The sequence below is a fragment of the Eptesicus fuscus genome, chromosome 6 (assembly GCF_027574615.1).
Source record: "Eptesicus fuscus isolate TK198812 chromosome 6, DD_ASM_mEF_20220401, whole genome shotgun sequence".
Taxonomy (NCBI): domain Eukaryota; kingdom Metazoa; phylum Chordata; class Mammalia; order Chiroptera; family Vespertilionidae; genus Eptesicus; species Eptesicus fuscus.
The window spans coordinates 62,616,613-62,688,701 of record NC_072478.1 but is presented as its reverse complement, the minus strand read 5'-3'; positions in this window follow the sequence as shown (position 1 = coordinate 62,688,701).

The window sequence follows — 72,089 nt, the reverse complement described above, 5'->3', positions numbered from 1 at the left end:
TGTAATAAGGGCAGGTATTTCAGCAAGTAAAATGTTCCTGAGGACAAAATTTCAGGACTAAATCTTTCAGATAACAAACTATTCATTAAAACCCACAGTCTGCATCAGTGTATTTGAATGGTGTGGGGACCGCTTCTTCCTCTGGCATTTCTGTCTCTGACTTCCTTTCCTCACTATTGGAAATAGTTGTCAGCTTGTTGAAACAACCCAGATGAACTATTTCAAAGCAGCCTCTGTATAAAACCATTTCTTTAAAATGCTCGATAAACACCATTTGTTTTATTAGTTTGTTTCTTCCTTTAATGCAGCAGAGGACTTGAGAGAACGCAGGACTAGCTTCCCCAGCCCTTCTGCAGGAAAGAGAGATGAGGATCCAGATATGGCACGTTCTCTCATCCTGAAATAAAACTACTGTCAATAAACAGAGTCCCTGCAAATTTCTTATAAAATTTAAACTGAAAAATAATAAGTAATAATTTTATAGGAACATTGAAAGATGATTTTATGTGCCAAAAATTGCTAAGCTACAATAGAAATTTTGTTTTCAACTAGGAATCACAATGAGGAATAAACTGTTACTTCTCTGTTTCAGCAGTAGCTTTGTTTATACACATCAGGATTTAAGTTGTTAGTTTGCCAATTAATTTCATTAGCTTTCTATTTCTGTTCATTATGTTGAAGGCTATAAGGAAGGTCTGTTTGAAATGTGTCCCTAGAGATATCCCTTTTTACTAGAAAATCACTTTAATGTGAAATTTATCTGCTAGACACAGGAACATGAACACAATAAATAAACTTACAATTTTCTTCCAGTTATTCATATACATAAGTCACATGGTTACAAATTGTATAGCACATATAGGACAAAAATGCAAAGCAAGGAAAATTTTGTCCATCTTCTTTTTTTTTCTTGGTGGGGAAGGAATTGTTAAGCAGCAAAAAGGAGAGCCAGGTGGGAAGCCCTACCCACACGACTGGTGCAAAGGTTGGGGTAAAGGGAGCAGCTAAAAGCACATGCTCCTTTTCCCAAACTGGTCAAAAGAGAAAAGTGGGAAATGAGTGGCCTTGCCTACCAAAAAGCTTCTCTGAGACTAGCTCCTGTGTTTGATAAGGAAGTAATATTGGGCTGGACAATGATATAAGTAATATTGCCACCTCTCAAACATGATGATTCTGGAATGATCATTATGTTTAATCTGAGTGGTCAAATGTCCATCAAACATATACTAATTACATAATATTAAAAACCACAAGTAACATTTTCATAATTATCTTTCACTAACACTACATGTACTAGTATATTTTCTAGCAGATGTTATAAAAATATCATAAAAGTATCTTAGTAAACACTGGTCTGTGAATTTAAAATATTGACATCTAGTGTTGAAATATGTTGACATAAGCTTACTAAAATTAAAAAATGTAACAGATATTCATCTGCATTTTGTTTAGCTGAATATGTCTGGCGGGGGGGGGGGTTTCCACTTAAATCAAGAAAACATTCTGGAGTTTTTTTTATCTATTTCCTGCCTCTCCACTTAATAATTATGTCTGGTGTTTGTTCATCTTGGCACATTTCATATCCATCAATGCAAATAATCTGTCTTTATTTATGGAACTCTAAACAATGCCGAAGTATACTATTAGGTGATTCATTCCATTTACAAATGATTGCCATACACATCTTGTAGTTGGTATTCCATTTAAGCACACAAAATTAATATATTTATGCATATACATGCATACAAACACATATTTATATATTTTTATTAATTTCTGTTATGTGTAAAACAATGGGTATTTGGTTTATACTATTTGTTATAGTGTTACCATAAGAGCAATATAAAATACTTGGAAAGATTTAGAACACAATGAGAAAACATTTGACCTTATAGAAAAATAAACAAATAAATGAATTACCCATAATAAAAGAATAAAATTGAGAAATGGGAATAAACTGTGTTGTTGGAAACAGTTGTTAAAATTAGATGTATTAGTTTATGAAGTGACAATCCCTTGAGCCTAAATGTAATAATATTTAAATCAGAGAATATCAATTTTACCTCATTTGATTCTAGTGGTGATTAAATTTTAAGAAAAATCTGGCAGATAGGAGTTGTTAAATAAATAGTATATTTTACTCTAGCATATTTCCAAACAGATGCATGGTGTTTGCTCATTCTTTTTAATCTAAGAAGAGTATATATAATCCAGGGAAAGGAACAAGAGTTTCTAATTTTGGAGATCCTAAGTACCAATCTCAGTCTGTGCTGGGATTTAACCTGATTGAACTTTCCAATTTCTAATTCCCATATCTGTAAAATATATTTCAAATCTCCTACCATATAAGGATACAATGATTATTAATAAGGGAAACATATATCATTCACCCAATATATTATTTGGCACAGTTATGAAATAGAAGTATGTTATATTTATACATTTACTTTATGATAAGCACTGGACTAAGTACTTAACATCCATTATCTCATCCTCAGGATGATGTTTATTCTAAATTATGTTGATAGATATTAAGATTACACTTGGAAAAATACGATATATCTGAAGAGCATATAATTTTGAAAACACTAAGGTGTGATGAATAAGCAAAATATATTGAGCTAATAGGAAATTGTTTGTTGCTAGTTATTTGAAGAACTATCAGCTTTAATCTAATTCAAGATTGTCATACATTCTTACTATAGAACATCATAATCCTTATGACTCTGTAGTTATTATGAGACATAATATGAGTCACTTTTGAAATGGTTAGCCAAGCTTATAAATCTCTCTTAGAAATTCTAACTTAATTAACTTAATTCCACTATCAAATTGTGAGGCCTACTTAGGACATCTTTTCCCACAAGCAACAGAATCAAAGAGCATATACTAAACTTTGATCAACATTTTCTTTCAACTCATACACTACCAATGGATAGAGCAAGTGAGATTTCTCTCTTGTTTTAAAAGGGCTTTTGCCTGTGCATCTCCACACTGTGTTAATAAATGTCATAGAAACACATTAAAAACTATGCTAATAGGTGTCATAGAAACACAGAGAGAAAGACAGATCGATTGCTCAAATTAGCCTTCCCAGCTGCCTGAGGAGGCTTTGCAGGCTTCCCAGGCTATGCAGGTGAAACAAGTGCCCTGTTGCCAAGCAGCTGCCCTCTAGGGTCCTCAGCATTGTATGACCATCCACTGCAGTTTTATCATCAGCAGAAGTTATTGATTCAGATCAGACAAACCATCGTTACATGGAACATGGAGCCAGGGAACAGCTGCATCTGACTAGATAGCACATTTAAATTTTATTCTTGGCTGATAGAATCCAGGATTTTTAAAATGTGATTTTTATAAGATTAATAAAGTGTGACCACACATATTTTGTGGGATTGAAAAAAAATCTGGAAAGAGCCTTATTTTTACAGCCCTTAGAAAAATGCTGCTGTGATACATATAATTCTGATTTAGAAACAAGTAACAGTAACATAAACATCTATTTAATGCTTGCATTCACTTGGTCATTGAATTGAAGAATATACATTCCATAATCTTCATATATATTATATATTCATATGTGGTCTAGTTTTAGGGTAACTTCACTCACCTTATTTAGCATGTGAGTCATATTATACAGTTGTGTAATCACAGAGATAAAGATACTTTCAGAAAGGCTTTGGGAGGTGCTAAAAAGGGTCAGGATTTAACATCCCTATTTTGTGATACCAACAAAATATAAATGGCGTAGTCCCCATATATGAAGAAAGCATACCTAGAGCCATTATTTCATTCATTCAATGAATGTTGAAAGGTGCTCACTAAGCATGAGGCTCTGTGCCAACTGTGCAGAGAACACAAGCAGAAAAACTGCATTTAAGACATGGCAGCTGCTAAGTAATTATTGGAATTAAGTCAATGCTTAAAAAGTGACAAGGCATTATGGACATTAGAGGACATTCATGATCTAGTCTCCTCTCTCTCTCTCTCTCTCTCTCTCTCTCTCTCTCTCTCTCTCTCTCTCTCTCTCTCCCATCTATTCCATATCAATTTTTGTCACTCCATATGAAATCTAAGTTTCTTCCATATTCATATGGGGCTTCTATATATCACATTTTCCCCACAATATTCTATGCCTGCTGGCAGGGCTCTAAATATACGCCCCCCAGCCCCCTAGTCACTTTTTAAGTCTCCAATAAACATTACTATAAAGATTTCCCTCAAAAATATTTGTTTTAATTCTGTGTTCCCATATTATTTATCATACTACAAGAAAGAGATAAATTATAGATATTTTGTTATGAGTCTTTTCCATTTTGTTATAAATCTTTGCTATTTACCAAAAATGGTGCAGCACCAATAGCATCTACTATAAAATCTTAACTCAAACGTCCATCTATTACAGGTATCTTAGCTGTCAGTTTTGATCACTACCAAATGATGCAACCATATAATAGACATTCAGTAAGTGATTACTATATGACTTAATTTGCTTATCCTCATCAGATAAATGAGGTTACTTTAATGCTTTTATAATTAACTGAAAGAATAATCAGATGGGAACAGTATCTTCTTTAGTTTGCATAATTTTAAAGTTAATTTGATCCATTTTCTTCCACTGACCAATACAATAACAACAAGGTAACATACATTAAGACCCACCCCTGACCATGCTACAGGAATACAAGCTTAATATTTATTTTACTTTGTTTATACTTGCAAGGCAAAAGGTATAAAAACTGTCATAAAAACTCACCAGTTCACATAATTTTTTGTCTATAAACATTTTTCCCTAAAACATAACAAAAGCATAGAGAATTATGCTATATTTTATTGACACTGTAAATTGTTTTTTTGTAAGTTTTTTTTTGTTTTGTTTTTTTGTTTTGTTTTTTTTTTTAGGATTTCCCTTCTGTGGCTTTCCACAAGTCTCAGGATCAACCTGAGAATGTATACAATCAAAAATTTCTTTTTTCAAAAATATTTTTATTGATTTCAGAAGGAAGGGAGAGGGAGAGAGATAGAAACATCAATTATAATAGAGAATTATGGATTGGCTTCCTCCTGCATGCCCCACACTGGGGATTGGGCCCGCAACCCTGGTATGTGTCCTGCCCGGGAATCAAACCGGGATCTCCTGGCTCATAGGTCGAAGCTCAACCACTGAGCTGGTTAGGCAACAACCAAATATTTCTCTCTCCCACTTCCCTACTGCCTTCAAAGTTCTTGTATTAAGCACTCTGTTTTAGACTATGAAAAGAGATGACAGCCTTAAAAAAATGCCCCAATATATCTAAACCAAGGACTTATACTATAGCAAAAACTGTCCCAAATAAACATTTTGGATGTGGTCTGGGCCTGGTGCATGGATTTTGAGACAATTTACACATATCCACTGCATAAGTCTTCAAGCACTTGTATTATTCCTTTAGGTGTGATAGCAGTCACCTGCCATTGAGGAATTCTGGATGTTGCCTGGAAAAAATGTTCCTAGACTTGGTAGACTGAAGGCAAGGTGACTTAAATCTCTAAAGGGATTATTATGATATTTGCTACTGCCTTTGTATTTTTCTCTTTAATATATATAGAAAATATCAGAACATTATTTCCTATACTAGGGGCCCGGTGCACGAAATTCATGCACTGGGGAAGAGTCCCTCAGCCCAGCCTGCCCCCTCTCACATACTGGGAGCCCTCAGGGGATATCCTACTGATGGCTTAGGCCCGCTCCTGCTGGGAGCGGGCCTAAGCCACAGTCTGGCCTCCCTTTGCAGGAGGCAACCAGGCTGATCAGGGGAAGGCGCCAGCTCCATCACCCCGCTGCTGCAGCCACTGCCAGTCACCACAGCCACCAAGGTGTTTTCAACAACATGGACTCAAGTCCCTTCACCATGAAAAAATGACAACTTTCTTTAGGCATTTTCAAGATGTGTCTTTCATAGGCTATGACATTTCTTTCTTTCTTTTTTTTTTTTTTTATCTTCACCTGAGGATATGTTTCCATTGATTTTTTCCCTTTCCCTCCCATCACAGGCTCGGCCCCCGCCCAAGCCTGAAGCCTCTGCCCGAGGCTTTAGGCTTGAGCAGGGGGCTACCCCGCCCCTCTGATCGCTGGCTTGGCCCCTGCCCAAGCCTAAAGCCTTGGCCCTAGGCTTTAGGTTTAAGCAGGGGGCCCCCTGCCCCTCCAATCGATGGCTGGGCCCCTGCTCCTTCGATCGCAGGCTTGGCCAGAGGCTTTAGGCTTGAGCAGGGGGCCCTCACCCCTCCAATTGCCGGTTCTGCCGCTGGCCCTCTGATCACAGGCTCGGTCCAAGGCTTTAGGCTTGGGAAGGAGGCCCCTGCCCTCAGATGGCTGGCTCGGAGTGACCTGGGTGCCAAGGATGTTTCCGGGACCCAGGTACATAGGCAAATTAACCACCATCTTTGTTGGGTTAATTTGCATACTCACTCTGATTGGCTGTGGGTATAGCAGAGGTATGGTCAATTTACATGTTTGTCTATTATTAGGTAAGATAATACTAGAAATTAAGCCACATGTGCATAAACTGTACTTTGGCTCACTAATATATCCCAATGTCAACAGCAGAGCCTGGAATGCAATGGACTCCAATGTTGACTGAGAGAGTTGGATCTGGCTATTTTTAGGAATACTGTGGAGTGTTAGAGAGTCTGTTCTCCTTGAGTTGTTCAAATCATCTAATTTCTGTCAAATGCATAACAGATTCCAGCTTAAAACATCTATTGAAGTTGCACTTTGTTGGCATTATAAATGCCTACAGGTATTTAGAGAAACTGAGCAACACAGAAAAAGAGACCAAAAAGAACACAGAGTATAATTCTAAACAGATGCTGATTTACATTTGCAAATGCAAGGGCCTCTTCTTGCTTTTTTTTAAAAATTAAATTTTAGTGAAATATAACTGACATATAACAATATGTTGGTTTTAGATATCATTTTTCTTATATTGATGTTAAATCCTCCTACATCCATATGCTTACTTTTATCCTTTTTAACCTGTTTTATATATTATAGTCAGAGTTATCCTTCAAGATGACAATCTGAGCATGTCATCTCACTGTAAAAACATTAAATTGATCTCAGTGTTATTAAGAGAAAAACAAACATTTTATCATACTATCATACTACTAGAGCCCTGGTGCACAAAATTTGTGCACGGGGGGCGGGGGTTGGTGGTGTCCCTCAGCCCAGCCTGCACCCTCTCCTTTCTGGGATCCCTGTCACAATCCAGGACTACTGGCTCCCAACCGCTTGCCTGCCTGTCTGCCTGATTTCCCCTAACCACTTCGGCTTGCCAGCCTGATCATCCCCTAACCACTCCCCTGCCAGCTTGATAGATGCCTAACTGCTCCCCTGCCGGTCCAATTGCCCCAAATGTCCTCCCATGCCAGCCTCGTCACCCCTAGCTACCCTCCCCTGCCAGCCTGGTCGCCCCTAACTGCCCTTCCTTGCTGGCCTGGTTACCCCTAACTATCCTCCCCTGCTGGCCTGGTTGCCCCTAACTGCTCTCCCCTGCTGCCCTACTTTTCCCCAACTGCCCTCCCCTACAGGCCTGGGTCCCTCCCAACTGCCCTCCCCTGCTGGTATAATTGCCCACAACTGCCATCTTGTGGCGGCCATCTTGTGTCCACATGGGGGCAGCCATCTTTGACCACATGAGGGCAGCCATCTGTGTGTTGGAGTGATGGTCAACTTTCCTATTACTCTTTTATTAGATAGGACAAGACTCTGCATGAAATGGTAACTGATAAATTAGTCCCCCACACTGTAAAAACCTGTATGGGGAATAGAGTAGTCCTGTAAATTTTGGTGGCAGTTATACACTGAGTGGCCAGATTATTATGATCTCTGAATGCATAATAATCTGGCCACTCTGTGTGTGTGTGTGTGTGTGTGTGTGTGTGTGTGTGTGTGTATTAGAGATTAGAGTCCCGGTGCATGAATTCATGCAAGGGTGGGGTCCAGCTAGCCTGGCCAGGGGGAGGGGACATGGGCGGTTGGCCAGCCTGCCTGCTGGTTGAACTCCTGGTCGAGGGGACAATTTGCATATTAGCCTTTTATTATATAGGATATACACTGAGTGGCCAGATTATTATGTGTTCAGAGATCATAATAATCTGGCCACTCAGTGTGTATAGATAGATATAGATATAGATATAGATATAGATATAGATATAGATATAGATAGATATAGATATATAAAGATATATAGATATGCCTTTAATAAAATTAAATTTAAATCAAAAACAATAATCTTCACAATGATGTCAGATGTTTGATATAATCATTAAAAGTTTTATGGCTGTATTAAACTTATGCAAAAGTTCTGCAAGTTATAGAGGTCAAAATATTTTTTTCAAGGTAAAAATCAACAATCAAACCTTGACTAATCTAAATATGCCCAAAATAAATATTTTAGTTGAATATTCAGAATTATAATGTTAAGTTATATTGTTAATAACTTACTTTATTATGGAATTCATTTATAGAAAATGAAATTATAAGTAGATATATAAACAAATATACATATGTATTATTAACCATACACTGATAATTTCACATTTTTATAAAGAAAATGAAGTAACTCTAATAGTGTTTGCTTTCACCTTCTCCTTTCATTTGTTTTCCTCCAAGCTAATAGTTGAATTTATTCTCTTTACTTTTTTTCTTTGAAGATTAAAGACATGCCTTGCTTTGTACTGCAGCTGGCTGGACAGTTGATAGCCCATTAAATGAAAGCCATACAAACAGTACATTATAACACCTTGGTTTGAAAGTGCAGCCCAAGTGTCTTTATATATGTGAGCAGTGAGTTTCTGAAACATTTTGAAATGGATACATAATAGTTTCATGAGACTCTCTTAGCCTTTTGCCTTTAAAAAAAAAACACATTGAAGTCAACTAAGCTGATTAAAGTTTTATTTTTTTTTTCCAGTTGGGACTTCCTAAATATTTTGGTACACAAAGAGCATGCAATTCTAGTTTATTATTAACTCTGAAGTAAGTTTGGGAATATATGTAACTGAATAATCTTGAGCTGACTATGGCATTCCCATAGGTGAAAGCAATCACATCACATAAAAAAGTTAAAACACTAAAAGAAACCTGCAGATGATGTAGCTTACATACTTTATGTGATGATAGCTGTCGTCATCATTCCAACTCATGTCATTTAATTACTGTTTACTTGTTCATTTGAGAAAAAGATGCCATTTTATATGCATACTTTAAATCCCTTCATACCATAGTTATTTCTCTACTCCTATCCTGAATCCCCACCTCACAGAAACTTATAGGTCAAGATATTTGTCTTGTAAAAAGTTTATCCTAATATTGTAGGAAAAGTAGCTTGCTTCCTGATGTATCTCTAATTCCCTTAGGCAGGTGCTTTAGCTGAAAACAAAATCAGCAATAGAAAAAGAAAAAGAAAAAAAAAAAACACGTCCAATTGGCAAAATACTGATGTATTCCTGAAGTAAGGACAGCTTCTAGAAATGGAAATATTTTTTGAATACCTCTTCAAGATATCCGTTTTAAGACTGCCAACGTGTGTGTCCTTATCAAGAGCTGACCCAGATCACTGTGTACAGCAATGATGAATGCTGGTTGTTATGTGGTCAGATTGTTTATACAGATCTGAACAAAATAGTATTTCCCACATCTCTTCCACATAAATTCTCTCATCTAAGAATAAATTGCATTACTCTTCATGTGCTTATTTTTTACTTGGAAGCAGCCTACATCAATTCAAAAGTTTTAAATGTTTATGTTTTGGCACTATATAAATATTTAAATAATTGAATAAAGTAAACTGTTCTTTTTATTTAAATGAAGACATGTTAAGAAGAGAAAATTTGATATTAATAGCAACACTTATAAACATAAATGTAATAAGACTAGGTTATAATAGCATATTTTCCAAAGTAGTTGAACATACAAATTATTTTTCTAAATGCTCAAATTGAGGACTTGAGAAAATACACTAAATATTTTGCAAAGAATGATCAAAACAGCAAGACTTTCTAAATGAATGAATGGAGAAGTCTTTGCTGTTGTCTAATACTCTTTGTGCTAAACTTTCCCTGCTATTGTATTACCTAGGCTTGCATACATAGTATCTTTCCTCCTATCATAAACACAGGTCTGTTCTCAGTTGTGCTTCTTTAATTTAGTTCAAATTGTGTTTTTATGAAACCAAATGTTGGTTCAAATACATTTTGGGCTATATAAATAATAATCTTAATTTACCTGCAATTCAAAACTCTTATTTTATAAAGCTAATATTTGCTCCAATAATCCAAATTATATCCACGTATACTTAATCAGGTAAGACTGTTTTACTTTGTGTTATTTATACAAAATATGCAAGTTCAGTCCAATTCTTGGTTCTTTCAAAATGTGTTGAACAAATGTGTTTTGCATCTGTCTTCAAGTGTGATACAAATATAATGGAAATAAATTGTTTATCTAAGAATCCTAGTGATAGAGTTTTAAATATACTTTAAAATACCTCTCAAATTCTAGCATTTATGCACAATGGAAAGTAGTTTAAGTTAGTAGTTCTGGATGGCTTACCAAGAGAAATAAAGTTTGAAGTGTCTTTAGTTAACACTTCAAGTTTTAACCTGAATGATGCATCAATTTGTGTTATGCTTTGATAACTTGCCCAAATTCAACAAGAAACAGAATGTGAATAAACAACAAAGAAAATCGTTCAAAGATTCTTTCAGCTCTGCTGTCTTTAGTTCAGTATGGCAAGTGCTATATAAAATCTTTGTGTTGAGCAAAACATTTCCTGTCATCCACTTACTCAGTTATTCTACTAATCATGCAACATTTATCAAAAACACAGACATCAGTTTACCCCCCCCATCACACACACATAGGCACACACACAGTCTCTAAAAACTCACAGTACTTCACATCTGCTTTCAAACTCCTTGGAACCTTTAAAGTTTGCTTTTTCCCATGTAGGTGTTTAGGAAGACATCCAGGGAAGCCTGGTTCCAGTTCTCCTGCTGACACCATACTGTACACCTTATTTTTTGTGCAACTCTGTTACCAGCATTGAGAATGAAATCCTGTTTTCAGAAAGTTTCTTTCTGAACATTTGTTTGGCAATAGTTTCAACAAGTTATCTTTGCTCTAGTTTACATGAATAGAAAGTTTTTTGCATATATATAAGGAGCAATAGCAAAAATACTTATTAGAATAATATAATCACATGTGTCAATCCTGTTTTCACTATGCTTTTCATATTTAAAAAATAAAATTAAAAACTAAATTTGCTTTGTTTCTGATAAAGAATGCTCTGTTTTTACTACATGTATATCTCATAAAACCAAACCCTTAAAGGCCACATGTAAAAATATAGCCATAATCATTATAACTGTGTAATTACTCATTCAGAAGTAACCCTAATCAAACCAACTATTCTGAGGATGCTAAAAGTTTATTTTTAATGTTTACTTGTGTTCCTCATTGAATGAAATTAAAATACTGATTGATTTCTAAAGGTCAAATTCAGAAAACAAATGTTTTAAATTAAAAAGAATATCCAATGCATACAAAGTCTTGATATCAAAAGTAATTGCAAACAGAATAGTTGTTCAAGGTTCATATATAAAATTAGACTGTAATTGAAACATAATTTATGTTTTGTCAAAAACAGAAATATATTAAATATTAATTTGTTATCCATTTATACAAATTTGAATCGGTACTCAGTATTTATTAAATATGATGGTATTACATACAAAAAAAAATACACATTTGGATTTTCAATCCTAGATTTTTCCCTTGTTCTGTGTTACTTTATGAATGTTACTTACCATCTCCCTGACTCATTTTACTCTCCTATCATTGTTTTATACCAGCTAGACCATCTGAAACACTGACAAATAAAGATGACTCACTCTGTTCACTTATGCAGATACATTCTGAAAACAACTTCATGAATTACTTAGACATAAGATCTGTTTCCTTAACTATGCTTAAGGTCAGTATCTGAATAGATATATTGATGTAACCTAAATATGAACTTTCACACAATCAATGTTAGGTGCTATAAGTACACTACTGAACCCACTTACCATTGCCTAAAGAAATGTGGAATGTCCATTGGCTTGCCCAAAAATAAACTGCAGCCATTATGCCATGTTATGTTGCAACATAAAAGATAATACCTTTAGAAAAATATTTTTAGCTGGTCTTGGTACTAAATATATTACTAACATAAATATACTTTCAAAAAGTCTGACCATTAAGTCCACTTCCTATAAGAAAGCATGCTATTTATGATAAATTATATTAAAATATATTTTAGAAACATATGACAGATTCCTAACTACACATAGGCCATAGTCTTCCCTAACATGATTCAGAATTTTAGTACAAAGAAACTCACAATGAGAAAGGAAGCAGAGAATTTAGAATGGAAAAAGAAAAAGTGGATAATGAAAGGACAACTAAGTAGTTAATTCTTCTGGAAGACATGAACAGTAACAGTCAAGGAAAGGACACAGATACATTAACAGTATTTTCAAGTAAAAACAAATAGATCACATATAACTGCTAACATAATGAACATAAATCTGTAGCACTGATTGCAATGTACATGGAAAGTGTTGACAACATAAATTCTCCCACTGTCCCTAATCTGATACATTAAAATAGACAATCTGAACAATTTAGGTAAAGACTAGATATTTTAAATTTACTTTTTTTTTTCTCCAAAGTGAGTTGTTAATTCAATTCTTGCTATGAATTTACCAGACATAAAATTGATATTTTCTTAAAATTTCTCCATAAAACCATAGTCTTATTAGCATTTTTCCCCCCAAATGAACTTATTTCTCGCCTGGTAAGAACACATTAATAGTTGGATATTTTAATTAAGGAGACCAAAGGAAAAATAAAAGCAGTTTTAAACATTTAGTATTACACAACATGGTTTAGAAAATCAGAAATAATACACAGATAATGAGACTACTAAACCAAACTATACCCTTTTGATTTTAATAATAGTCTGATCAAGAAATAGGAAGTAATGGAAATAATTAATTTTGAGTTCAGGAGAGGTATGGGTGATTTCATGTATTTAATATGTGGATCAAGAGTTAAATTCTAGTATTGAAATGCAGTACAGTTTAACATATATGTAGAACCTAAAACAAACAAACAAACAAACAAACAAACAAACAAAAAACAGCCCTAGCCGGTTTGGGTCAGTGGATAGAGTGTTGGCCTGCAAACCAAAAGGTCCTGGGGTTCAATTCTGGTAAGGGCATGTACCTTGGTAGCAGGCTCTGCCCCGGACTGGGCCTTGTCAGGGCACATGCAAGAGGCAACCAATTGATGTGTTTTTCTCACATTGATATTTCTCTCTGTCTTTCCCTCTCTCTTTCACTTTCTCTAAAATCAATGGGAAAATATCCTGGGGTGATTAAAAACAAACAAACAAACAAACAAAAACCAAAATAACCAAACCAAACACACACACACACACATAAACAGAGTCATAGAAACAGAGACCAAATGAATGGTTGCTAGAAACGAGAAGAAGGGGGATAGGTTAAAAGGGGAGGGGGACTATCTACATATATAAAAGTCAAGGGACCAGAATGATGGCATGACTAGAATGACCAGAACAACCGGTCATTATGATGCACACTATGGTGGTCAACTGGCCTATAGGGGCCCCAATCGGCCCCCTCCAACCTTCTGTGGCCCTGTCCCCCAGCTGGCCCGCCCCAAGATTGCCCCCCCCCCACCCTGATTGGGAGCAGGGCCAGCTGGCCAACCAACCACAGCGCCTCCCCTGGCCAGCCCCACCACCAATAGGTCCCCCCCACCCTGATAAAGGGCCGGGCTGGCAGCCAACCTCCCCCCATCCCCTCCCCTGTACTGGCCCGCCCACAATCGCCCCTATCAGGGCAGGTGGCCGGACCCCACGCGTGCATGAATTCGTGCACCGGGCCTCCAGTAGTCAATAATATTATGGTAAGTTTATACAGTGGCCAATGATTCCTAGAATAAGTGGGGCTATATATTGTAAGGTATAAAAATATTAAATCACCATATTGTACAACTGAAACTAATCCTATCTAATAAAAGAGAAACATGCAAAATGACCATACCTCCGCTACGCCCACAAGCCATGCTCACCAGCCAATCAGGAGTGTGTATGCAAATTAATACAACAAAGATGGCAATTAATTTGCATATACAGGCACAGAGTTAAGACTGAAGATAGGATAGAAGGAAGCCAAGCGCTACAGAAGGGAGTGAGGCTGTGGAGAAGCAAACGAGTGGGGTGGGGGAGAAGGGAGGGAAGCAGGCAGGGCAGGGGAGAAGGGAGGGAAGCAGGCAGGGCGGGGGAGAAGGGAGGGAAGCAGGCAGGGCACTGGAGAAGGGAGGGAAGCAGGCGGGGTGCAGAGACTGCCACAGGAAGCCCTATTGCAGGAATCTTCTTGCAACTGGCCTCTAGTATAACCAATAAAATCTTATCAAATAAGAGGGAATATGCTAACTGACTACTCCACCCTCAAAGATGGCCATGCCCACAGCCAATAAGGAGGAAATATGCTAATTGACTGCCACACCCTCAAAGATGGTGGCACCAACAGCCAATAAGGAGGGAATATGCTAATTGACAGCCATGCCCTCAAAGATGGCTGCACCCACAGCCACAAGATGGCGGCGCCCAGTCCCCTCAGCCGCGCCGGGGCAGCAGGCCTTGCTGTGTGCCTGCCTCCGGAGTCCCTCAGTCCCCTCAGCCCCCCAGCTGCCCAGGGCCAGCCCAAGGAGCAGGCAAGCCTCAGATGGCAGCTGTCCAGCCACCCAGGGCCACCTGAGGCTCAGGGAACCAGGGCCAGCTAAGGCTTGCGCTGCCAGCAGTGGCAGCAGCAGAGGTGTGATGGGGCATCGCCTTCCCCTGATTGCTGGGTTGCCTCCCGCCCCCGAGGGCTCCTGGATTGTGAGAGGGGTCAGGCCAGGCTGAGGAACCCCCTCTCCAGTACATGAATTTTCATGCACTGGGCCTCTAATATTGTATATAAACTGTACTTAAATTTAAAAATAGTTTTGTGGACACCACTTAAAGAGAATTTGATTCAGTAAATTTTAAATAGTTTTTGGGATCCAGGAAATTCTGACAGCTAGTTTGGAGGGTTTATATCTGGAAAACATAAATCTGTTAGCTGGTTGTGCATGTAGTAAAAATATTTTAAACCTTCTGGATATAAATGGATGTTTTTATATAAATAAATAATGTTTTTATTTTTATTTGTTTACTTCATTTTTGCTTTACTTTTGTATCTAAAAGAAGGCGCTTTCTTTTTCTCTCTTTTTTTTTTTTTTTTTTTGGATTTTCTAATATATGCAACCGAAGGCATTTTTTTTTTCTTTACTTTTATTGGGAATAAAGACTGGTGTACCACTGTGAAGTTTCCTCAAAAAATTAAAAATGGAACTGCCTTTTGACCCAGTGATCCCATGGAATATATCTTACAGATATTTCTTAACTTGAAAAGAGTGAAATAAAATTGTTGTCAATCAAAGGTAAGTTCAGAAGATATAATATAAAGTTAACATTAATAATTATTAACCTCAGGTTTTAGGAAATCATACTATAATCATCAATTTTAGGTTCTGACAAAGTTTAGAAAATTTAAATGACAATTTAAAAGATGTTAACATTTTGAAATATGAAAATCTAGCAATATGAAAATTATCTATTATTCAATTTTTAAAGAAAAAAACTGAAGAAAAATTAAAATAGTCTTCAGGCATGATGGAGATGGGAACCTAAGCTTTGCCTTTACTCTGAGTCTAAATTTTTCTCACTTATGAGTTGGTAGAATTGGAATAGGTAATCAATAGAATGTAAATGATTGATGGTAGAGAGTTTGTGTTTTTCACTTCTGCAGTTCCAGAGCCTAGTGTAATGTATAATGCATGGTATGGACTTAATAAATCCTTACTGAATTAATGAAACTATATGTGCTTTCAGTACTTAAAATACATGTATAAGGTTCCATCTTTATCCAATGTGAACTAAGAAGAAAAAATATTTTGTCCTACATTTTGAAAAACTTCCTTCTAGTCTATTCTTAAGAGAGAGTAATATGATTGTTATCTTTGGCACTATAAGACATTCATACACAAATTAAACATTATGTATTTCTCCAAATTATTTTGTCATCTTTTTACTGAAAGTTAAAATAAAAATGTTTAGAAAACTAATTAATTTATCAACTCTGCAGATTTACTGTGCTAGTAAAAAATTAAATGTCATTATTGACATTGAAATATAAAGTCAGAAAAGTCATTTAGATAAGATGCTTATGCCAACACATTTACTTTTTGCCAAATATTAAGTTTTATTAAACAAACAATACTTATATTCATAATTTTTTCCATTTTCTAGGGAAATGAGAAGTATTAAATTTGACTTGTAAACCCATGAAGGACACTAAAACCCTACATGCCCCACTAACATTCCTCTTGTTGGCCATAGGAATTATTGAATTTTTTCAATGGCATTATTGTTTGCATTCTTTTTGAAAAACTGTACATTTTACCTAAATTAATTGCTATAACCCTCTCAAGGAGTAACATATAATAACTAGAGGCCTGATGCACGAAGATTCATGCAAGAACAGGACTTCCTTCTCCTGGCTGCCAGCAATGCCTTCGCTCCGCCTGCCAGAGCTGCCTTTTCGCTCCTGCCCAGAGCCGCCTTTCTGCCTTCCCATGCTGCCCAGAGGCCTGGAGCGGCTAGGGTGGTGCCTGCATATACAAATTAACCTGCCATCTTTGTTGGGTTAATTTGCATACTCACTCCTGATTGGCTGGTGGGCGACATGAAAATATGGTCAATTTGCAACCTACTCTTTTATTAGTGTAGATATGCTTTTGTTCCATTGGTACATATTCTTATCTGATAGGCCAAAAAGAAGAAGTTGTAGTTGAGGCACAAGGACATGCCTACACAACTCAGATAAGTAAGAAGCAGTGGGTAGTATCACTGCTAGAGTGTCCCTAAGGAAAGCGTGCACTTCTCTTCCTTGTTGTCCAGAGCAAGTAAGAGTTTTACTCATTTCTGTAAATTGGTGTTAGCAAATGCTTTAAAATCTGGCTGTCTAAAAGACAAGCCCTGATTTGTAGTGTTTGCCAATTTCTATGATGAAAATATTCCCACTATTATTCCATGTTAGCTATTGTCGAGCAAGCTCACTTAAATTATGTACTGTTTTATTCTACAGACTTATTGTTTAATATCTGCTTTTCATATTACAGTATAAATGTTAAGCCCACAGGCAGCATGGTAAAGATAAAAGAATAACATTTCACTGTTACAAAAGTAGAGTTCCAACTAAGTGATCATACATGCACATTATTACTTTACAGTAATGTTGCCTTGAAGGTATCAGTAAAAGGAATAAAATTCCAAAAAATACCCTATAAAACCAGAGGTGCCTGAAGGAGATAATGATTAAGAAATATAAAAAAGACTGTACTATAGAATTTCCTACATATTAACCATAATAAATGTTTTCATTCAAGGAAAAATGTTAGGAAGAAAAATCAAATAATTATTGAGCTAAGAACTTGTAGGACATTTTTTAGCTGGGAGCAAACATGTAATATGGAGATATAAATCTCTCCAAAAGGGTGTACCTTGGAGGTAAAATGTACCAATGGCAATTTACTACTCAAAGCAAAATGCTGCATTGAACTTTATTTATATAACAAACATCATCTAAATAGTTCAGACTTTTGTGAAAAAAATAAGAAAAGATCAAGAAGACAGTAGTATATTTTTGGAGTTAAATATAATTTATTATATTTACCTAAAAATAGAGTAATGTCCACTTTATTGTTTCTTTCAAGAAAAAAAATGAAAAGTATTCTGGAAAGAAATAATGTAGACTTTGAAAAAAACTAGCTTGAAATCCAGTCTAAAACACTTTTGTTACTTTGGCAAATTTTGTAACATCTCTGAAGTTCCATTTAGTTAACTGTGGAATATAGACAATAATAATGATTACTATGTCTGTTTATTGTTTTGAGTTATGATAATTTTATAAACTTTTCTCATTAAAACTAAAAACAATATAAGATCTAGACACAGTTTTGCCATTTTTAACAGACGAAAAATATGGGACATAAAGCAGCTAATCAATTAATTACTATCAATTAGTCTACAATCAATTTCTTATTGAAAATCATATGGCAAACAAGTGGCATAGAAGAGACTGAACTCAGGGGTCTGATTTCTAAGTTCATCATCTTAGACCCATTCACGTACTCGAAAATACTTTTCTAGAGAATTAAATGAATATGAAATGCTAGTGTTGTGCTTAGTACCTAGAAGAGATGAATAATTATTAAATCTATTTCTATATTTATAAAAGATCTATACTTAGATACATAGCTTTTTATTTAAAATAATCATCATAAATATTCTATTGCCCATTTTTTATCCCATTCATGAGTTTTCTCATGAACTAAGACATTGTATGTATAGGGGTGGAGAAAAATGAAGAGAACTGAGAAATAGATTGAGAACTTACATAAATTATATAAGTTCTTATATAAAACATTTGAACTTATATAAATAGCAGGATCTGTCCTTCATCCCCAAGCCAGCTATTAAATAACAAAAAAAGGTGCTCACTGGATACCCATCGATCTTTACTGTCACCTTCTACAAACTATGATTGAGTAATGGAGGTGTATTTGCATAGAGCACTATATTCCATCAATGGCATGTCAGCTCTCAGTGCTGACTAAGTGAATTGTGTTAGTCACTGATTAACTTGAAATAAAGAAGACAATCACTTCCATCAACATTTATCAGAAGGTTGTGGTTCAGGTAAAGAGTTGGTGCCATGACTATTCTTGGAGGTAGTTCTAGAAATTTCAATTTTTCAGTAGAATTTGTTTCTGTGTTGTTTTTCTGAGATTTGAATTCTTGATGTAAAAATCTAACTTTGTAAAACATAGAACTGAATTACAACTTTTTGTTTTCATGACCATTTACAGTAAAATAGTTCTCAAAGTAATTACCAAAGCATTTGCACAATGTATTGTTTTAGAAACAGAAAAATTACACCAACAGTGATCTATATGAATAAATACACACATATACTCAAAAATACAAACATATGTGAAGGTTTATATTTGATCACAAGAAGTCAATTTTTTCCAAAGATAGATGTTTTTATAAAAATACAAAGTATTTGAAGCTATATAGATTTGGAATTTCCTTGGGTAAGAGGATAATGTAGGAAGAAAACATATGAACAGAAATCCATTTAAATGGTAAACAGAGAAAGACCCTACTATAAAAGAAACATGACAACCAGAGATAGAGGAAGTTAAGCAGAATTTTGGAATAATATAGAAGCCAAAAATGAAGAAAATGTTAGAAGGAATGAAGTCATGAACAATGTCAAATACCACAGAGAAATAATTAAGCTAATATTTAAAAAAAAAAAAAGTACCCAAAGGGATTAGCAAGATTCCAGGTTTGGGGCAACATAAGCAAGAACAGTTTCAGCAGAGTGTTGAGAAAAGAAAACAGGTTGCAATGGGAAGCACAGAGAATTGACTGTTATGAGGGAGCGATGGTGAAGCATACTACTTGTTGAAAAAGCTTGGTTTTGAAAATAAGACAGTCATGAGATTTCCCAAAGGGCAATGGCATGTTTATATGAGTAAAAGGATGGAACAATTGGAGAAGTTGAAAGAAAGAAAACTTGTAAGTGATAAAACAAAGATTTCTAAGTGATAATCCAGAAGAAAAAGACTTGAACAAAATAAGGTATGTATATCTAATTGAAACAGGAGAAAATTAGGTAAATGGAATTATGTGGAAGCAAATACAGTTAAAGATAGGAGAAATTGAAATATTGTGCATCAAATATGCAAAAGAAAAACAGAATTTCAGAGATAGTCTCTTTTCTCTTCCTGATATGTTACATTACAGATCTTATTTTATCTCTAAAATGTTTCTAATTTGTAATTCAAGGCTGATTAAGAGCACAGGATGAGAGAAAAGATGCAAAAATTTAAGACTTTTATTTCATAAGATTGACTGAATCCTAAAGAGCCAGAGTAGAGAACAGCTTAAAAAGGCAGAAAAATGTGAGGGTAACATCCCCAAATTGACATCAGATTGGCTTGGGATCACTGGCTCTATTCAGATTACATTTGCAGCAGACTTCTATGTTCACTCACTATTTCTTTCTATCTGTTCAATGTCTTCTATATATTCTCAGCCTGAAGTTCCTTTAATTGGTCTATAACTGACATCTTGCTAGAGCATTCTTCAGTGCAGCAGCTTTTGATTATTACATGTCCTTTTTTCTTAAAAAGGCTTATTGTATGTAATATCAAAATTAAGTGTGGAATAAATGTCTTGGGAAAAATGACACTGGATGCTTGGACATACTTGCCTTTGTACAAATCCAAATTATGAGCTGGTTTCTTGATGAAAAGATAAACCTCAATGAACTAAGATGTTATAAATTGAAGACAGATGCCTTGAATTGAAACTGGATACCTTATGTTTAAATAGGTGCAAGAAATGTGTTGAGATACTTCATAGTGATGGAATGTCAAAGCAATAAAAGACCTTTTACTAGTAAGTCCACATTTTCTGGTAAAATACAAATAGTTATGCCATCTCTCCTTCTTATTTTATTTTTTTAAATTTCTTTATTGATTAAGGGGTTACATATGGGTCCTTATTCCCCCATTATACCCCCTATCCCCTCAACTCATTCTCTCACCCCCCTGTTGTCTGTGTCCATTGGTTAGGCTTATATGCATGCATACAAGTCCTTTGGTTGATCTCTCTCCCTTCCCCCCACCCTCTCCTATCTTCCCTCTGAGGTTTGATGGTCTGATGGATGTTTCTCTGTCTCTAGATCTTATTTTCGTTCTCTATTATTTCCTTTCTTTTTACTTGGGAAATAAAATACTCAAAATTTTGTCAATTGTTCTAAATTTTTAAAAAATCTGACATTCAAAGGTACCCAAATAATACATACTATGCCAGTGTGACACAACAGACAGACCCCTGATTCCCTGATTGAGTCTGGTACTTACCCAGAATATTGTGTCAATACACTTTTTAAGTGTGCCTACTTTATACAAGAAACAGCTTCAGAATATAAAAAATTATATATGGCTTTTGTGACTTTGTTACTTTGTTACAGTGGACTATCATCTATAACTTCAGCAACTGTAGCAAAGATTAATTCAAAACATCTAATATTTAGAAAAAAATTTTAAGAAGAAGTACAAGCTTATGCATAAGCCAAACAAAGATGATTCTATGATCTTATTATAATCATGTAAAAAATGTCCTTTAAGCAATAAATGATCCTATCTAATAAAAGAGTAATATGCAAATTAACTGTCGCTCCAACACAAGATGGCTGCCCCCATGTGGTCAAAGATGGCTGCCTCAATGTGGACACAAGATGGCCACCACAAAATGGCCAGCAGGGGAGGGCAGTTGGGAGGGACCAGGCCGGCAGAGGAGGGAAGTTGGGGGGGACCCAGGCCTGCAGGGGAGAGCAGTTGGGGGGAACCCAGGCCTGTAGGGGAGGGCAGTTAGGGGTGACCAGGCCTTTAGGGGAGGGCAGTTAGGGGTGACCAGGCTGGTAGGGGAGCAGATAGGCATCAATCAGGCTGGCAGGGGAGTGGTTAGGGGGTGATCAGGCTGGCAGGCAGAATGATTAGGGGCAATCAGGAAGGCAGGCAGGCAAGCAGTTGGGAGCCAGCAGTCCTGGATTGTGAGAGGGATGTCCGACTGCCCGTTTAGGCCCGATCCTACCGTAGGATCGGGCCTAAACGGGCAGTCGGAAATCCCTCGAGGGGTCCCAGATTGGAGAGGGTGCAGGCTGGGCTGAGGGACACACCCCCTGTTCATGAATTTCATGCACCGGGCCTCTAGTAGAGAAAATGAAATGTTAATAATCATGAATATAGACCTTTTAAAGCAATCAAAATAAACCAATGAATCCCAGAGGAAAACAGAAAACAATATTTGGGGTAAAATTTGTAAAAATTTAGATCACATTTTTATGTAACTACAGTTTAATATTACCATATGTTTTAACATATGTCTACCAACTAAGTAAAACATAAAAAACAAAAAATATAAATTATTTATCAAATATAAATATTTATTTTGCATTCACTGGTTGTTTCTCAGATTTGACCTTCATATATATATATATATATATACACATATATATATATATATATGTATATATATATATATAATTTTTATAAATATTATATTGATGAAGTCCTAATTCAGGTGTACTAGATGTTTGCCAAATACATCATCAGGTGCTAAAGTCAAAATCAAAATTCACTTGATAACAGAACAAATAATATAACTAGTTATCATAAATCCAGCTTTTCAGCCCTCAGAATTTTAATAAAAATAATAACAGCAAATATCTAAGACTAAAGACAGTGATTTACTTAGTTGGAGGTCATACTTTACTAAGTATATACTCATCAAAGATCATGGTTAATATTTCTTCTGTGTTTTCTGTGACATTCCTGCAATCATTAGGCACTATGTTGTGCAATTCTGACTTTTCCATTCATCAGGACTTTGTTGAATAGTATGAGCTTTGTACAGCTTTAACATTGAACACTATACATTAAGTTGATATAAATATGAATGTAATTATAGTATTCTATTACTTTGCATTATTTTGTAGTTATATATTTTTGTGTTAAGAGTTGTTATACTTTTCTTATTCTTCATTCACAGCAATAAATAACTTGAGGACAGGGACTCTATTTTGTAACCTCTAATTCACGTAGTGTTACCAAATTAGAATTTTCTATATTTAGTTAATTTTAAGCCCATTCCTTTTAAATGAGTAAATTTGACCTTTTGAACTTCCAACAAACATTGTATTAAGTAATTTTTATATCATGCACACTTCTGGGTCATATTGACATAGAGATGAATAACTGAAACTTTTTCTCTGAAGAAACTTGGTTATGGGAGGTATGCCAAAAATAAAAACACACAATAAGTGTTATCAGTGTTGAGGTAAACATATAAAATGTGCCCTGGGAAACAACAGGGACTGTCTCATTTTTCTGCAAGACACAGTAGATTTCCTGGAGGAAATGACTCTTATCCTGAGACTAGAAGGATGCATAGGAGCACACTAAATGAACTAAGATCAGGCAGATAAGGAAAAAGCTCCTGTAAAATTACAGAAATGTGAAGCAGGATGCAGATGGCTCAGAGATAGTTTAAAAAATATATCAGACTTAACTAATAGTTGAAAGCCAGATGATGACTACCGTTGCATGACTTGCTTATGTGTTTGGAGTTTAGCTCATACCTCTACCTCCCATTCCACCCCACCTATTCTCCATCAAAAAATTGGTGTCTAAATGGCAATTCTGTAGTATTATAATAGCTGTTACTAGGATAAAAGAGATTCTGGAATGTAATATATATGATGGAGTAGGATTCTACTATATTAGTATTTATTACCCCAATACAGACTATATTGTTACACACACACACACACACACACACACACACACACACACACACACATCTGACTATATATTCTTTGTTTTTGACACAACTCACAGGACTAATGAACAAAGGAGAGCACACTACAAAATACTGCTGTGGAAAGTTAGAGAAGCATCTTAAGGGCTTAAAAGAGTTGAATAATCTTATCAGATTAGAAAATATGAATACTTACTAGGGATATTTCCCCTAAAAATCCTTAAAATAGCAATTAACTACAATACAGACATTTTTTACATGTTTCATTTTGTAATATTAGAAAGAAATGAACAATCCTTTTTGCAGGTTTCTTGACTAGGAAGTATTCTCTCAGGGGAGTTTAGCTTTCAAGGTAGCTACCATAAGACCAACACCAGAGAAAGAAAATGTGGTGGGGGGTACAGAGAGTGGGGCAGAAGAGGATGTCTGGTGGCAATACAGGCTCAACACTTGCCTTAACTCATGCTAAAGGAAGATCCAAGGCTAACATGGCCTACAATAGTTGTGTCATGTTGGGCAGAGCCCCACCTTATTGATTAATTACATATGGGCTCTCCCAGATACAGGGTGACCATGGCGACATTATTCTTTTTTTTCAACATATTTTTATTGATTTCAGAGAGGAAGGGAAAAGGAGAGAGATAGAAACATCTATATCTATATCTATATCTATATCTATATCTATATCTATATCTATATCTATATCTATATCTATATATAAAAGCCTAAGCGACCATTATGACTGAATGACTGAAACGACCAGTCAACCAGTCGCTATGACACACACAGACCACCAGGGGACAGATGCTCAACACAGAAGCTGCCCCCTGATGGTCAGTGTGCTCCCACAGCCAACCTTCCATTGCCCCTCCCCCCAGGAGCCCCCACTGGCCCCTGGTGCTAAACTATTCATAGACCACCTGCTTCTGGGAGAGGGTTTCACATGTAGCAGAGCAGCTCTGTCACTGTGATCTATTGAAAGTCAGCCCTCAACACCAGGGTTTGTCTCGTTTCTGTCCTCTCCCTTCCCCAGGGTCTGCCAGCCCACCAGAGTGGAGGCACGGCAGTGAGGGAAGGAAGATGGGGGGAGGCAGGGAGCCTTTAGGCCCAGGGCTGGGACAGGGAACCGGGGATGAGTGGTGGCAGACACAGCCCCTTTCCCAGGGGAGCCGAGGACCGGCTCCCTCCTCGGGGCCCACAGTCAACCTCCCGTGGTACCACCCCTCTCCCCGCCCCATGCACAAATTCGTGCACCAGGCCTCTAGTCAAAAGGAGCGAATCGTTGATCCCCTGCCTCAAGCATGACCCACACTGGGGATGGAGCTGCAACCTGGGCTTGTGCCCTGATCAGGAATCAAACCGTGACCTCCTGGTTCATAGGTCTATTCTCAACTACTGAGCCATGCTGGCCAGGTGGTGACATTATTCTTTACAGCCAAGGCAATTTAGGAAGAGGCTGAGAGTTGATTTTTTTGTTTGTTTGTCTGTTTGTTTGTCTACTGACAATACTCATAAAAGCTGTAGAAATAAATCATTCCTTAAAGGTAGACTTGATGGGATACCATTCCTAGCGCATTATCCTCCACAAATTTGTTCTTTAGTTGAAAGGAGTTACTAACTTACCCCGTACAATATCTTCTCTAAAGCAAGTATTTACCTCTTTTTTTTTTTATTTATCCCTTTGCCTTTTATACCATTCTTGGTAATATGTTCTAAAATGCTTTACACTTACTTCGTCATTTTAGAGGTCTAAGCCTAGGCAAGCAATTCTGATAAAACTAGACTATAAAACATGGCATGGAAGGACACAAGGGACAAAAATAAACATTTAGCATTAACAACTAAGATGCATATAGAAAATTCCTAAGTGAAAAACAAGGAAAAGCAATTTTTACATTGAACTTAGCATTTTAAAGCTTGGGTTAAGTAAACAGAAAAGATTGAGTTGCTTATAAAAAATAACCTATTTATTTTCTGGCAACCTGATCCTTATAAATTCCTTTAGCAAATAATCTAGTAGTAGGATTCTAAAATTAATTAGCCTAAAGGATATCTTGTTTTAAATTTGTGAGCAAATATTGGTAAACTAATCTTAATAAAGTCATTGATCTAAAGAATATTTTTGTGGGATTTCCAATTGAGTTGATTGGTACGTGCCATACGTACTTTCCCAGAAAACCATAAACTAAAATACATTCCTGTCTGAGGCTGGGCTATATTTACATCACCATTGGCCTTTCTGCAGAATGTCATCTCTGCCTTTCTGCAGTCCTGTAAAAACTTCAGAAAGGCTTTAGCATCATCAAAGCAAAGAGGATGCATATGAAACATGTTACCTTTTGATCTCTGCTTTTGACTACTTCTGTCACCATTTTTCTCTGGTTACCTGAACTTTTAAAACAAGATGAAGACTTTACTCATGTTTAAGCATGTGATAGAGATTGCTAATTCACTGAACTGGTCAAACCTAACTGTACATATGCTCAGCAGTTTATACAAATTGCTAGAAACTGCAGCTATAACCTATTTCATTTATTAAAGCTCATGACATATGATCAAAAAAGAAAAATACATAAACCAAATACAACTACTAAGATAAAAACTTTAACCAGTTATTTTCTGTGTATATTACCTGCACTTAATAATACATCTGGTTTTTAGGCCAGCAAATGAAACAAATATCTGCAGATGTGTCATTTTATACATTAAAAACTAAGGCCCCAATAATATGGAACATATTTTTCTGCTTTGTGACTTAAACTCCCCTTATCTAAGTTTCAGAAGCACCCTCACTGAATTTCAGCAGTGAACAATAAATGAGATACATATCTATTTGGTTTGCTATATGATTTGGTTATGCTGTTTGGAATTTTAGACCTCTTTTTTTAATGTAAAGTTCTGGTCTAAAAAACAATTTTTAGAAGTTATAATCAGTAAACAAGGGGATTTCCTTTAAAAAAATAAATTTTTAATTTTGAAATAAATTTTGACATACAAAAAAGTCACAAAAACAGGACTGTTTTTCTTATATCCTTAATCCAGACTTACCACATTTTTTTTTTCATTCACATTCTCTCTCCTATAATTTTTTTTTCACAAAACATTTGAGAGTGAGTTGAATACATAATGCTCTTTACCTGTAAATAACTGTGTGTATATTTCTTTAAAAAAAGGACATTATTTTATATTAACACAGTATGATTATAAAATTAGGAAATTAGCATTGATACAATACAATAATTCAATCCACACTGTTTATTCAAATTTCACCAACTGTCACAGTGATATCCTTCATAGCATAAGAGAAACATTATTTTCTAGTGTAGCACCCAACTAGAGTTCACAAGTTTCATTTAATTCCATGCCTCTTTATCCTGCTTGATTCCATTCAGTTTATCAAGTCTGTCTTTGTCCTTCATAACCTTGACATTATTTAATAGTTCAGTCCAGTTATTATGTAGCACACCTCCATCTCTTTCCTGATGTTTTCTGATTAGAATGAAGTTATTAATTTTTGGCAGAAGAACCACAGAAGTGAAGTTTTCTTTATTATGATGCTACTGAGTCTGGTGATATTAAGTGAATATAGTCATTAGTTCATTTTAGTGCTTTATGGTGTGAAACTATGTGTCTTCTTTAATGATAACATTATTGCTAAACTGGTCTAAACATGTATGTGTGGGTGCCACACAGACACTGCCCTATCTGACATAAATAAAAGATACAACGAGAAAAAGATTGTCCACTCTGCCATGATCAATATCAAGTAACTAGACTATGAATATATTCTGTGAAAGTTAAAGGTAATTTAAAATTAACAGAAAAGACCATTCTTCCATGGAGGAATAGGGTGTCCAAGAATAAATTATTTTATTTATGAGTACATATTTTAAGTAAATTAATTGCAGTTTCCTTTATTGTTCTGAGAACCCTGGATGGGATGTGGGAAAGGTGATTTTGCCAAGGGACTAAAGGATAAAAGGACATGTATATTTAAAATGTACTGCCCCCCAATTCATGCTTCTTCCACCTGGCTCACCTCTTCTTAGCAGAATTGGTGGAATTTGGGGAGTCATAAGATACTGGCAATCATGGGTGAGAATTCTCAGTCAGAGACACTTGAGCTAACAGAATGAAAGCAACATCTCAGGCCCAGCAATGGTGGCTCAATGATTTACCTATGAACCAGGAGGTCATGGTTCAATTCCTGGTCAGGGCACATGCCTGGGTTACAAGCTCTATCCCCAGTGTGGGGCCTGCATCAAGCAGCCAATCAATGATTCTCTCTTATCATTGACCAGGGGCCCAGTGCACTAATTCATACACCTTAAAAGGAACTGTGGGCCGCGAGGCTGGAGAGGGCACAGGGGTGGATCTCGGCCCATCCTCCGCGTCCCAACCTGGCCCCGCCCACCACAGCCCCTGGTCCCCTGTCTGCTAGCAGCCTTGCTCCTGCTGCCGCTGCTCCTACACACTGACAGAGCCAGCCCCGTTCACAGCTGCTGACAGCACGGAGAGATGTGGGCCGGTGCCGGCAGTGGGTGTGAGTGAGGCCAGTGCTTTCAGCAGGTGTGAGCAGCAGCTGCTGCCCCATCACCCCTCTGGAGCAGGGGGAGGTGGAGAAGCCCTCAGGGGCAATTGGGGCCGACAGCTGCCACTTGCACCAGATGATGGCACCGAGTGATCGGGACCGGCGCCGGGCACCAGCAGCAGATGCAAGCAGTGGCTCCGGCGCCAGCAGCGGGTGCGAGTGCCAGGCGGGACCGCAGAGTGCGGGAGCAAAGAATTTTTAGTAACCAGCAGAGGCTTTCCCCAATGACAGCGCCTGGAACCCCGCTTTGGTCTGACGCCCCTGCTCACCTGCTCCACAATCCCGCCGCAGCCAATGACCGCCATGTTCCGCACACACCCCCTGCTGGTCAGTGCATGTCATAGCGACTGGTTGTTCGGTTGTTCCACATGTTCCACTGTTCAGTCTATTTGCATATTAGCCTTTTATAATATAGGATGTTTATATTTCTCTCCCCCCTCCCTTCCTCTCTGAAATCAATACAATATATTTTTTAAAATAGCAAGCAATATCTCAGGAAAGAAGATACTAGAAATGAGACTGAGCTGTGGCCTTGGGTTTTAAAAACAAGAAATAAAGTCTAGATCTTGAGCATGTTAAGAGATTTAGAGTGAGAAAATGTGTTTTATTTAGGAATAGATTTTTTTTTAATTTGTCTAAATAATTTTCTTCATTTCTTAGAATCAAACAACAAAAGAAAAAAGCAAACTGCTTAATAAATGTATGTTACACTGCATTTTTCTTTCTTTTTTAAAAAAATAAAAGTGTTGGAATTGTATGCTTTTTATAGTATCATGTTTATTTTAAGAGCACAATCTTCAGGTCTGACTTCTCCCAAGTTGTTCTTATTTCCAGCTGTGTGACCTTGAATATCTTTCTTCATCTCTTCAACTATTAGTTTTCTCATTGCACAATTAGCCTTACTACAATGTTCATCATATGATTGTTGTGAGAATTAAATGAGGTTATTTAAGAGATACAAGTAACCCAGTTAGTATCTAGCAAATACTTAGTTATTACTTTATTTTTAATAGTATTTACTTTTATTAGCATAATTATAAGTTTGTCAATTTATTAAATAAATTATCATATGGTTTCTAGCTATACTTAATTTATTCAAATTTTGGTAAAAATGAAACAAATTCAACCATTTCTGATTTTTTTCCAGCAAATCCCTCATTTCTTTTAAATAAATGGAAAAGAAGATAGTTCTTTTCTTTGTTTTGTGGAGTTTCCTACCCACAACAGGAGAGAATTATCCAGAAGAGGGAAGATGCAGTGGATCTGAGCAGATGTTGAGTAATCACAGAGAAAACAGAAAAGTGGGCATGCCCTTGCTTTGGTCCTTTCCTGAGATTTTAATAAGCATGTGGTTTAAATAAGCTTGTTCTCCACTCAGTGTACTAACTTGGGTGAATGATTAAATGATGTTCTATGCTGCATGAGATATTTCAAATTCAGAAAATTATTTATTTGTGTATGGAAGTATATTTTTTTCTTAAAACAATGAGTTTATTCATTCATTATTAAGTCAGATTACCAAGTTATGGAATAAACCTCTGTTTTAGAAGATAAAGCTAATTATGAAAACATTAAAGCTCCCCTCACCAAGCAAGAATACTTAATGTCTAATATTTGAGTTTCTTTCTCATGAAATAAGATAGCTGGTTTTAAGTCTTCTAAAAATTCCTCTCACAAAGCTTTCTAAATTAAACTATAATCCCTGCTATCCCCACCCATTTATCTTCTTTATAGAATTACTAGAGGCCCGGTGCACGAAATTCGTGCATGGAGGGGGGTTGTCCCTCAGCCCAGCCTGTACCCTCGCCAATATGGGACCCCTCAAGGGATGTCCGACTGCCAGTTTAGGCCCGATCCTAGTGGGATCGGGCCTAAACGGGTAGTTGGACATCCCTCTCACAATCCAGGACTGCTGGCTCCCAAATGCTTGCCTGCCTGCCTTCCTGATTGCCCCTAACTGCTTCTGCCTGCCAGCCTGATCACCCCCTAACCACTCTGCTGCCAGCCTGTATGCCCCCAACTTCCCTCCTCTGCTGGCCTGGTCACCCCTAACTGCCCTCTCCTGCAGAGTTGATCACCTCCAACTGCCCTCCCTTGCAGGCCTGGTCCTTCTCAACTGCCCTCCCTTGTAGGCCGGGTGCCTCCCAACTGCCCTCTCCTGCTGGCCATCTTGTGGTGGCTATCCTGTGTCCACATGGGGGCCGGATCTTTGACCACATGGGGGCAGCTATATTGTGTGTTGCAGTGATGATCAATCTGTACATTACTCTTTTCTTAGATAGGATAGAGGCCTGGTGCACGGGTGGGGGCAAGCTGGTTTGCCCTGAAGGGTGTCCCGGATCAGGTGGGGGTCCCCTTGGTGCGTGGGGCGGCCTGAGCGAGGGGCCTGTGGTGGTTTGCAGGCCGGCCACGCACCCTGGCAACCCAAGCAGAGGCCCTGGTATCTGGAATTTATTTACCTTCTACAATTGAAACTTTGTAGCCTGGAGCAGAGCCAAGCCTGGGACTCCCTCCAAGGCCGGCAGCCATTTGTGTTGGGATTATAATTGAAACTTTGTTGCCTTAAGCGGGTGGGCCCAGCCAGGGTGTGTGGAAAGCTTAGCTTCCCCTGTTGCTGGCGGCAACCCTGGCCTGCTCTCTCAAGTTCCATTCTGCCGCCATTTGTTTGAATTTGTTTACCTTCTTTAATTGAAACTTTGTAGCTTGAGTGGAGGCTTAGGCCTGGCAAGGGCAGGCGGAAAGCTTGGCTTCCTCTGTTACCTAGGAAACCTTGCTCTCTGTGGCTGTAGCCATCTTGGTTTGGGTTAATTTGCATGCTCGCTCTGATTGGATGGTGGGTGTGGCTTGTGGGTGTGTCGGAGGTATGGTCAATTTGCATATTTGTCTATTATTAGGTAGGATTATTAGGTAGGATAAGGGGGAAACTGCTGCATGTACACATGCTGGAATATAATTTCCAACGCCTGTGCCCCAGTCCAATTTTTCTAATAGCTCTGAGAGCCTAATATAGTCCCTATATTTTGGATATATAAAGCCAGTCAACACTAAAATTATCTTTTTCTTTCTGTCTGTCTCCTACCCCAACCTAACCTCCCCTTCCATTTTTATTTTAAAATATATTTAGCTCTTAGGACTTTTCTCAGACTTCTATTCTTCTCAGTATCCCAGAGCCAACAATTTAGCTCTTCAAAATATTAAACTCATTTAACTCACATTTACTTCACATTTTAAAATCACATTCATACTTCTTCTGGTTAAAGTAGAATATTGAAAATGTTTCTCTACTTATATTATTATAAACTTTTTAAAGTATTCTTACTTCCATCCTGCTGTATTGATAAATATCTCTTTTGCTTCTTTATGTTGTCCTCAATAAAAATATATCCCTGACGTACATGATTTTTTCAAACATATTCTCATATTCTTTTTTTTTAATTACAGTTTACACACAATATTATTCTGTATTAGTTTCAGATGTACCAGCTGTACCAGTTAATAATACAGATTTTTTTCAATAGATGGAGTTACACATATGTTGATATATATGCGATTTGATATGTAAGTTATTTTTTTGTATTGACAACAAGCTTCAAAACTTCATATGTCAAATTTGCTAAAGGTGTTAACATCATATATATTTTTACATTTAAAAAATCAAATTTCATGCCCCAAGAAAGAGCATTTTGGGAAGTTGTAATTCATTACTTTATTTTGAAGAAAAGTGCTGTTGAATACTTCAGGAAGCTTATGGTGAACATGCTCCACCTCAAAATACTTGTGAATGCTGGTTTAAATGCTTTAAAAGTGATGATTTCCATGTGGAAGACAAAGAATGTCCAGGTCAACCAAAAAAGTTTGAAGACCAATAATTACAAGCATTATTGGATGAAGATGCATGTCAAACTCAAAAACAACTTGCAGAAAGATTAAACATTGCTCAGCAAACAATATACGATCGTTTACAAGCAATGGGAAAGATTTTAAAGGAAAGAAAATGGGTGCCACATCAACTGAACAAAAGACAAATGGAAAACCCAAAAGTCATCAGTAAATGTTGCTTCAATGGCACAAAAGAAAGTCTTTTTTGCATCGAACTGTGACTGGCAATGAAAAATGGATTTATTTTGAGAATCCCAAATGCACAAAATCATGGATTGATCCAGCTCAACCATCAACATCGACTGCAAGGCCAAATCGTTTCGGAAAGAAGACAATGATCTGTGTTTGGTGGTATGATGAAGTTGTGGTGTATTATGAGCTTCTAAAACCAGGTGAAACCATTAATACTGATCACTACTGACAATAAATAATCAATTTGAACCATGCTTTGATGGTGAAACAACCAGAATGGGCCAAAAGACACAGCAAAGTAATTTTGCTTCATGATAAAGCACCATCACACACTTCAAAACCAATTAAAGACACGTTAAAAGACCTTGCCTGGGAAGTATTAACCCACCCGCTGTATTCACCAGACCTTATTCCTGCAGATTACCACTTGTTCTGATCGATGGCACATGTACTTTCTGAGCAGCACTTCAAAACTTTCGAAGAAGTGGAAAACTGGATCTCTGAATGGCTTGCCTCAAAACAAGAAAAGTTCTATTGGGACAGTTTCCACAAATTTCCTGAAATATGGGGGAAATGTGTAGCTAGTGATGGACATAACTTTGAATAAAGCACTATTGATGTTTCTCTTGAAATTATTGTGTTTTCTTTGATTACAAAATCTGCATTATTAACCGGTACACCTGGCACAACATTTTGGTTAGACAATCATGTACATTACAGAGTGGTTCACCTGCTATTTCAAGTACCGATCTGACCCCATACAGAGTTTTTAGGGTATTATTGACTATATTCCCTATGCTGTAATTTACATCTCTGTGACTGTCTTGTAACTAACAATTTGTACTTCTTAATCCCTTCACCTTTCACCCAGTCCCCCACACTCACGCCCCTCTGTCAGCTGTCAATCTGTCCTTTGTACCTATGAATCTGTTTCTATTTTATTTATTTTGACCTTTATAGTTCACATATAAATGAAATCATGTAATATTTGTATTTTTCTGTTTGACATATTTCACTTAGCATAATACATTCTAGGTCCATTCATGCTGTTACAAAAGGTAAGATTTCATTCTAATATTTATGAAATTTATGAAATTTTATAAAAAGAAATTCCATAAGTACAAGTACATACATACATATTAATTATAATATTATCATGTATTTTTCTTTTCTATATTTCTTTTGTAGTCCCAAACAAAAATTAAGAACATTTATTTTTTCACTAAATATTTTATGTATGACATAATTGACCATTGATTACAAACTCATCATTTGCCCTAGCTGATTTGGCTCAGTGGCTAGAGTGTAAGCCTATGGACCAAAGGTCTGGGGTTCCATTCCGGTCAAGGGCATGTACCGTGGCCTGGGGGCCTGGTCAGGGCACATGCAGGAGGCAACCAATCGATGTGTTTCCCTCACCTGGATGTTTCTCTCTGTCTTTCCTACTCTCTTCCACTCTCTCTAAAAATCAATGGAAAAATGTCTTGGGGTGAGGATTAACAACAACAATAAAAATAATAAAGTCAATATTTATGAAAACTACAGTGTCAAGAGATGCAACACAGGTTGTGTGATGAAGTGTGAGAAATATCTTTGAATTGTGTAATACAGATTGGCATTTAGAGGCTCTATAAAATATGATAGTTGTGACACTAATTTAATCTTGTTCAACTTTAAGTTTTGTATCTTTATTGAAAGATACTTAGTTTTATTGATTTGTAAACAATATTTATTTATTGAACCAATATTTTAAAAAATAACTGTGTCAGGCTTTATTCCAGGGAAAATAAACATAGAAGATAGAAGTCTGTTTTAAAATTGATCCTGATCCTATGAAGTTTATACTCTAATAATAATAATGGCTTTCTTAATAGGAGTAATTTTAGTTAATCACTTAAACTCAAGTTTTAAGCATTTTGAAAGATACCAATTTATTATATGAAAGAAAATAAACTCTGAAGCACAGCAAGAAAATGTGTAAATTCTCAAGGCAACAAACTTTCTAAGTAATAGATCCCTGGTTCAAAAACAGGTGCTCCACTCCAAATCTTATGTCCCTAAATGCTAGACTATAGCTACTTACAAAACATGGCTTTGCAAAACTACAATCAATTATATGTTGCTTGAGATCAGAGGCCTGTCCTATCCCATTAAACGTGTGTCCCTTTCTGCTAACATAGTTCCTAACATGTTAGATTGCCACAGACACTGCCCAATAAATAAATGAATAAATGAGCAATTGGCTAAAAGACAAGTAACTGCTACTTAACTACTGCTTCCTACTGCATACAGATAATTAGGTCCAGATTAGCATCTTTCCTGTTTTGCTTTCCTCTTTTCCATCTGCAGGCTTGCAAATATATCTAAAACATATCTATTATCAATTATTTGGTTTTAATATGAAAACCTATTCTAGACCAATTCCTTCACCTATTCCAATAAACTGAGCATTGACCATTCAGTATTGTCTTCCTCTTCTTTTTCTTTTTTCCATATATTTTTATTGTTTTTTTACAGAGAGGAAGGAAGAGGGATAGAGAGTTAGAAACATCGATGAGAGAGAAACATCAATCAGCTGCCTCCTGCACCCCCCCACTGGGGATGTGCCCATAACCAAGGTGCATGCCCTTGACCGGAATTGAACCTGGGACCTTTCAGTCTGCAGGCTGATGCTCTATCCACTGAGCCAAACCGGTCAGGGCTTTCTTGCTCCTCTTACCATCAACTATTCCTCTCTGTTGTCTATACATTCTCTTCAGTTCGCTCCAAATCTAAGACCTACTTCATGCACTATGAACCTCTAACACTCCTCATGTAAAATTCCTAAAGGGTAGTTCATACTCATCACCTCCATGTTTCTTTTTCTTAATGTACATTTTCAATTATACCTCTTCCTAACTTCAGAATTTATACTACTTTAAAATCTAATTAGCATCTGTTCATTCACTCACCCAATTCATCAAAAATACTCGAGAGTTTCAATCCTTCCCCTCACTCACTCTTGGGTAAAAATAAATCACACTTGTAGATCCTCTCTCTCTCTCTCTCTCTCATTCATTTACTTCTCTCTATTTTTCAATACTTGATTCTCTTTTGATGCCACCCTTGTTTCTCCCCTGGATTACTTCCATAACCTCCTCAATGCTGTCATTTCAATTTCACCTTCTCGCCAAATGTTGTCACTCTAGTCAGAGGGATATTTGTGGAAATGTGACTGAGACACCCCTGATACTATTCCTGTTAGAGGAATATGCAGACAGTACAGTTCCATTGTTAAAAAATAATTCAAAATTGCAAAGAAAGACATGCTGCTCCATATGGTCCTGTTGTTGGTGCTAGACCCATATACTCCACATCAACTTTCCTACTAAACCATATGTGTTTTGGCTTTTGCAGGAAGGAAGAGAAGAGAATCATCATCTTGAGAAGAATACTTCATGAGGTATTAATTCTTTTCCTCCTCCTTTCCTATAAAGAAAGGACAGAATCAAATGCTACCTCTCTGTTCTTTCTCACTCCTAATTTGAAAAAAAAAACTCTACTGAATTTTGAAGAGCCTTCACACTTGCTGATGGCTCTGTTGCAATGTGGCATGTAAAAGGAAGAAGACCTAATAAAGCTAAATGCACAGCAGCTGTGACTCCCATTTCTTAGTGTCGCAAGGGTATAGGTGCTTCTCTGAGGGAACAGGGGGTGCAAAAGCACAGAGTGCCTGCAGCAAGTGGATATGAGATGGAGAAAAGTTGTAAGAATGTGGAAAAAAAGTACAAATTGGCAATTACAGAATAGTCATGGGGGTGTTTTAGGAAATATAGTAAAAAAATTGTAATAACTGCCTACAGTGTCAGATGGGTAGTACATTTATCAGAGCGATTGATCACTCTGTAAGTTATATAAATGTCTAACCACTGGGTTGTACACCTGAAACTAATATAATGTCATAGGTCAACTACAATTGAAAAATTTAAAAAAGTTATTAATAACTAAACAAATAAATAAATGAGAAGATGGTAAAAAGAGCATTTCCATCTTGATAGGAGTATCAAACTCTGAGAACTGTATGTGGGGCAGTGTTGTGGCACAGCCTGAAAAATCAATAAATGCACCCCATGGGACAGACAGCATTTGGATACAAAGCATTCTGGGAACATACAGCAAAGAAATTCAAGAAAAAAATCTATACCAAAATGAGAGGAGCCCAAAACCTTCAAAAGTTGTGTGGTTTTCTTATCTAGGCAGATACTTTCATTGCCATCCTCCCACACCCATCACTCAAACTGTGCAGCAAATAATGGTCCATGCAAAGAAAAAGTAGATGCCGAAACTGGTTTGGCTCAGTGGATAGAGCGTCGGTCTGCGGACTGGAAGGTCCCAGGTTCGATTCCGGTCAAGGGCATGTACATTGGTTGCGGGCACATCCCCCGGTGGGGGGTGTGCAGGAGGCAGCTGGTCGATGTCTCTCTCTCATCGATGTTTCTAGCTCTCTGTCCCTCTCCCTTCCTCTCTGTGAAAAATCAATAAAATATATTAAAAAAAAAAAAAAGTAGAGATGAGAATCAAGACAGAAACCTGATTTAACCATATACCCCACCTTTGCACTGTGGTAAAGGTTCGTTGGGAAAAAAAAAGTGTTGTACAAGACAGAGGCAAGAGATAATATTTAAAATCCACTGACTATCAAACTGTGAGTATTTTAAAATGTAAAAAAATTTCCTGGGTAGAATTACATATTTTTTGGTAAGTACTGAGATTCCGTTAGTTGAGCTGGCACATTTAAGTTTGCTAGTACCTACTACATGGTCAATGAAGTTTCAAATATTAGAGTTGGTTTTAATTATTGGTTTAAATACCATGGTATCACTGAATTGAGATTACTTAATTCATATCTTACTTCAAACTCAGAAATAACAATAGTAGGGAGATGAATAACGTATTGTTTAGGAGGTTTAAAACTTCTTTATGTTCCAGAAAAATATCGTGCATAATGTCTTGAAAAAGTCACTTTATTGATTTGGCCAATAAAATAGAGAAAAGGGAAATGCTAAGAACCTTGAAGCTATTATTAAATAACTACAAGTTATATTAATAAACTATTTGAAAAGAGGAAAAAGGCCCTTTATTTTATGTGTGAACAATTAGACTTAGGAAAGAGCCTTTCCTATTAAAAGGGCCATCAAAGGGGGATGCACTGCTAACACTTGAACGTATGTGAATAATCTCTGTTCCAGCTTGTTTCTGAAAGTCTAATTTTCTTTAAGGCAATAGAAATAAAGATATGGAACGGGGGATCTGGTATTCAAGTTTTAAATTAAGGATGGTCCAAATGGAACTTTGCTGGGGTTCTTTTCCCAGCTTTACAAAGGATTCAGCATTCTGGAGAAAGGGGCGGCGAGTAGATGATTAAGAAGGAGTCCAAGGACAAAAGGTATTTTTGAAAGGCATTGGGGGTTAGAGGATCTCCAGCTAAAGGAACTGAAGACTCTCCCTTGTCCAAGGACCTGTGCTTTTATTCACAGGATTTATCCTAAAGCTAGGTGGAAATATACACTTCAAAGGGTAAGGTATCAAAGGGTAGAATACAGAAGCATGATCAGTTTGGGGAATAGCCTACAGCTGTTCAGGTGTTTGGCCAACAGGAGGCAATAAAATGCCCTGAGCTGTATGGCAGCTAACAATCCTATTCAGGTTTGGGGGAAGTGCCTTTTAGCCGTTTCCAACAGGTAAACTACATATGTGGCTCACCCTTGTTGAGCCCCCCAAGTTTCATTAACCTTTTGATGGAACTCTTGTAATTATTACATGCTGGAATTGGTTCTCGGCAGAACTTAACGCCTTTCCTCAGAGAATTATATGCAGGCTGTTTAAACAGATTTCTAAAAGCTTTAACATATTTAATATCATGTTAAATATAAAGCTTTTCTGAAACACCACCATTCTAACTAAGACCCGTGTTTGTGGAACCAGGGATGCATTTAGGAATACTGGAAAATTTTAATGTAAAACTTGAACCTGGAAGAATACCGGTGTTAGATAAAGTAGTCAAATAGTTTTGTTTTTACTAGCTACATATATTCAATTCCACTCAGTCATGAATTCCAGTGACATGAAAAGCTACTCTATTCTAGCCTTTAGAGGGTGATAGACATGGCATTAGTATTTAACAAAGGAATTATGTGAACCAAAGCCATGGTGTGTCATCATCACAAATAATCCTGTTTAATATCCTCATACTGATTTATTTTTCCCTGAGATCTCCATGCACTTACTGACAAAATTCCTTCCCAAAAATTTTTAGAGAAACTTGGGAAGGGTGTAGAAAACATGAATAGTTAGGTTAAATATCAAACTCTACATCATCTTTGCCTCTGTGTTATTTTAAATGTTGATATCATGGTGTGCTCCTACCTTTCAGATTTCTACTCCATTTGAGATGCTACCAGAATAAGCATTTTCATTGTGAGGAGAATTACTCTCAAATCTAAATCTCTTGCAAGACATTCGGATGATAATGGCAACAACAGTGATAATGACAAAAATAATAAAGCCAACCTTTATTATTTATTATGTACTAGGACTTCACATATATTATTTCATTGTATCTTCACAGAAACCTCAGGGGAAGTGATTATTTTGTGCATAGTTACAGTGCTAGTAAGTGGCTAAAGCTAGAATCTGAAAATATGTATTCTGAAGTCAGCCTAAGAGTCTAACCATATGCCCTCAGTCCTCCCTATATCAACTAGCTCTAATACTCTTTTCTAATGGGTTTGAACATTACCAATTACAGAATGCTCAGTCTGGAACTTTACCAAAGTCTCTTTATACTGACCTGCTTGGAACTTTGACAAGGTTACACTTGCTTTCCCTCCTCTCCTGTTAGTCATATATAAACACCATATTCCTAAAGTCTATTGTTCAACTAACATGACCAATATCCTAAGTGACAAATTACCTTTCCTTCTCCCATCTGATCCTATGGGTTCAATATTTCTAACTTCTTATAATTTAACTGCAATATAACGCAGAAAATATTATTATAAATACTAAAGGTATTTTGATATTACATATAACTTATTATTAGATGAAAATGCTCATATTATACCATTTATCCTTATTTTAAAGATGAAACACCTAAATGAAACCAGACAGTATTTGCATTTGTATTTCAAATGAGAGACCATATTGTTATTACATGAGAAATCAGTAAGGTAATACAAGCTGTGTGTTAAACTTCCTTCTTTTAATGCAGAGTTGAGAATTGTTAGAATTAAAGTGGCCCTTAACACATGGGTTTGAATAATAACTATCTTCTTCTATTTATAGAAAATGACCATTCAATTGCTACTTCATTACACTTCTCAAGTATGAACCCAATAAGGAGTATTATGACATTAATTTTATTTCAATCCCTTACACTTTGATGAATAATACAACTTCTTGTCTACTCTAGTACTCATATTAGTAAAAAAGAATCTGAAAACATTTCCACAATGAAGTTTAATTCTTTTACTTTATCAGATATTTTTTCTTAATTTATATTTCCCTTCCATTTATTTTCCTTTGTTCATTTATCTTTCTGAATGAAATTTTAAAGTATTCCAAAATTGGTGCTTCAGTCAAAATCTGTGTTTCTTTCACTGCAAGTTCCACACGTACAACTGTCTAAACTAGCATCCTTTTGCTTCAACTGTCACATTAAAAAAAAAAAAAATAGAGACTCAGCATCTACTGGCTATTGATGTTTATGAATTAACTTGAATGTTGTGGCTTTTTAAAATCTAAGCTATTTTATCAGAAATACTGTGATTTACCTGACATTAAAGGGCACACTGAGCAATGAGTTCCTGGAACTACATTGATATAAAACTGCACCAGGATGCCAAAGAATTGCATTAATTGCACTTGAAATATTTACATGGAAGCAGGATGCTCATATAACATTTCTAGTATATGAAATCAAATTTTGTACATTATCAGAGTTACTCAAATGAAATATATCATTTAGTTTTATTCAGCAGATGTAGTTAACAGCCTCTATATTCAAGAATTTTGGAGGATACCAGAAATAGTCTATTAAGTATTTTTAAAGAATATGGAAGTGAATATAGTCTGACTTTAGATATACACCCTCCTATTCCTTTCATTATAGTGGGGAAAGTTTTGATATTCATCTTTTCCATTTAAAATTAAAAGGCAAAAATGCTATTAATGTTTCAAACTAAGTAAACACATGTACCTACCACATCAGGCAACCTTTGTTTCCTCTCACTCATACATTGCTAAAATATTATTTTGAATGAGCATTGGTGTTTATGTTCCAAACAGATGTAGTACTCGACTGCATGGGAATAAAAGTAACTGCTGGTAAAGAATACATATATCTCTACTATGGGCTCAAAGTTTTAAAAAGTATTTTGGAGAAAAAGGATATGCCATTTGAAGTGAAAATTAGTTTGTTAAGACACTAGGAAAATTTTATTTTGTAAAGAAAATGTCAAGTGGTTAATGATATTGTAAGAAATATTTCTAAATATCCATCTCTCAAAGTAAAGCCTGACTGAATTGTTTAATAGAGTTCAATTTATTTTAAAAAATGTATTAAATATCTTAAGTGATTACAGTGCAGAAAGGAAATAACAACATTTATAGACAATGCACTCAATGAATTCATAATCTAATTATATATAGACTAGAGGCCCAGTGCACAAATTCGTGCATGGGTAGGGTTCCTAGGCCTGACCAGCAATCAGGGCCCATTAGTGCCTTCTGGCTACTGACCAGGGCTTTCCTTCCCTGGTTGCCAGCTGCCAGCCAGAGCCTTTCTTCATTCTGCACTGGCCCCTGGTCAGCGCACATCATAGCGAGCAATCAAACTCCTGGTCTCTGGGTCAAACTCCTGAGTGGACACTTTGCATATTAGCCTTTCATATATATAGATATGAAGAAAGTCAAACAAAAGGCTGTTAGGGCCTTATACAAAAAAAAAAAAAAAAAAAAAAGATAAACTACTTACTTTATGCCTTTTTAAAGTTTCCTAAGTTTCCTTTTCCCTCATTAGAAGTGCATTTAACATCCCATACCTTTTTTTTTTTTTCTTTTTAATTCCACTACTGGCCACTGCTGTGAAAAATTAACAGCACAGAATCTTTGTCACAGAAACTTTAAGTTCCACAGGTCCAATCCCTCATTTTATAGGGCAGAACTGAACTTTTCTCCAGCTTTTAAGTTCTTTAAAGAGAAAGTTCCTAAAAACAAAACATTTGCCCAATCAGTCAGATTCAAGAGCAATGTGACACATTATTAAATTCTGAAAGGCAATTTTAAAAGAACATGAGCACACTTCACAATTTCTGTATCAAAATGCGTGAGTCAAATCTATAGGCTTGCTCCCTTAGTTATCCAGTAGGTTTCTAAATTTCAAAAATTTGCAGAGATGTTACTTAGGATATCATCTTTTTTATTTTAATTACACATATAAAACAACATTTCAAACATCTTTAGTTGATTTTAATCTTAGAGGGCTTTTATCTTAAGAAATTAAGAGAAATTATGAAATTAAAGAATATATACATTCCTTATATTTCTGTATATTTTATAAAATGTACAGCTTTCTTGGATACTACCTAATAAATTTAACTAAATGGAAAAAAATGAAAGAAATAACATCCATATTTTTCCAAGAGTCCGCAGATGGACAGATGCTAGTAAGTATGACTAGTCAGTAAAAGATAAATATCACATGATCTCACTCATTTGTGGATTATAATTAATAACATAAACCAATGAACAAAAACAGATCTAGAGACAGAGAAGGTTAAATATCATTGATCAGATGCTCAAACCTGAGAGGGAAGATAGGGGAGGGTGAGGGTAAGGGGGAGAGATCAACCAAAGGACTTGTATGCATGCATATAAGCATAAGCCATAAGCGATGGACACAGACAACAGGGGGTGAGGGTGAGGGTAGGACTGGAGGGGGGAGGGACATTGGGGAAATAAGGACACATTTGTAATACCTTAATCAATAAAGAAAAAAAAAGAATGACTAGAAAGGAATCAGTCTGTGTTTTTCTATGAATGATGCAGAATATTTTGTGTGAACAGAGAAAAATCTAACTGGAGAATTCTAATGTTTATTTAAATAAGTCACTGAGAACAAAAACTAATAAATAACCATTAAAGTGGGTGCATGTGACTAGTACTATGAATCTAGGTTTTGAGCGGGGCAAAACATTGTGCTTAAAGTTGCAGTGTGACTATATAGCAGTAATCACCCACTAGAGAAATATAGTTAAGGATGCCAATTATGTAACACCAAATACTATTTTGATATCCATTTTATCCCTTTTTCATATAAATTAACAGGGAAAAATAGAAGTTTCTATAAATGAGTTTAGTTTTCTTTGTTTTTTGTGTGTTTTTTTTTGAAGTGAGCAAATATGATTTTTAGTTTAATGGCTTTTATTCACATCAAGTAAGTGCTTGCTGACTCCACAGATAATTCTAACATAGCAGCCTTTTCACAGCACATGATTTTGAGGAAAAAAAGATTAGAATGAAACCAATCACAAGGTTGCCTTTCCACTGAACCAGCAGGCTGTTAGCCTGGGGCAAATAAAATACTAGTAAATGGATTGATTTCAGAGTTTGGTCTAAAGACCAAGTTAGCAGGTGGTAGTGTTTTGTTCTGTTTTGTTTTGTTTTTCATTGCTTTAATTTTTATTTCTGTCCTAAGACAATAGGCTTTTATTTTTTATTTTTTGTTTGTTTTATCTTGCTTTTATTTCATCTGCAAGATTGAAACTCTATTGAGGCATGATGACAGCCAGGTTATTACAGTACCTGGTTGTTCTTACAATTGTCTTAGTTTTGTGTAATGTGTGTGGGCACGTGTGTGTATGTGTATATGTGTGTGTGTGTGTGTGTGTGTGTGTGTGTGTGTGTAGCACAGTATGTTGAAGATCAATCCCCTTTAAGACTTAACTGTCCTGCTTGAAGATTATTTTTCTTACTGGAATGAAAAAAAATAAATATTTGCTTTGTCATTCATCTCAACCAAATAATATCTAAAAAAACCACGTTCCTTCTCCAATCATCAAATAAAACCAAATAACAAAACAACTATCTATGTTTGTTGGCATTTTTTACAAACCCCAGTAAATTCTAAGCCCCTTTCTTCTTACCATTATTCTCAGGCGTTCACATATATTTTGGATATTTTTAAAAATTTCTTCATGTTTATGAATTGTCCCTTTTGTTAAGCTCATTTTAACAGTCCATGCTCACTGAAAAACTCTTTTTCTTTTCTCTCATATTTGCATTAATGTTGCCAATATTAATTTTTAAAACTTACATACCCGTGACTTACAATGTAATTTTTACTTTAGCTTAATTCCATCTAACAAGAAACAAACTCATGGGTGACAGAAAAGTCATAAGAGTTTTAGTGTTTAAATGAAGCTTTGATATATTATCTTATTGAATCTATATATTTCATACATAAGAAAACTGAAGTTCATAGATTAAGTCGGGTGTGTGAAATCACACAGATAGCATGAAGACTATGAATTAAACATTTAATGTTATTTCTGATGAAAAAATTGTTACAATTGAGTATCTAATAGGAATAGAAAAAATATTAGCCATAGTTAGAATTTAGAAAATCATATTTAACAAATTTCAGAAAATGTATATAAATAGAACGTTCTTATGTCTGCAGATAAAAGTAAATATGAAACCATTTGGTTGCCATTCTCAAGAATTTGGAAAAAAAATTAAAATATTTCATAAAATGGAGAAAGTGGTTAAGAATACCAGGTTGAAAAAAAAAAGAGAAATGAACATGGTTTGGAAAGTCAATAAAAACAAGTTTGAAGCTCTATTACAAAATTTCCATAAAAACCAACTATTCGCAAGGGCTAGCCTATGTAGACATAATTAGACATAACTTTCAAGAATGAGATTGTGTCTTTAAAGCACTTAAGCTGAACTAGACAATTTCATACACTTGCATGCTTGATGAAATGATTCTCATTTGCTTCTCATTAGTTCTGACATGATCACATGCAGCTACAGGGTGTCTATTGTGATTATGATTAGGTTTTGAAATACAAACAAGAAAAATTTCCATGCTAAATAGAAAATACCGAAAAACCACATGCCACAAATTTTGAGACATTTATTGTGTGTGTTTTTTTAAATTATAGCTAAAGCTATATTTGAGAGAAAAATTCGTCCAAAATTAAGAGCAAGATCCTTCTTTGGAAACCAATTAAACAGGTTATAAATTAGTGTTAAGTAATATATGAATTCCAGTATCATGCTTAAAAACCTCATCAGAACCCAAAAAAAATGGAGGGTGGTGAAGCCATGGGAAATTTAGTTCAAGGTTATTGTTCACTTGAGCAGCTACACAAGAACAGAACTGGGGAACAGACAGCTATATCTCATTGTGCACTAGGAAAACTGAGCCAGGCAAATAATTGGATCACTGCTTTATCGAATTGGTAGATCCATGACAAAGGAGTAACAAATATGTTAAAAATCAGGCACTCACTGACTCATCCTTTGATCATCCACAGGTTATGAATAGCTGGATTAACAAAGTATAACCCAGTAAATGTAAACATTATTTCAGTCTCTCTGATTAACATGAAGTACTAGAATGAGGATCTGAAAATCTTAGTATGTATTCCAAATCCTCATATTGAATCCTCATACAGACAGAGAAAATTTACCAACTCTATGCAAAAAAAAAAAAAAAAAAATCTGATAAAAGAGCCACTCTGAAGTCTCAAGGTGTATATATATATATAGAGAGAGAGAGAGAGAGAGAGAGTGAAATAATAGAAGAATGCTTTCAAGACCTGAGAAATGTTTAAGTCTCCTGATCAATAGTGTTCAAGCAATACAAGACAAATATAAAAATAAATAATAGACAAATATGCAAATCGACCGCACCTTCGCTATGCCCAAGCCATGCCCACCAACCAAGCCACGCCCACCAACCACGCCCACCAGGAAACCTTTGCAGGGACTTTGGGGTGTGGCGGAGCCCAAGGCTGGGAAAGGCTCGGGCGGAGGCTTCCCCGGCCTTGGGCACCAGCAGGGAGCCTGCACGGATCGCAGGCAACGACCAGGGGGTCGGCTCCTACGATCCGTAGCAGGGACGTTGGGTTGGCTGAGCCCAAGGCCGGGAAAGCCACTTGAGCCTTTCCCGGCCTTGGGCACCAGTGGGGAGCCTGCACAGATCGCAGGAAACCACTGGGGGTCGGTTCCTTCGATCCTTAGCAGGGATGTTGGGTGCGGCTGAGCCCAAGGCCACTGCCCGGGGCCAAGCCCCGACCCTGAAAGAAGGCAGAAAGCGGTGGCCACAGCCAAGGCCTGGGTCCCTGGTGCCGGCAGAAAACTGATGCAGGCAGCCAGATGAAGGAAGGTCTATTGCACGAATCTTCATGCAAACGGGCTACTAGTATAAAAATAAATTCAAAAAATCATCCATTCATATAGCCATTCATTCTCAAATATCCTATATGTTGAAAATATGCCAGGTTAAAGAAAGTGATCAGAGTTCCTACCCTAATCCTAGTAAAGGCAGACATGATGTATTAGTAAATTTTATATTAGAAGATAATAAATGCTAAGGAGAAAAATAAACATGTAAAAATTACTGGAAGGGGAAAGGTTGGTTGTCACACTTTTAAATAATATGGTCTGGGAAGATCTCCTTGAAGATGCAATATTGGGACAAAGGCTGACAAATATGATGGTGGGCTTATGTATTTCATATATAAACACAATCTGTGTTCCATTTCAAAATATATAATCCTATCTTGAGTTTTTTAATGTCAATGAAAGATAAAATAGTATCCTAGGTAAACTGCAGAGGAAAAGCAGAATCCCTAACAAAGGGTAATGCAAAACATCTAATTTCCCCTTTTGCAGTACAAATAACAAAATAATATAAAACAATACTTACCAGTTCTAGAGGAGGAAAAAATATTTGTATAGAATTCTGAGTCAAGAGTGTCATTCATATTGGAAAATATCTGAAAGTCGTTTTTGCTAACGTTTGAGTTCAGAAATGACCTGATTTAAATGTTACTTAAAAAATACAAACTATATATTGAAGAAAATAGATTGAAATTTTAATCTAATGAAATATTTGAAGAATGGAAAACTTAGGGATTGGGGGAAAAGCCACGTGGAAGATTGAAACAATGTTTCATTTTTTCACTAAAAAAAACATTGTGAATATCAAAATTGTCAATGTCAAAATGATTTTCAAAGTTAAAAGTGGTTTATTTCTGTTATCACTTGGCTCTCTGATGGCACTTATTTATGGGTAACATTTACTTATGTTCCTGACCCAGATCATCACTGTCTTTGTTGGACTTTGTACATGAAGTAAAAAGCATATATCTTTGAATAATTAAAGGCTCGTTTTATTAACTTCTTCCTTCACATAATAATATCATTCCATTCTTTCTGGTGCAATATGTTGCTGCCAGTCTTTGCCCCTTAAACCAAATTTCATGCTTGAGGTTGCTTGGGCCATGCAGATAAGGTAAAGTCCAAATGGCAGGGAGCCAGAATGCTAAGCCATGTAAGGACTATTTTAACTTCTTTGCCTCTGAACCCTTCTCTGTAGATAAACACACAAACAACTATATATACAAACATACATATATACATCTACATATACATGTACCTATTGCCTGTGTAACACATTACTATAAATACAGTGGCTTAAAACAAATGTGTTATCTTACAATTCTTTTTTTTTAAGTATTAAATTTATTGGGCTGACATTGGTTAATAAAATTACACAGGTTTCAAGTGTACAATTCTATGATACATCATTTGTATATTCTATTGTGTGCTCACCACCCAAAGTCAAATCATCTTCCATCACCATATATTTGACCCCCTTTATTCTTTACTACACACCACCTCCTTCCCTCTGGTAACCACCATAGTGTTGTCTGTGTCTATGTGTTTTTGTTTGTTTTTCTTGTCTGATAATCTTACAATTTTTGAGCACCAAAATCTAAAATGAGTATTCAGCCCTAGCTAGTTTGGCTCATTGGATACCACATTGGCCTGCGTACCAAAGGGTTCTGGGTTCGATTCAGGTCAAGGGCACATGCGGGGTTGCAGGCTGCATCCCCAGTAGGGGGTGTGCAGGAGACAGTCAATCAATGATTCTCTCTCATCATTGATGTTTCTATCTCTCTCTCCCTCTCCCTTTCTCCCTGAAATCAATTAAAAATATTTTTTAAAAATAAAAATAAAATAAAATATTAATGGATGGGTTCCCCCTCAAAGATTTAGGAGAGAATCCATTTTCTTGTATTTTCTTGCTTCTAAAGGCTGCCTATATTCATTGACTTTTGGCTCCCTCTTCCATATTCAAAGCAAGCAGCATAGCATCTTTAAATGGCTCTGCTGCCATTACCATACACTCCTGCAGCCCTCTGTAAGGACCCCTTGTGATTACAATGGCCCCATCCAGATAACCCATATGTCCAGGATAATTAAGACCATTAATTTAGTTATATCTATAAAGTACTTTTGCCATGTAAGTTAATATTTATTTATAGGTTATGGGGATTAGTACATGGGCCTCTTTAGGGCCATTACTCAGCCTAATGTGAATGTGTATGTTTGTATATGTGGTGTGTGTGTGTGCATCAAGGCATCTTGGCTGCGGCACAAAAATTCATTAAATTATTTTTATTTTTGCTATTTAGCTATAGCCTATTTTACAGATTAAAAAATCAAGTGAACATTAATTTCCTATTATTTGGGGAAGAACTTCCACTAGAAAGTATGTATAAACAACTAGCTATTCTATATAAATGCAAAGTTTTACAAATATCTATTATTGAAATTAATATAGTTGCATACCTTTGAAAGAAGCAAAAACATTTGTACAATAAAAATCACTAAGTATTTAGAGAAGAATTTATCTGAAAAGAAATAAAAATTTCAGAACATATTTTAGGCTTTTCTTACCATTAAGAAACCTGCAAATCCCTTCTAGCATGCAGAAAGTGATCCTTGAACATTTTCAACCTTTCAGGTACTTTCATCCAAGAGAGGTTTGGAGAAATTTTTGCCTGCAGACATTAAAAGCACTAACTCCAACAATACAAAATACCACTTATGCTTTTGGGCTTTTCATCACTGTATTCAGGAAGCTCTCTCACTGAGTAGCATTGTAAAATAATTTTAGGCTCATTGAGATACTATTTAAATACACATAGAAGTTACTGTTTTGAAAATCTTTCCAAAGCAACTAACTTAAATTACCAACAGCAGCAAAGTAAATATCCTATCTAATAAAAGAGAAATATGCAAATTAATCACCACTCCACTAAACCCACAAGCCACAGCCACCAGCCAATCAGGAGCGAGTATGCAAATTAACCCAACCAAGATGGCTGCAGCCACAGAGTGAGCAGGAGGCTTAGGTTTCCCCGGCAATGGAGGAAGCCAAGCTTTCCGCACACCCTGGCAGGCCCAGGCTTCCACTCAAGGCTACAAAGTTTCAAATATAGAAGATAAATAAATCCCAACAAAAATGGCTGCAGCCACAGATCAAGCAGGAGGCTTGGCACCGCTCAAGGCTACAAAGTTTCAATTATAGAAGATAAATAAATACCAGATACCAGGGCCTCCGCTTGGGTTGCCAGGGGGCGTGGCCAGCCTGCAAACCACCACAGGCCCCTCGCCCAGGCCGACCCACGCCCCAAGGGAACCCCCACCCTGATCCGGGACACCCTTCAGGGCAAACTAGCTGGCCCCCACCCATGCAGCAGGCCTCTATCCTATCTAATAAAATGTGCAAATTGACTATCACTCCAACACACAAGATGGTTGCCCCCATGTGGTCAAAGATGACTGCCCCCATGTGGACACAAGATGGCCACCACAAGATGGTCAGCAGGGGAGGGCAGTTGGGAGGGACCAGGCCTGCAAGGGAGGGCAGTTGGGGATGAACAAGCCTGCAGGGGAGGGGAGTTAGGGGTGACCAGGCCGGCAGAGGAGGGAAGTTGGGGGCGACCAGGCCTGCAGGGAAGGGCAGTTGGGGGAGACCAAGGCCTGCAGGGGAGGGCAGTTGGTGGGGACCAGGCCTGCAGGGGTGGGCAGTTAGGGGTGACCAGACCTGCAGGGGAGGGCAGTTAGGGGTGACCAGGCCTGCAGTGGAGGACAGTTATGGGCAAACAGGCTGGCAGGGGAGCAGTTAGGCATCAATCAGGCTGGCAGGGGTGTGGTTAGGGGATTATCAGGTTGGCAGGCAGAAGCGGTTAGGGGCAATCCAGAAGGCAGGCAGGCGAGCAGTTGGGAGCCAGCAGTCCTGGATTGTGAGAGGGATATCTGACTGCCTGTTTAGGCCCGATCCTACCGGAATCAGGCCTAAATGGGCAGTCAGACATCCCTTGAGGTGTTCCAGATTGGAGAGGGTGCAGTCTGGCCTGAGGGACACCCCCCCATGTACGAATTTCATGCACTGGGCCTCTAGTGCTTATATAATCACTAGCAGTCCTGCGCACAAATCTGTGCGCCAGTAGCTCTCTGCAGGGCCTGTTCACTCCGCGCCTGCTGCCCAAAGGCTCTCCGCAGCCCAGAGGCTCATCCACGGCCGGGCACAGAACACTTGCCTTGTCACCGCAGCAAAAAAGCAAGCATTCTGCCTACTTTCAGCGGTTGCCCCCCAGGGACTGGGGGACTCCAGCGGGGCTGAGAGGACTGGGCACTGCCATGTTTTGGCTATGGGCACTGCCATCTTTGTGATGGAGTGATGGTTAATTTGCATATTACCCTTTTATTAGATAGGATGGAGATGATCTGTAAAAGAAAACAAGTCCTGCCGAAACCGGTTTGGCTCAGTTGATAGAGCGTTGGTCTGCGAACTGAAAGGTCCCAGGTTCGATTCCGGTCAAGGGCATGTACATTGGTTGCGGGCACATCCCCAGTAGAGGATGTGCAGGAGGCAGCTGATCGATGTTTCTCTCTCATCGATGTTTCTAGCTCTCTATCCCTCTCCCTTCCTCTCTGTAAAAAAATCAATAAAATATGTATTTAAAAAAATGATTTTGTAAAGAAAACAAGTACTAAGTACAAAGTAACACAAAGGAGAAGCAGACTAGAGGGCAAAAGAAGGCATCTCTTTAGTTCAGTTTGATATTCTAAAACAACCTGGAGGAAATTATTGGCATCATTAGATTGGTGGTGATGTTAAGATCAATTTCCAGAATGACAATTGCAGACAACCATGAGCTAGAACCTGAGAGCTAGAAAGCAGTCTGTAGGCATGTGCAATAAATTGTGGAGAGGAGATATTATAGCACATGCATGCCTTATGAGGGCAACATTGCAGCATTTTGTACATCATCATGAGCTGAAGGTGGTTATCAGTAGAGATCTGAATGCAAGTGTTCTGGAGGAAAAATAAAATTTTAAAAATGCATGCTGATCAAATAGTATGGCAAAATGAGGGGAAGGCAGAATATTAGAAGACAACAGTTAGAAAGAAAGAACTTGTACATGCAGATTTGTCTTTATATATGGGAAGTGGAATCTTATATTTCTTTCTACTTTTTGTAAAACACAGGAGGGGAAAAAAGCCCAGGGCAGGCAGAATAATGAGAAACATGAAATGACAGAAAGAATTAAGTCTCAAGTGGCTTGGCTAAGCAAATCTAAAAGCCTGGCTCTGATCTTAAAAAAAAACAAAAAAAAACAAAAAACACAAAAAACAATGATTTAGGTTTGCTTGTATATTTGTTTGTTTCCTTTCCTTGGAATTTTGGTCAGTACTTATTTATTTTCAACCACTGAGCAATTTTTGTTCTGGTTTAAATGAGTGAATCCTTTTAGGGGCACTCTATAGAAATTTACATTCATATATCCATTGGGGTCCAGATGACTTTTCCCTAAAGCATATTGGCAGAGATGATAAGCATTTTCTTTTTCATTAGGTAAATTAATAGCTACTTTGTAGAATTAAATAGTTCTTTACATGTTGTTTGGCTCTCACAATGTAATATAGTTACACATGAAATGATTTGGGATCAGTCTCTAAGAAAAGGGACTGTCAAATTACATTATCCTAAGATGCTCCTTATTCCTTCTGTGGTTTTGCCCAGAATTTTTAACACAGCCTTTTCCAGTACTCGTAAGCTTGGACATGAGAGTAATCTGACTTCCTACTTGTATGCATATCATCCTGACACCTGACTCTCCTAAGGGGATTTAAGACTACACAAAGCTGCCATGTTATTACAGTCCTTCCTGAAAGATTGCCTGAAGTGATGTTACAACATCAGATATTCAGAGCTAGTTGACACTGAAACATTACTTACAGGAAACTGCTGCTTTGGGCATATTTTTATTTGAGCTGTGACAACTCCATCTAATCATCTAAATGACATACGTGTGGTAATACCATTAATCAATATCTCATTTTATTACTCGTTTATTTATTTAATTACTCATTATCTATCCCATTTTTTACTTCATTTTTGAGATTGCCTCTTCTGGCATTTATATTCAAAACTGATACAGAATTCCTTATCTTTAATAGCAGAGTAACAAATTATTTTCATTTTCAAGATCAACACATAAAACTACTATATGAGAGTTTCAAACGCTTCCTATACTATTGTAGTTTAAGTCAACTTACTTAATAAAAGAAGCTAGCATAAATTTCAAAATGGTCAAAATAAATGTTTGCAAGAGCACTATAGAAGATTAAAAAGAAAATTTTAAAGAAAACCAATCCAGGCATATATGAAAGGAATACAATTTTAAATGTAACATTTATATACGTAGAGTCAACTACCTGCATTATTGGTTTCCCAAACCATTTCTTACTGACTTTGTTTTTGTTTCTTTCAAAAAGGTATTTTTTAACAACTTGGAAGTATACTGCTGTACCAGTTACTACTAAACAAACTTTGAGATTATTCCATGCAAACAGTCCCTTATGATTATATTTGACGTCTTCTAGGTGAAAAGGAAGAGAAAAAAGCTTCTGACATCCTCATCACTGTCTCCCTTTCTGACAGTCCCAATCCAGCTTCACACTGCTACCTGAATTTCAATTCTGAAGGCAATCCAGGCCAGCCACCAATTCAAATGACGGACAGGGAGGTTGGGGGAGGGCGATGGGAAGAGGAGCGATGGCTAGGTTTAAAATCAGGGGTCCTCAAACTACGGCCCGCAGGCCACATGCGGCCCGCCAAGGACATTTATCCGGCCCACAGGGTGTTTTTGCCGCCGCTGCCTGTCCTGCTTAGCAGCCGACTTAGCAATGTGCATAGGAATTTGTTCATAGTTTTTTTTTTTAAACTATAGTCCGCCCCTCCAATGGTCTGAGGGATAGTGAACTGGCCCCCTGTTTAAAAAGTTTGAGGACCCCTGGTTTAAATAATAGCTTAAAAATATTTCTCATAGCACAAAATATAGTATGTTATAGATTAAAACAATATTCTAAATATCTTGGTAGAAATATCCAATTTTAGGCAACCATGGTCTAATTCTGATTAGCATTCCCAGTCTCATCTCAGATTATCTCTTCTTCCACAGTCCTGTAGAAATCTATGTATTGTCATTTAACATTACAGGTACCATCACTTAATTTCAGGATAAAAAATGAATTACAGGCTGTCCTGAAATTTATACCCTTGGGATTTTAATTTGTGGGGGTGACTGAGTGATGACATGGAGAGGCCAATGCAATTGAAAAACATCTTATTCATTACTTACATTTCCTGAGAAAAGGGGGCATGCTACACCAAGCAGAGCCACATAGGGATGCACTGGGATAGGAGGCAGAAGCAGGAGCCAGGAGGAAGCCGAGGTCAAAGTATTTATTGTAGTATCCGTGGAAATGCAATGCAGGGCAGAGTATACAGCTTGGATTTGGCTAGTCTGAATAATTCCTATAGACTCCAAGATATAGAGGTGGTTGTACAGCTGCCTGGTACCTAGCTCTAGAATGATTTAAGAGGAGTGAGTATATTGGCTTGGTGTGTGAGAGATAAGAGGATGGCTGTGGTACAGATTCAGAACTGGTTGGTTTGTATGTAAAAGGCTTGCTCATAGACAAGATGTCATTATCTCTGGGCATTCTCTAGCTCTGGTAAGATACATAAAGCCCCCAAAGGCCAGATTACCAAGAATACAGAGAACAAGGAAATATAGTTAATATAATTGGCCCTGTAATGAATAGATACCAAATAGACAACTACTGCCTATGAAATCATAGAACCTAAAACTTAGTAAGTCAGATATTAAAAAGATTGCTATAAAAGGCAGGTTTGTGGTTTGTTAAGAAAATATTATTTTTATGTTAGGCCTAGTAACTTTATTTCTTCGGACATGATAATTTCACTATGTCATGAGAAAAAAAAAGAAATTTTCAAAAAGCTATCAAAATAAAAAGATTCCCATCAAAATATTATTTCTAATAGTAAAATCTGAAAGCAACTTAGTTGTTTCCTGTATATGAATGACTAAATGTCATTTATCCATATGGATTACTGTGTTCTCTTAAAAAATTAAGTTTTTCTAAAATATTAATATAGAAAGGTGCTCTGATGTAAAAATAAGTTAAAATGTCAAACCTTACAGGGAAGGTAGGGGAGGGCGGTGGTAAGGGAAAGACATCAACCAAAGGACTTGTATGCATGCATATAAGCCTAATCAATGGACACAGACAACAAGGGGGTGAGGGCATGAGTGGCGGCGGGGGGGAACAGGAGAGTAATGGGGGGATAAGGACACATATGCAATACCTTAATAAAGAAATTTAAAAAAATGTAGGATAGAAAATATTTTCCTCTAAAAAACATTATTTGTCTATATTTAATTGAAATGCATACTTTAGAATTTAGAATAACTAATTTAGAATAACTTTAAACATTCCCAAAAAATCTAGTTTCAAGATGTGTTGTTTTTTCCTCAGAATTTTCTCCCTCTTATGTCCAACAAAAATACAGTACTATTTTCGATACATTTATGACACTTTCTTATATCCTTGCTCATTATTTTCTCATTACATTGCCTTTCCCCTATTTCTTCAAAGTCTATTTAAAAGAAAACCTCCTCTACAAAATTTCCCATGTTTTTTTTTTTTGTTTTTTTTTTCTCTAAAAAGATCTCTGTAACCCACCTCCCCCATTACCTTGGCCTCGAGTTATTGGGACATGTTTCTGTTATCCTTTCCCAAACAATGACCTACCACAGTATTAGTGTCATAATCAAATCATGTTTTGGTTGTTTTTTAAATATATTTTTATTGATTTTTTTTACAGAGAGGAAGGGAGAGGGATAGAGAGAAACATCGATGAGATAGAAACATCAATCAGCTGCCTCTTGCACACCCCCTACTGGGGATGTGCCCAAATCCAAGGTGCATGCCCTTGACTGGAATCAAACCTGGGACCTTTCAGTCCACAGGCCGAAGCTCTATCCACTGAGCCAAACCAGTTAGGGCAAAGCATGTTTTGTTTATTCAGAAAAGATTCTCAAGTATTCATGGCACAAATAAATTAATCACATTTGTATGTTATAAATAATTACAAGGAGTTTTGATCTCACAGCATTTCCTGCATGTGATTATTCATTCTGCAACAAATTAGTAACTTCAAAAAAAATAAATAACCTGTGGATTCACTTTGTTAATATGAACCATATGAATCTTAGTACATGTTCATTGTATTGTTTGTTATAATGTTCTAAAATATCAGAACACTGTGAAATCAAGTGTAGCAAGATGCTCAATATTAAATCTCACTAATGACAGAATTTAGTCTTGCAATTATAATTTATTCATCTTTGAATATCAATCATATTTGATGTTAATATCTGAATATCTATATCAAAAGTAAGATAGTATATACATAATTGGAGGTAGTTTAGAAATCAATATTTATAAACTATAATATTCACTGTTCTCATTGTAAACATCATTAATAAATTTGCTATAGGAAATCCATTTTGGTTTAAAGTTTTACGGGAGGAAAAAATTCCATCCTTATTATCCTATTTCCAAAGGCAGGAAATCGTTTTGTCTTCAAGAAAATAAACTTTTTAAAATAAAGCTTTCATTTATATACAATTTTGTTTTGAGTGTTGCTACATCAGTTATTCTTCCCTAACTTCTATTTATGAAGTTTATCCTCTGGTGAAATGAAGTAATTAATTTGAAGAGGGGATACATTCAAAATCAGAAATTCATAAGATGAAAAGTTTCTTTACTCATCTGTAAAATTGCTTCATTTATCAAAAAAGAGAAGGGTGCAAACAATCCAGAAGACAGCTCTTCTGGGGAGTGAAGACAGTTTATGGAATATATATTAAAAAATAAACAAGGGACAAAAATATTTTTCTACCGTAATTTTTCTGCCATATCCAATCTAATAAAAGAGTAATATTCAAATTGACCATCACTCCGCTACACCCACAAAGCCATGCCCACCAGCCAATCAGGAGTGCATATGCAAATTAACCCAACCAAGATGGCTTGGGTTTCCCCGGGAATGGCCGGCCCTGGCCTCTGCTCAAGGCTACAAAGTTTCAATTATAGAATAATTGAATAAATAAATCCCAGATACCAGGACCTCCACTTGGGTCGCCAGGGGGTGTGGCCGGCCTGCAAACCACCACAGGCCCCTCACCCAGGCCACCCCACGCCCCAAGGGAACCCCCACCCTGATCTAGGACACCCTTCAGGGCAAACCAGCTGGCCCCCACCCGTGCAGCAGGCCTCTATCCTATCTAATAAAAGAGTAATATGCAAATTGACCATCATTCCAACACAAGATGGCTGCCCTCATGTGGTCAAAAATCCTGCCCCCATGTGGACACAAGATGGCCACCACAAGATGGCCAGCAGGGGAGGGCAGTTGGAAGGGATCAGGCCTGCAGGGGACGACAGTTGTGGGCAATCAGGCCAGCAGGGGAGGCAGTTGGGAGGGACCAGGCCTGCAAGGGAGGGCAGTTGGGGGTGATCAGGCCTGCAGGGGAGGGTAGTTAGGGGCAATCAGGCTGGCAGGGGAGCAGTTAGGCATCTATCAGGCTGGCAGGGGAGTGGTTAGAGGGTCATCAGGCTGGCAGGCAGAAGTGGTTAGGGGCAATCAGGAAGGCAGGCAGGCGAGCAGTTGCGAGCCTGCAGTCCTGGATTGTGAGAGGGATGTCTGGCTGCCCATTTAGGACATCCCTCAAGGGGTCCCAGATTGGAGAGGGTGCAGGCTGGGCTGAGGGACACACACCCCCATGCATGAATTTTGTGCACCAGGCCTCTAGTAGAAATATATTTGAGGATACCAAATGACACCAAGGAACATAATTTCCCTGTTTCCAGTTTGGTTTTTGATATTTATTTCCTAACTTCTGACTCTAATTGATTAGGCTCTTCCTTTACTCTGTTTTATACTTACAGGATTAGAACTATTATGTATAAAGTGGAATAGCAGTTGTCTTGTCTACTTGAGTCTGCTCTTTTCTGAACAGATATAAATCCATATTAGTTCATTTGCTAAAAAAAAAAAAAGCAACAGTGGAGTAATGGAGAAAAAGAAGACACATACATGGTAGAAAAGACAGAATTGATCCTTGAATAATGCAGGAGTTGGGGCACCAACCACCTGCATAGTCAAATATCTGCATATAACTAAGCTGGATTTTCACATCCATGGACTGACGATTGAACGATGCAGGTTTGAACACCTCATGTCAACTGAAGAGCCCAGTTCAGTGAACTGCATGGATAAATTGGAAAAAGTCCAGGGATAAGTGGACTCTTGCACTTCAAACCCTTGTGTTGTTCTAGTGTCAACTGCACATTATTGGCAAAGGATGTTTCTATACTCATGTTTGACTCCTAAATGCCCATGGCCTAAAACTGACCCCTTCTCTATGAAATATATTATGTACAACCTTCATCTCTCTTTATGTCAATATTACTTAGATTTATTTAAATACATGTATTTATTTCTGTATGTTTATACTGTTTAGATTTCTCCCTTTTAAAGCATAGTCAGGGCAAGTGATAACAAACTATTTTTTCTTGAAATTTATTTGACATTTAATATTGTGTAAATTAAGGTGTAGATTTATATATTGTAATATGATTCAAATATTGATTCATATTAATATATTGTAATATTATTCAAATTTCTAATAAGTATTGGTTCTTATTAGAAATTATAATAGTTTTCTTAAAAACTATAGTTTTTATAGAGATCCTCAATATTTTTTGTTGTTTTTTATTACTGCATCACTATGAGAAATCAGACATTTGAGGTTGTGCATTTAACATGTCCATGCTTTATATCATGAAACTAAGTCCCATTGAGTCAATGCAGTCTGCATTTTATAATGTATTTTATGTGAGAATAAAATCATCCTAAAAGCCTTTAATATGTACAATATGTGTCACACTATATTTTAGACTTCTGTTTTCTTTTCTGAATTTTACTCTAGATTGTGAGATCCTTGATATAAGGGATTATAACTTTTATCATGTAAAATTGTATAACTGTCAATTTTCAACTGGTTTTACCTATTAAAATAACAATGCTATATGATTCAACTTAATATCCTCAAAACATCAGTACTTAGCTCTATTTAAGAAAATAGTTAGTGTTCAAAAAATGTTTGATGAAAAAATGAATGGCAATGTATATTTTAAGAATTCTTGAAACTAGCTAACTATTCTTACTTTATAGTTTCTCTGTTCTTATGCACTGAAGAAGAAAAATAAAAAACAGAACTTTTGCCCCTCTGTGACACCACATACAAACAGAGCCCAGGACGTCTCATAGACACTTTTTCAAGATTATTTCCCACATACACTCCATTCTTGCATCCTGGACCACAAGTTTGAATCCTGTCCATCACACAAGTCAACAAAAGAAAAATGGATACAGATAAATATCAACAACTAGAGGCCCGGTACACAAAAATTTGTGCAATTGGGGCGGGGAGGGGTCCCTCAGCCTGGCCTCCACCCTCTCGCAGTCTGGGACCCCTTGGGGGATGTCCAACTAACAGCTTAGGCCCGCACCCCATGGGAAGCGGGCCTGAGCTGTTAGTTGGACATCCTCAGTGCTACAACAGAGGCGGGAGAGGCTCCTGCCACTGTTGCTGCTCTGGCCAGCCATGAGCAGGCTTCTAGCTGGGCGGTGCTCCCCCTGTGGAAGTGCACTGACCACCAGGGGGCAGCTCCTGTGCTGAGCATCTGTTCCCTGGTGGTCAGTGCACGTCATAGCGACTGGTTGTTCTGGTTGTTCCACCGTTAGGGTCAATTTGCCTATTACCCTTTTATTATATAGGATTGCTTTCTCTATTTCCTCATCCACTTAAACCTCCACTCCCACTATTTGCTCTGAACTTCATGGTGCTTACCTGGAACACTTTTTTTTTTTTTCTCACAACTTCTAACCCATAAATTCTCTTGGGTTTCCTTCTACCTCACTCCCACACCAGTCAGAGGAAGCTTCCTACCCTAGACTATTAGCATTTAAGCCTTTCAAAGTCTGTCCTAACCTCTCTTACATTGGTCACTCCTCATTCTCTCCATGGATATCTCTTTCACTCTTATACTGAATTGGTACCAGGTACAAATGCTTCTGAATTTCTTTCTCCAGCCCAGGCCTCTCTCCTGAGGTCTGATACCACACTTTCCACATAAATACATTGAGGCATCTAAAATAATGCTACACTCATTAATCATATTCTCTCACAAACCTCTTCTCCTTTCTCCATGTTTCCTATCATAATGTACCATATCATGAATCATTTACTCTAACAGTCAATCAGTGAAAACTGTCAATTCTACATCTTTAATTATCTTGTGACTCTACTCTGTGTATTCCTTCATATTAACTACTGCTATCTTTCCCTGTGGCTATTATCTCTTGACTGGAGAATTGTTAGGTTTTTCCCACTATAAGCCATTTTCAATTCTACTAAGAGTTATCTTAAACATTCACATCTTATTATTACATGTTCTGATTAAATTATTATAATCACTCCATATTCCCCATGTAGCATGATGTAAAGGACCATTTAGATTAGAATCTGTGCTCTGCTTCAGTTTCAAACTTCATCCTTCTTAATTACCTATGCCCCTTCCCCATGGTGTTGCTCTCACACTGAACTTCCTTCACTTCCCTGGGTGACACAGATTTCCTCTCTCAACTCTGGTCCTTAGCATATAATCTTGCCTCTTATGGAATGTATTTCCCTCAACATATGAATTCCAGGAATACTTTCCATCTACATTTTATTTGAAAGAATATATTTTTCTTTCAGGTCTTACCAAAACATCATTTTATTTATAAACTCTAGGTTAGTTTTGCCTCTTTATGGTACTTTTTCAGGTTGTACTTACTTCTGACTAATCACTTTTCACACTAATTACAATCACTTTCTGAGATGTGTTCTTTCTCTATCAGACAAAGCAAGTAGAAAATGTCACTTAGGTATAGTGCATAATATATTACCTGGCATATTTCATTTTTATTTTTCATTAAAAATTTTAACATGATAATTATTACACTTTAGGTATGATAATCTAATATTCATGAAAATTCTATGAGTTAGGTAGGAATGTTATTTAATTTCACAAATGAGCAAACTGAGATTGAGAAAGGTAAATATATATATATATATATATATAGAGATAGAGAGAGAGAGAGAGAGAGAGAGAGAGCGCCAAACAATTATTAAGAGCAGAGCAGAACTAAGATTAACTATTACTAGCCTACAAGTATTATTTCCTCAATAAATATAAAGATGGGTGATTTATGGGGAGTGCAAAACACTTCCATTTTCTAATATCACTAAATATTTGTTAAACAATGACTGGGGTACACTTTGTATAACTCAGTCTCTCAATTCTTTGGATATTTTCCCCCCAGAAAGTTTAATCATTCTCATAGGTAAATATATTTCTGAAAGTCCACCTACCAGTATGCATCATAATCAAACAGTAGACACAATTGGCAAAATTGGGACACTGGTTACATTAAGTTGAATAAACCCCTTACTTATGTTGAAATATTTTTCCCTATATACATTTGTGCAAACTGTGTCCAGAACAAGGGTCTCAGGTCAAGAGGACTAAAATCCTGTCCAGAATGTACTGTCATTTTGTCAGGAAAAAAACAAAGCAAAAAAACCCTGACATTTTCACTAATCAATTATCTCAGCAAGCAGGGACATATTTTCTAATTATTCTGCCAGATTGGGTAGTTTTTTTTTTCTAATTCTAATAATTTTTCTAATTTTTGATAAATATACTATATATGTTAACAGAGCCTGCACTGGAGGGTTTAGCTATCTAGGTATATACTAGGTGTACCAGTTAATAATGCAGATTTATTTCAATAGATGGAGTTACACATATGTTGATATATATGCGATTTGATATGTATGCTATTTTGTTGTATTGACAGTAAGCTTCAAACTTCATACATCAAATTTGCTAAAGGTGTTAACATCATAGATATTTTTACGCTTAAAAATGTCAAATTTCGTGCCAAAGAAAAAGAGCATTTGCGGGAAGTTTTAATTCATTACTTTATTTTGAAGAAAAAGTTATCGTATACTTCAGGAAGTTTATGGTGAACATGCTCCACCTCAAAATACTTGTGAATGCTGGTTTAAACACTTTAAAAGTGATGTTTTTGATGTGAAAGACAAAGAACGTCCAGGTCAACCAAAAAAGTTTGAAGACCAATAATTACAAGCATTATTGGATGAAGATGCATGCCAAACTCAAAAACAACTTGCAGAAAGATTAAACGTTGCTCAGCAAACAATTTCCGATCATTTACAAGCAATGGGAAAGATTTTAATGGAAGAAAAATGGTGCCACATCAACTGAACAAAAGACAAATGGAAAACCCAAAAGTCATCAGTCAATGCTGCTTCAATGGCACAAAAGAAAGTCTTTTTTGCATCGAACTGTGACTGGTGATGAAAAGTGGATTTGTTTTGAGAATCCCAAGCACACAAAATCATGGGTTTATCCAGGTTAACCATCAACATTGACTGCAAGGCCAAATCGCTTCGGAAAGAAGACAATGCTCTGCATTTGGTGGTATGATGAAGTTGTGGTGTATTATGAGCTTCTAAAATCAGGTGAAACCATTATTACTCACTACCTACAACAAATAATCAATTTGAACCATGCTTTGATCATGAAATGATCTGAATGTTCCAGAAGACAAGGCAAAGTAATTTTGCTTCATGACGACGCACCATCACACACTTCAAAACCAGTTAAAGACACGTTAAAAGATCTTGCCTGGGAAGTATTAACCCACCCGCTATATTCACCAGACCTTGTTCCTTTAGATTACCACTTGTTCTGCACAAGCACTTTCTGAGCAGCACTTCAAAACATACAAAGAACCCTAACCGGTTTGGCTCAATGGATAAAGCGTCGGCCTGCGGACTGAAAGGTCCCAGGTTTGATTCCGGTCAAGGGCATGTACCTTGGTTGTGGGCACATCCCCAGTAGGAGGTGTGCAGGAGGCAGCTGATCGATATTTCTCTCTCATTGATGTTTCTAACTCTCTATCCCTCTCCCTTCCTCTCTGTAAAAAAATCAGTAAAATATATTTTTTTAAAAACGTACGAAGAAGTGGAAAATCGGGTCTCTGAATGGTTTGCCTCAAAACAACAAAAGTTCTATTGGGACGGTATCCACAAATTACCTGAAAGATGGGGGAAATATGTAGCTAGTGATGGACATTGCTTTGAATAAAGCACTTTTGATGTTTTTCTTGAAATTATCATGTTTTCTTTGATTACAAAATTCGCCATTATTAACCGGTACACCTAGGATTCTTTTTCCAAGCCATATAGCTTCCATTTTTTCATTGGGGGAAGAGGCAATATAATATCTAACCCAAATATTGTTAAATATAGTAAATGTTATAATGCATACCAATCACAAACACTTTGTTTTGCATAGAGTAACTACTTTAAAAATATTGGCTCTTATTGTTAATATTTTACTTCTATTAATATCATCATTATTTTATTTTAAAAATATTCTTATAGGGATTGCATTTTAGATTTGGATTAGGAAAACTAATGAAGATTAATAAGTAAAACAACCTCTGAAGTTTTGATAGAACAAATGTTAAGACAGCAATCCCTTCCTTACACTATTCTTCAAGTATTAGAACAGTATGAGGAAAACTTTGTTTTTCCATGCCCATTCTCTACTATAATTTATCAGAATTACTCTTATAAAATCAAAGAGTTTTAGCATACACTAGTAGAAAACTGAAGATACTTTCTGTTCATAAATTTTCAAATTTAGATAAATTTCTGAGCCATCTTCACAGACCACTCTAGAGCAAGAATAGCTATCAAGAAGAACCTAAATCAAGCACTCTGGTCTTTATAATTTATTTGCAATATGTGGTAGGCTCCTCAAAAATATGCAGGACTTAATCCTGGAATGTGAGACTGTAATCTTACAAGGTAAAAGAGACATGCATGCTCTAGTAGGTAAAGGAGCATGAGAATGTGGAGACTATCCTGGATTATTTTAGTGGGCCAGATGCAATCACAAGGGTCATTACAAGTGGGAGGCAGGAATATCAGAGACAGTAGTAGAATATATGACACCAAAAATCAATAAGATGCAGTGATGTGAGGCAGTGTATCATGAGTCAAGAAATGAAGGTAACCCCTAGATATTGGAAGACCCAAGGAAACATTCTCCCCTAGGGTCTCCAGAGGAACCTGTTGAAACCTTGAATTTAATTCTATAAAACTTTTGAATTTTTGCCTCCTTCAAAAATAAGATAATAAACATGTGTTATTTTAAGACACTATATTTGTGATATTTTGTTACAGCAGTAATAAGAAACTAACATGGAGGGTGATTCCAGATAGTACAGTGAGTGGGAAAAAGAGGTAGGAAAAAACAAAAAATCAGTATGATCAACTGAAATATATATATATATATATATATATATATATATATATATATATACACACACTAGAGGCCTGGTGCACGAAATTCGTGCACGGAGGGGGGTTGTCCCTCAGCCCAGCCTGTACCTTCGCCAATATGGGACCCCTCAAGGGATGTCCGACTGCCCATTTAGGCCCGATCCCAGTGGGATCAGGCCTAAACGGGCAGTCGGACATCCCTCTCACAATCCAGGACTGCTGGCTCCCAACTGCTTGCCTGCCTGCCTTCCTGATTGCCCCTAACTGCTTCTGCCTGGCAGTCTGATCACCCCCTAACCACCCCGCTGCCAGCCTGTTTGCCCCCAACTTCCCTCCTCTGCCGGCCTGGTCACCCCTAACTGCCCTCTCCTGCAGGGTTGATCACCTCCAACTGCCCTCCCTTGCAGGCTTGGTCCCTCTCAACTGCCCTCCCTTGCAGGCAGGGTGCCTCCCAACTGCCCTCTCCTGCTGGCCATCTTGTAGTGGCCATCTTGTGTCCACATGGGGGCAGGATCTTTGACCACATGGGAGCAGCTATATTGTGTGTTGCAGTGATGATCAATTTGTACATTACTCTTTTCTTAGATAGGACAGAGGCCTGGTGCACGGGTGGGGGCCAGCTGGTTTGCCCTGAAGGGTGTCCCGGATCAGATGGGGGTTCCCTTGGGGCGTGGGGCGGCCTGGGTGAGGGGCCTGTGGTGGTTTGCAGGCCAGCCACGCCCCCTGGCAACCCAAGCAGAGGCCCTGGTATCTGGAATTTATTTACCTTCTACAATTGAAACTTTGTAGCCTGGAGCGGAGCCAAGCCTAGGGCTCCCTCCGAGGCCGACAGCCATTTGTGTTGGGGTTATAATTGAAACTTTGTTGCCTTAAGCTGGTGGGCCCAGCCAGGGTGTGCGGAAAGCTTTGCTTCCCCTGTTGCTGGCGGCAACCCTGGCCTGCTCTCTCAAGCTCCCTTCTGCCGCCATTTGTTTGAATTTGTTTACCTTCTATAATTGAAACTTTGTAGCTTGAGTGGAGGTTTAGGCCTGGCCAGGGCAGGTGGAAAGCTTGGCTTCCTCTGTTACCTAAGAAACCTTGCTCTCTGTGGCTGTAGCCATCTTGGTTTGGGTTAATTTGCATGCTCGCTCTGATTGGGTGGTGGGCGGGGCTTGTGGGTGTGTCGGAGGTATGGTCAATTTGCATATTTGTCTATTATTAGATAGGATATATATATATATATATATATATGTGTGTATATATATATATAATGTATAATAATATATATATACACACACACACACACACACAAAAAAAAATATACACTGAGTGGCCAGATTATTATGCATTCAGAGATCTCTGAACCCATAATAATCTGGCCATTCAGTGTATATCCTATAAAATAAAAGGCTAATATGCAAACTGTCCCCTTGACTAGGAGTTCCACCAGCAGTTAGACCGGCCAACCGCCCATGTCCCCTCCCCCTGGCCAGGCTGGCCGGACCCCACCCATGCACGAATTCATGCACCAGGCTCTAATATATATATATGATCTGAGTGGCCATATTATTATGCGTTCAGAGATCATAATAATCTCGCCACTCAGTGTATATGGTGCTTGATTCTATTGTATAAATCTGGGAACAGTATAGAAAGGATACATAGCTTTGTATTTTCTATTCCCCACCAAGGTGATGAAGAAGTTCAACACTTTGTACACAAACTTTTACCAATTACCTGTTGAGGGATAAATTTGAAGGCAAAAGTTTCACTGCATGCCTGGACTGCAGGCTCTGGTGGCTAAACAAAGCCCATCAGCAGAGAACTGCTGGTGCTGGTATTTTGAAGTGTCCTTTGTACACTGAAGCATACTAGTAATTAAAAGGATGTGAGGAGAGCCATGAGAGCATCTACATAGGTTTCCAATCTCTGTTTAATTAATGAGCTGATGAACTTAGGAATAGCTTATATTTTTAATGTTGCTTTCACATGTACACACACACACATATACATAAACATACTTCTCTTTGAACTATAACACAATATATCAAGGGAGCACTTCATGAATTTACCAAAGGCACTAAAAGTTCTCACTGATAAAACAAAGCACACAAAAATAATAGTAAAAGCTAAACTTATGCCTTAAAAATGGGAATTGGGAAGATTATTTTTAAAAGTAATGGGCTATATCTATCCTTTATGGGAGAACATATTTGCCAATGAGACATCTAATTAGGGGTTAACTTAAAAAAATATGTAAAGAAATTATAAAACTCAACACCAGGAAGACAAACAATCCAATTTAAAAATGAGCAAAAGACCTATATAGCCACTTCTCTAAAGGACATACAGATGGCCAATAGATGTATGAAAAAGTGCTCAATGTCACTGATTCAAATAAAAACCACAATGAGATATCACGTCACACCTGTCATAATGGTTACATCAATAAATCAACAAACAAGTATGGAGAAAAGGAAACCCTAGTACAGTGCTGGTGGGAATGGAGACTGGTGCAACCATTGTGAAAAAGAGTATAGAGTTTCCTCAAAAAATTAAAAAGGGAACTGCCATTTGATCCAGAAATCCCACTTCTAGGAATATATCCTAAGAAATCTGAAACACCAATTCGAAAGAATATATGCACTCCTACATTCATAACAGCATTATTTACAATAGGCAAGATCTGGAAACAACCCAAGTTCCCATCAGTAAAAAAATCTGTGGTATATTTACACAATGGAAAACTATGTGGCCATAAAAAAATAAGGAAATCTTACTTTTCATGACATCATGGATGGACCTGGAGATTATGTTCAGTGAAATAAACCAGTCAGAAAAAGACAAATTCAATTTGAAATAAATAAAGCTCAAGATCACTATGTCAATTAATAATTCACTATGAATCTAAAGCACACAAAGGAAAAGTAACAAAATAAAGCACAGACTTAAATTTTATGTATAAATACAAATGACTCTTACTTTGGTCACAAAAATGGGGATTATAGAGGATAAGAGATTATTTCTAGGTATATTACAGAATGTTATAAAGAATTCAAGGTAACTTTTATTACTAATACATTTTAAGAATCCACACAATTATGTTAATTATACTTCTGAATAAATGACTGTGGGTAGAAATGTGGAATTTTCATTTCTGGAAGACATCCTAATATATAAAATCCCTGGGTCTGTCACATCCACAATGACCTAAGGCTTGACCATCTGGAAGTCAGTCCTGAAGTTAGCGCTGGATTGCTGTGGTGTCCCAGCACTGATTGCTGAGAGGGCTGTGAATCAGACCTGGAGAGAGTCCTGAAGAAAGAAGCAGGGTCTGATCCGTAGTCTCTGTGGCAGCTGTTGATAAGCACTTGTCTCTCTTTCTCTCCGGGCCTGGCCAGCAATCACGCCTCCATTTCTCTCCAGGCCTCCACCGGGGCTGCTGATCAGCCCCACCTTTCTGATCAGGCCCCAATTGATAGGCCCAGAGACACTGACTGACATAGAAACCAACCAATCAGAACCAAATCTGGGTAAACTGTGAGGAGCCAATGGCTGCCTAGGAGGCGGGGCTTTTGATGCTGACTGGCATAGAAACTGACCACTCAGAACCAAATTGGCCAGCAGAGGAGGGCAGTTGGGGGCGAGATTAGGTCTGCAGGGAGAGCAGTTGGGGGTGATCAGGAAGGTAGAGGCAGTTAGGGGTGATCAGGCCAGCAGAGAAGGGCAGTTGGGGGCAAGATCAGGCCAGCAGGGGAGAGCAGTTGTGGGGGACCAGGCCTGCAGGAGAGGGCAGTTGGGGGCCATCAAGACAGCAGAGGAGGGCAGTTGGTGGAGACCAGGCTTCCAGGGAGGGCAGTGGGGGCAACCAGGCCATCAGGAGATGGCACTTGGGGGCAACCAGGCCAGCATGGGAAGGCAGTTGGGGGCGACCAGGCTGGCAGGGGAGGGCAGTTGGGCGCAATCGGGCAGGCAGGGTAGCATTTAGGGGTTAATCAGGCCAGCCGGGGAGTGATTAGGGGGTGACCAGGCTGGCAGGCAGAAGTGGTTAGGGGTAATCAGGCAGGCAGGCGAGCCCTTAGGAGCCAGCAGTCCTGGATTGTGAGAGAGATGTCTGACTGCTGGTTTAGGTCTGATCCCAGGGATCGGGCCTAAACTGGCAGTCAGGCATCCCCCAAGGGGTCCCAGATTGGAGAGGGTTCAAGCTGAGCTGAGGGACACCCCCCCCCAAGTGCACAAATTTCGTGCACTGGGCCTCTATTAAAAAAATAAAGTAGTGAATGTTTGTTTGTTTTTATGAAGGACTTAAATGAAGTATTTCCTGACCAAGAAGAAATATTCGATATGTGGCTTTCAGCCATAACATCAATTTCTATAATTTAGCTATTTTTCTCACCTATTATTATCTTTACTAGTAGCCCGTTGCACGAAATTTGTGCACATTGAAAGGGAATTAATTAGATGAAATATTTTAATATTGCTATTTGCCCTTTCTCTATAATAAAAGTGTGAGAGATAAAAAGAAATGAGTATAATGTATATGAAAATAATACATAATTTTATTAATAACTAAACAATAACAAAATGATATAACAACAATAACAAATGGGTAATATAAAAACAACATTGATGCAAATAATGACTGATAAAGTGATTAAACTTATTCTAATATCTCCCTGAATACCACATTAAGAGTAAAAACACTTTCAGAGTGCTTGACTAATTTCCCTTGAGATAAAGTATTTATAACTTTAACTTTAACGTAACATGCTCTTTGAACTCAAGAGAAAGCAACAGCCATAACTGGTTTGGCTCAGTGGATAGAGCGTCGCCCTGTGGACTGAAAGGTCCCAGGTTTGATTCCGGTCAAGGGCATGTACCTTGGTTGTGGGCACATCCCCCGTAGGAGGTGTGCAGAAGGCAGCTGATTGATGTTTCTCTCTCATCAATGTTTCTAACTCTCTATCCCTCTCCCTTCTTCTCTGTAAAAAAATCAATAAAGTATTTAAAAAAATACTTTAAAAAAAAAGAGAGAGAGAGAAAGCAACATATAACTGACCATGTCCAAAAACGGGGTCAGGTAGGAATATTCCTACTCTGTCTAGAGTTTGTCCTTGTGATTTATTAATAGTCATCACAAATGCTGGCATAACAGGAAACTATCTTCGAATTAATTTAAATGGGTGGCCAGTGTCAGATGGGGACAAATCAATTCTTGGAATCAGAACAATCTCTCCCTCGGCAGATCCTGATAATATTTCAGCTTTGATAATGTTAGGTCGCAATCTTTTTATAATAAATCTGGTACCATTACAAAGACCCCATTTACTATTAAGATTTCTCAATAGCATGATGATTGCACCCACTTTCAATTTTAATTTATGACACGGCATTCCAGAAGGAGTAATACTATTAAGAAATTCAATAGGAAAATTTTCCTTTTCAGCATCATCTGTTGAGTCAATGGAATCATCACTCAAATAGGTGTGAAAATCTCCATCAAGTATATCCAAAATTTCTTCATTTAATTTTTGAACGTGCTCATTTTTTGAACAAAGAATTACACGTTTAGATATACTTTTAATATTATCTATAGATATACTATTTCCAAAGGTGGCTTTAATAATAGATCCATTAAAAATCATTTCATGGGGAATTTCAATAATATCCATTCCTAAATGAAAACTGCTATTAATTTTGCCATCTCCAAGTTTTACTAACCATTCACTATAAGCAGAATCCTCTGATCTCATATTTGTTTTAAGAGACAACTGTCTGAAACATCCCCAAACACTACAGTACTTTAAACTTATTTGTACTATGGCCAATTGTATAGTATGGCAGCACAAAAATCCCCTCTGAAAAGAACTTTCCCACCAAATGCAACATTCAAATTAGCGCCAGCGAGAGCTTTATATGTATGGCACGTGTGCGAGTCAAAGTTTATTTTTAAATTTCCAGTGTGCATCATATGTACTGGTTGGTCAGACGGTGGACAAATGTCGGTCACTTAGCCTTTTATCTATACAGGTTATGAGTCATGATTTTGCCTTTTTAAAATATTATCCTTTAATACCTCCAAAGCACAATGAGTAAGAATCTGAAGATTTATGTGGCTTCTATTTGGTTTCTAGGACAGTTCTTTCCTTTACCCACCACTCACTTCTCTCCTTTTACTCTTGAATGTTAATTCCAACATAATTTTTGTAACACCTCTTGAAAAGGATCCCACCAAGTTTTTGATAGTCCACATGCTAAAACTTACAGAAAAATACAGCATGAGACTTTCATTCTCTCACTAACTTCTTCATATAACTGTAATTCCTCAGTCTCTATAGAATGAAAAAGGAAAATAAAAGTGCCTTCTCTCATTCCAAGGCCTTTCTCAGTCAGGCAACCACAAAAAGAATGAGCCTACAATTCATGCCATGTAATCTCTATCAGGCATAATTCAAATCAAATCCCATCAGGCAAAGTCTGGGATAATTAAAATGTATAAGAGAACAGTGGTGACCTGGGGGAGAACTTATGAAACCTTGTCTCCTGCTTTTGCTGAATATTCTTTTTGTTATGCTAGACTCCAAATCCCTATCAGGGACCTGGTCTGGCGGCTGCAGGCGCTAACTCATGTGGCCTGCCCTGGTTCGTGATCCGTGATCACGCCGTCTGCCCAGGTCCGCGATCCGTGATGGTGGACCCGGTTAGCCGGCTGCTGGCGCTAACCCACACTGCCTGCCCTGGTCCATGATCCGTGATCGTGGACCTGGGCAGGCAGCTGTGGGCACTAACCCACACTGCCTGCCCTGGTCCGTGATCCGTGATGGCGGACCTGGTTAGCCGGCTGCCAGCGCTAACCCACGCTGCCTGCCCTGGTCCGTGATCCCTGATAGGGGCTGACTCAAAGCCCCTATCCAGGACCTGGTCAGCTGGCTGCCGGCGCTAACCACCTGCCCCAGTCCACCATCATGGCTTGGATCCCACTGGCAGCGGGCACTGCCTCCTCCCCCCACCATCTTTGCTGGTTTAATGTGTATATTTGCTCCTGATTGGCTGGTGGGCATGAATGGTGGGCATGGCTGGTGGGCGTGGCTTATGGGTGTAGCGAAGGTACGGTCAATTTGCATATTGCTGTTTTATTAGGTAGGATTCTTTTTGGTATAATTTTACTTTGTTTCTAAGGTAACAGGAAAAAGTTACTTGGTGCTCCTTACACTCTCCCTCTTCAAAAAAAGGGTGAAGTATGGGAATTACTATAGAAATGTTGAGCAGCTGGAAATACAAGAGCAAAATTTCCTGCAAATGTTCATGGCTTCAATTTCATACTTAATTTATCTATATGACTCAACAAAATCACTTAACCACACAAAAATACTTAACATTTGAAATTGGAAAATTACTGCACTAATATCATTAGTAAGAACTATCATCAGCAACATAGAAAACACTCAAATATCTCAAATCCAGAAAATTTTAATTACCTAGCAATGCTAAAAGTAACAAAATAATTTTCCCAGCTGCTTTTCTATTGCTTATAAAATAAACCCTTGAGTACAATGATAAGTTAAATACTACTTTTGTATTCATGAACTAGGAAGCACTCTGAAAAGTGTGCAGCTGCCTCAATACTTTAAAGAAAACCATTTATCTCTTGCAGACTAACATACATATTCACACACACACATTCAAATTTGAAGAACAATTATTATCTTGATTTACATTCTAGTAAAACACACTTTGGTATATCAATTGATGATAGAAAAAATAATGGAATGGAAATAAAACTTTCAAATAAAACATCCTTTTCTGATAATTACATAATTTTAATATTTGACATAATTGTTGAGATATTCAAGACAGTAGTATATATTTTTATACTAAATATGAGATGCTATGAATATAGTATTTTAAAAGCCTCATCTAAGTTGCACCAGTATTTTAACTGCAGTCATCTGAAAACAATCAATTATCATTAGAAGCCTACTTATTTTTATCTGAGTCAATGTTTAAAAAAATAAAGAAATATTGCAGATATTCCTGTCCAAGTCTATGGAAATACCTCAATTTATAGATATAAACTTAGGGCACAGTGATAGTGTGTTTTAAATAAGTTAATTTTTTGTGATTCTTTGTTAGAAAGTTTTCCGATGTTTTGCCCCAAAATAAAATTCAACTGTCAATCATTTGTTTAATTTATTTAAAAATAATGAATATTTTTCATCTCATCTTCTTGTAATAACATTTTCTACACATGCAAAAAAATTTAAGAAATTAATTGTAGCTAAAAAGTACTTATATAGAGATAGGCTCTATAACATTTAATATTATACCAAATATTGTATTTTAACATTTATATGTTTTCTTAAAGTCCTCCCAAATTGTACAAGTTTCTGGCACTGTAAATCTTGCATTGCCCTTTCTCTTGATAATACATACCTGATCTGTATCCCAAAGGCAAACCTGTGATTTGCTTTACACATTTACACCTAGATGTGCTTTCTCTGGAACTCATACAGGCATTCCAAACTCAGTATGTACAATCTGAATCTGAATCTGTATGTATACTTTAACCTTCTCTTCTGATAATCTCTATATTAGTAATTTAATTCTCACACAGATAGTCAACAAACTAAGAAATGAGGCAGGCTTCTTTAATCTTCCAAATATTCCAGCCCCAAAACACAGAGTAAAATTCACTTCAAGCATGGTACACAATATCTGAATGTGATTGACCACCATTGGCCTCTATTGCTAAACTATCCATAAATATACTATAAACCTTCCTCATCATTCAGAGACCCCATTAAACCAGTAACTCCTCTATGTCCTTGAATTTACTATGTCTTGTGATTAAGATA